The sequence below is a fragment of the Juglans regia genome, chromosome 8, assembly GCF_001411555.2.
Source record: "Juglans regia cultivar Chandler chromosome 8, Walnut 2.0, whole genome shotgun sequence".
Classification (NCBI taxonomy): Eukaryota; Viridiplantae; Streptophyta; class Magnoliopsida; order Fagales; family Juglandaceae; genus Juglans; species Juglans regia.
In genome coordinates, this window is record NC_049908.1 from 15925323 (window position 1) to 15997411 (window position 72089).

Consider the following 72089-nt stretch of genomic DNA (forward strand, 5'->3'; position numbering starts at 1 on the left):
AGCTCAGACAATCCTACCACCATCTCTTTCTTGGCAATCTTAGACAGATTTTTGTGATTCACATGTTCAAGTCTTTAATGCCAAAGGCCAGGCGCCTCACTCTTAGCACTATTGCAACTAAGGCTGAGCTCCAACTCTGATGGAGTCGGAGTAGCCTTTTCCGAGCTCCGACTCCTGTTGGAGTCGGAGCGAATTTTTTGCTCCGACTCGGATCGGAAGTCGGAGCTCTGAATGGAGGTCGAAGCTCCGACTTCCATCAGAGCTCCGACTGTCTATTGGACTAAAAAAAAAAAAATAATAGTACTTGTCAATTTCTTTTATTAAATAAATTACATGCAAAAATAAATTTAATCCATTACATGACATAACACTATTAACAGAGGTAGGTGTGTCTATGACTTAATCTAAAAATAAATATAAGACATTAAGACTAATAATTTAACCAAGTCCAAACCTGTAAAAAAAATAATAATACTGAAACGATAAAAAAAAGAAGCTTAAATACAATAATTTAAAAACTAAATAACATGTATGATGTAACCATAAGTTATAATAGTCTCATTTATAACATAATAACAACATTGACATAAATATTAAATGCTCATGTCACTCAAATCTTAATGGTCCATTACTCATGCCTGAAATGAAGATAGAAAGTTACAATCAATAAATGAAAAAAAATTGATAAAAAAAAAATTAAAAACGGTAAAAGTAGAATTTAATTCTTACCAAGAAAGGGAGTTCTCTCAACTACATCCCAACTCTCAAGGGGCATCCGTCTCAGACTCTTAGTCATCGAAAATTATGTAAGGGTTTACAATTAGATCTATAAAATCATAAAAAGTAGAAGTTAGAAACATTAAAAATAATAAAATAATCATTTAAAAGCATATAAACTTATCCGATTGAAGCCTATAGCTCTCGGCATCAACGCCAACGATATCTAGTCCAATGAGCGTTTCACTTATCCAATTCTGTGTGCAAACGAGGGCTTCCACGGTTGACGGTGACAATGAACTTCGATAAGCATCCAACACGCGACCTCCAGTGCTAAATGTCGACTCTGAGGCAACCGTAGTAAGAAGAATGGCTAGCACATCTTGGGCTACACTGGAAAGGACTGGATACTTGGTGGAATTAACTTCCCACCAAGTTAATAGCTGAAATACATCCTCAAGTGCCTCGACAGCTTCCATAAAATATCGTTCAACCTCAGATGTACAATACATAATATTCTTTGTTGACATGAGTTGATGATACTACTGGATAATACGAGAGCTTCTAACCCCTACAGATGGGTCAGAAGCACCTGAGGAAGCTGTTGACCCCGTCGGCCTCGAATGTGAGGAGCTACCTGTACCAGTTGCGGATGAAGGCTGACAACTATTGTTGTAGTGATTATATAGGTCATTAATATTACTTTTTAGCACTCTAATGAACTCTACAACCTTCACTGCCCCGAGGACGGAATTTACCCAAAATTCTAGAACGGCTAGCTTATATCGGGGGTCAAGGATCACAATCACAAATAGTAATCTATTTATCTTCTCAATATTCCCCCAATATTTATCATATTTGGTCTTCATCCTCGTAGCCATAGCAGATAACAATCCCTCAGAGTCAGTAGAACTATTTTCCAAGTGGAAGTGAAGTTCCGACAGCTCACTGAAGAATGAGTTCGCAGTCGTATATTTGGATCCAGATAGCCGTATGGTTATGTCATAAAAAATTCTTAAAAATTCAACAAAGTAGCTCACACTGGTCCAATCATGTGCGTCCGGTGCACCAAGCCCCTGTCTTGTTGGCTCCAACAAAGCATACCTCAGGTCCCCATCCTCGACCTCCATCCGCTCGAATGCTTTTTGGTATTTTTGTGCCACATCCAACATCATGAATGTAGAGCTTCATCGAGTCGGAACGTCCAAGCACAACATACTAGGCCTCAAGAAGCCTGGGGTGTTACAATGATGCTACCCTCTGGTCATGTACTAATGGTGCACATTGCCCCTTGTCCTTGAGTCAAAGCCATCCAACTTGCACAGGTCCACGGACTAGTCACTCATTGGCATCACCTGACTAGCGATAACACTTCGCCTATACTCATCCATAGACTAGTGCAGTACCTCGCTTGGGTTGTCGATGTAGGGAGCTCAGGTCCATGGACCGTGCTCATGGTGCACTAGATTGAGGAGCAGTGCGTACGTGTGACAAATGACAGTGATTCGGGGACTAGTGCGTACGTACATCGAGAGCATTGGCCCAAGGACCAATGCTTTGCAAAATGGACCAATCCCAACGACTAGAGCTTTGCATCAAGGACCACTGAATCAAGCATTTGGCTCGCGCATGCCTTCCACAATAGTTCTAGTAGAAAGGGCTAAAGACCTTTTTTCTTTTTACAAAAATATATTTTTTCTTTTTCACGTACTATATGACCCAGCAAATTAGGCTCCAAGCCATGAACTTTGAAGCAAATTGTTTTATTTTTTCCAACTAAGGAGCACACACTCCTTATAGCTCATTACAAACGGATTGAGGACTAAAAGATTTTGTGATAAATGAGCATCAAATTTGAAATTTTCAAATTTCATGAAGTACATTTTTTCTTTACCAATTTTTATATTTATTGTGCATTAATCACATGAGGAGTGCTACATTCACACAAAAAATGTATAAAAGTAATCTCACAAACTGATGTGGTTTCATTTGATCCGTTAGATCTAATTTATAATAAAATTAACTTTATAATCTGACAAACCACATTAAGTCAAAATAGTTTGTGGAATTACTTTTATGTAATCCTTGTGTGGCTGGAGTATTTCCCTAATCACATAGACTTGATGTTTTGATCTTATTAATTCCATTGTGCATATTATAATTTGTACTCCATCTGGAACCCTTAATAAGTTTATGCAAATTACAATGCTTGCATAGATTGTAATCTTCCTTCTTAATACTCCTCTCATAAAAACATTGAGGAAGGAATGATCATTAGCTTTTTCAAACTAATTTTTTTTTTAATCAAGTTCACTTACTAAATGATCATTAGCTTTTTCAAACTAATTCTAAAACATGATGCGGCAAGCGTACTTTCAAATTGAAATCTACTCTCCTTTTGGATCGATGTTCTCAAATATTTTATGCTTAAAATCACTAGCATCAACGAAAGGAAAGGCATGCGGGCATTCAAAATGTTTAAGGTGCCATGCATGACTCTATTTTTATTACGTTTTAAATCAATTGAGCATCATCATCCTTGCAAACTCTTCATAGCTGACTTGACCATCACCATCTAAATCAGCCTCTTTAATCATCTGCTCAGCCTCTTCGTCCGTCAATCTCTCCCCCAAATTCATCATTACATGTCTCAGCTACATAACAAAAAATGTCTTTGTTTAGCCAAGGTAGGTATAGTAATAACCGATCATGGCATGATGAGTCATGTTTACATATATTCATTTGAAGCTGAAATAAAAGCTGGAACAAATTAATCATGAAATAAAAGTGATACTTTTATAATGTCCTTAGCTGCTAATTGATTGCATTACTTTTCTTATACATACCTTTGATTCCTTTAATTCTAGAGTTCTTTTTAGGAGACAATTAAAATATGATCTGATACCAACGTAGGACATGAACATATGTGTCAGTTTTTATTGTTGTCAAATGTTTTACATGAAAAAGAATGTTCTCTTCTAGATATATAACATTATTCTTTGGTTTGTGATGTGGCACAAATGATTGTTAGATAAGAGTAAAATAGCAAATAATTTTTCAATCATTTCATGTCACATAAGTAGATGATAAAAATGATAATTAAGGCGCCCCCGTTTGGATTGAGAAATCATCTCATCTCATCTCATTATTACAACTTTTTCAAATTATAAACAGAATATAATAAACAATTCAACTTTTTCATATCTCAATTTAACTTTTTCAAATTTCAAAACAATAATAATATTAAAAAATAATATTCTAACAATATTTTATTCAACTTTTAACTTTTATCTAAAACTATCTCTTCTAATCTCACTCTCCAAACGGGGGCCAAACGGATTATTGTGACAAAAAGGGAATATTGTGACTAACTCAATGACGTTCCACCAATGAAAGATCAAAATTTGCATGTCATACATGTGGAAAAACTTTGGGTTTTTGGATTTTTAAATAAGTGCATGGCACGTAGAAAATTATATATTACAAGAAAACTGTTTATTTGTTATTAGGTATTTCCTACCAAAATGATTATTTCTTACCAAAACAATTCTATTGACAGAAAGAAATCATGCATCATTGCATCATGTTGATTGCTTTTATCTCATACGTACGTCTAGTACAAGGCTTGATCGGAACTGTTGGCTGAGATCATTTCTAAAGTGATCAATAAGGTCAAACTCATGATCACTCAAAGAAAGTGAAAATGGTGAAATTCAATGTAAGAGGCATTTCACATGCAAATTCCACAAGTACATAACTACACAAGAAGAAGCACATGCATATTTTTAAAAAATAAATAAATTGCTCACTCACATAAAAATTGGAAAAAAAATCCGTGATAAATTAGGTTATATCAATAAAATCTCAAGGCTTCATTACATGCAAGATGCCTGCATGCGTGTATGAAACAAAACGAGAACTAAAAACAGAGGAAAGGCAGAGAGCGGAGTGTGAGAGGCCTAAAGGTTAATAAAATTAATGTGGAAGTAATTTGCATACAAGTTTTGTTGTCTTTCATCTTTTATTTTTGGGTCAATTTCTTCCTAATTATAAGTGAGGGTTAACAATAAAATTATGAAATACTGCTAGCGGTATGTTCGTATGCTCAAACGCAAGTGTAAGAGAAAACAGAAAGAGCAAGAGTATTTTATATGGCCAACGCAGGCAAGGCTCACCTCATTAGCTGAAATATATCCATCTTGATCCCTGTCAAAGACTTTGAAGGCTTCTTTTAGCTCCTCGGCAACATTTTCCTAATAGAATCACATCCTCATCAACATCGTCTAACAAATATGTAAGAAGCTCTAAAGATAAGAGATAAACCTCCAATAATTTCTGTAAAAAATTCATATTATAACATGGACATAAATTATAATATTGTAACGTTACGTACCTTCATTTTTCTTGCCATAATATTCAAGAATTCTTGAAAGTCTATGGTCCCATTTCCATCAGCATCAACTTCACCAATCATGTCTCGAACTTCTTCTTTTGTGGGGTTTTCATTCAATGACTGAATGATCGTTGCCAATTCTTCCATAGTAATGTACCCTACAGCATAAGTACTCAGACTAAGTCAAACAAAACTTATGCATTGTTTCTTCTCCTTATGTTGCGGGAAAAAAGATCTAATTCTCAAATTCGGGTAAGAATATGAAAGGTTTCATTATATGAATTTTGCTGGGCGGGCGTGCGTGCTTATATACGTGCTATTGAAGATTCAAAGGCCAAAATCGCCTCCGTATCTGTCAAATATAGAATTCCTATACTGCAAAATATTGACCGTAAAATGATGAACCATGCATTACACACAATATCAAACAAGAATTAATAACAAACAGATGATTGGTAGAAACACACCGTCCGAATCCTTGTCAATGAGACAAAAGGCTTCTCGGAACTCTGCCATCTGATCTTCTGTCAACGCATCTGCCATGCTAGCTGGGTTTAAAGCTTTGATACTGTACCTAATCAACTCAGAGACACACAGAGCCGCTGCTTAATTTCCACGGGGAGAAAACTGCTGGGGTTTGAAAGAAAGAATGGTTAATTATTAAAATTGGGTTTTGGTGAAGTTATCATATATATAAGAAGTTTCTCCATTCAAAGCATGCAGTTTGAAATATATATATATATATATATATATTGTAATGGTCAAACACGCGTGCGAGAAATTCCCATTCAGCAACGTTGAAGAGTTTCTAGAAGTATTGAGTCTTGGATCAATGGTTCAACCAGAGAAATTTCTATATCATATTTATGGCCAGCATGTTTTGATACAGAAATACTCTCAGAATAATGTACCCTACAGCAAAAGTACTCAGGATAAGTCAAACAAAACCTATGCATTGTTTCTTCTCCTTATGTTGCGGGAAAAAGATCTAATTCTCAAATTCGGATAAGAATTTGAAAGATTTCATATGAAAGAGATAAACACATAAAGTGATCATTAAAAGTTGATACCGGAAGAGAAACAAACACATAAAATGAATAGTCATACAACGTCATTTATGCCGCACGCCGGCATTTTCGAATGATATCAAGTACTTAATAAATATTGTAGAACTCATTTCATATTATTTATCTATTTTCAATTAGGAATATTGGTTAGGAATTTAAGGAGATTTTCATTATGGGTGTTTTTGAAGTAATAGCTTGAAGATTTCATGATATGAATTTTGCTGGGCGTGCGTGCATTCGTGCTTTCGAAGATTCAAAGGCCAAAATCGCCTCCATATCTGTCAAATATAGAATTCCTAAGCTGCCAAATATTGACCGTAAAATGATGAACCGTGCATTACACACGATATCAATCAAGAATTAATAACAAACAGATGATTGGTAGAAACACACCGTCTGAGTCCTTGTCAATGAGACAAAAGGCTTCTCGGAACTGTGCCCCGTCAACAAGACCATGACTTTGGTTTGCATTTTTTATTTGTTTTTGAATTTGGAAAAAAGATATGCTCTAGTTAATAATTCTTGGAGTTGAACATACTCCTTGGTTTGAACATAAATGATTCATTCTATTCTAAGTGTAGAAAAAAATACGCCATCCACATCACTAATGTGACACGATTTAATTTTCAAGATTCAAATCTGTAAATTTTTCTTTTATAAATTAAATATTGAGTGTGTACTCCACACCAGCTTATAAATTGAATTTATTAATATAAAAGACCCATTTGAAAGATGAATGGTCACGTAGAGAAATGATGAAAGGTAATTTGGATCAAATTACATGCAGTACTTCGGTCATTTTTAGTGAAAATATCATACATTGAATACGTGGGGTTAAAAATTGAAAGGACGTGATTTACTCGTATAATCATCCCAATAGATCTCGTCCATTCATTTTCATATATAATATAACACATACAAGTGATTTTTTTTTTATAGGATCTAAGCTCAATTATTTGAATCATATGATTTGCTAAAAAATAGAGATACTTAAAATAATGTAAATAAAATAATATAAATGAAAGTGAAGATTAGATTTAGGCTGCGTTTGGATGTTAAACTGAGTTGAGTTGAGATGACATGAAAGTTGAAAATTGAATAAAATATTGTTAGAATATTATTTTTGAATATTATTATTATTTTGAGATTTGAAAAAGTTGAATTGTTTATTATATTTTGTGTTGAAATTTGAAAAAGTTGTAATGATTAGATAAAATAAATTGAGATGAATTGAGATAGGTTTGTGATCCAATACGAGTACAAAATGGAAAAGTGCTCCCCAGATGCGAGCACAGTGTTGGGGCAAGCAGAAGTGCCCAACCTAGGGGTCGTACCTAACGCGAGCACCATGACGAGAAACAAAGCTCGCCCCCTGAAGTGCAAAAATTCTTGCCTCCTCGGAGATCACCGTGATGGAGCATGAGGGTTTGGCCAAGGGTGAGAAAAAGTGCTCCCTTGGGTGGAGGGGCCATCAAAAGTGCCAGCAACCAAAAGTGCTATAAAAAAAGGGCTAAAAAGAAATAGATAGTGGAGGGCTGACATGGCGTAGGGATACTTTTCTTTCTACGGCTTGGAGGTTATTAGGGCTTCTATGGCCTTAGTCGCTGTAGGCTGGCGACCCCTCGGTACAGGGGTGGACGAATGGTACATTGCAGCGTACTGAACGTGAGCCTATCGTAGGTGTAGCTTTTGTGGACGTGGTGGCTGCGAATCTTCAATTGCTACCTGAGGTGTTTGTACCTCCACGGGAACCTCGATTTCAGGATGGCACAATGTTTTTCATTTTTTCGAAGACTGAGATTCAACAATCTACAGAGCCTTTTTGGTTCTCGGTGGTACTGAAATTTCTTCGTTGACGGCCTTCACTCGATAAGGTTCGTCCGTTTATAAAAAATCGTTGGGGGTTGAGATTGCTGTCCGTGGTTGGGCAATTGCGTAACCCTCGGAATGTGTTGGTACGGAATGCAAAGGAGGAAGATTTTATTTCTGTGATGGCGAGAGGGAACTCCGAGAATCATGGAAGCCCTTTTCAGGTTTCTCACTAGACCCCGAATTTTGTCGAAGACGAGGATTCCCTGTGGGTTCCTGTTTGGATCACGTTGTCGGGTTTGCCGCCTAATTATTTTTAGGAATCGATGTTACGAAGTATGGGGAATGGTATTGGTCGATACCTGAAGAGGGATAATGCCACGACGTGTGTGACTCGCCTGAAGGCCACGCACATCTGTGTTGAAATTGATGTTTCACAGCCTCTATGGAAATATTTTTGGTTGGGTCCCCCGGGCCTTGCTACAAGCCACTTTCAAGAAGTCTATTTCGAATCAACCCCATCGTATTGTGTTTTTTGTAGGAAACAGGGGCATGTTGAGGCTCGGTGCTCCAGAAGGAACGTCTTGCGGATGGGGAAAAAATAACTGTTATTGGGTTCGTGTAGGAGGCGGGTAAAAAGAAGGCTATCAACAATATGTGGAAGGCTGTAGGTAATCATAATGGTGATGTAACCAATAATGCGTCGGAGATGGTGGTGGGAGAGTCTTCAAAAACCAGACGAGAGGTTATTCTCGAATCCATCCGTTTGATAAAAGAAGGGTCCAGCAGGAAGGTATCTGACGTCCAGTACGTCTCGATGGATGGGAAGATTTTTGAAGCATGTATGGAAGAATATAGAGAGGAACCGTCTAAGGGGATGCTTTCAGAGGAAGTGCAGATTCAGGCTAGTGTTGGGACTATGAGTGAAGAGGAATTAGAGGATCCCGTTTCAGTGAAGGCAACGCTGAATAAGCAACTGCCAAATTAGTATGAATTAACATATGCTGCTTGTGAGGGGGACAATTAGGAATTTTTGTGGAATTCAGCGCCAAGAAGTAATTTGCGCCTAGTGGATGAAGCTCTGGAATTTGAGTTAGGTGGGTTGGGAGATAAGGATTTTTTTGAGGGGGAAGACGTGAATCACGTGGATTTTCTATCCAAGGCTGGGTCTGAGGGTGAATTTGAGGAGGAATTGAATGAGTTAGCGACAAAATCGTTTGATTATGATCCAGATACGCATGTCTCATTGAAAAAAGTGAAAGGGATACAAAAAGGAAAATCGATTGTGGTATTGGAGTGCCGCACTCGTTCCAAAAAATTTCTTTAGTTTTTTTATGCAGATGCTTACCTGGAATATCATTAGCAACAAGGGCATCATGTGATGACTGCATCTGCAAATCAACTCGATTGGTGTTGTCACTGCTAGTCGATCCTTCATGATCCTACAACTTCAAGGTGGTGGTGCCATGTTGTGCATGCTGCTCCAATAACCCCCGCAAGATGGAGAATAGATGTTCACTATTCCCATCTTGGAGAGGTGTAAATAAAGGAGATAAGAGGGCAGTGACTTGGTGAAGATGTCAGCAAGCTGTGAATGAGTTGAAAAATGGGCAGTTTTGATGCTGCCTTCTAGGATTTTATCTCTGATCAAGTGACAGTCCACTTCAATGTGTTTTGTCCTTTCATGGAAAACTGGATTAATTGCTATATGGAGTGCAGTTTGATTATCACAAAACAAGTCAACAACTTGAGGATGAGGAATGGAATGATTAGAAAAAAGTTTTCTTAGCCAAGTAAATTCTGTAGAATTGGAGGCCATGGCACGATATTCTGCCTCAGCAGATGATCGTGATACAACAGTTTGCTTCTTAGAGCACCAAGAGATAAGAGAGTGTCCCAAGAATATGCAATAGCCAGCGTCTGACTTTCTCGTATTGGGGCAAGAAGTCCAATCAGAATCACAATAGCCTCAAAGATGAAGTGGTGAAGTGGAGGAAAGCAAGATGCCTTGACCAGGGGCATTTTTTAGGTATCTTAAAATCTCATGGGCTGCAGCAAGATGGGTGGTGGAAAGGTGATCCATGAATTGACTGAGGACTTGGGTGGGATAATTGATGTCTGGTCTGGTTATGGTGAGATAAAGAAGGCAGCCTATGAAACGTCGATAGGCAGTGAGATCAGCTAAGGAGGTCCAGAGGTTTTGCTGAGTTTGTGGTTTTGGTCCATGGAAATTTTCGAAGGCTTAGAGGCCAAATGTGCTGAGTCAGCAAGTATGTCTAATGTGTATTTTATTTGGTAAAGATGGATACTAGATGGTGATCTAGTAACCTCAATGCTAAGGAAATACCTTAAGGGGCCAAGGTCTTTGATTTTGAAGTGATAGCTTCAAGAAAGTTTTGAGAACAGAAATGGAGTCAAGAGAATTACTTGCAACCACTATGTCATCCATAAGGCTGTGAAGTTGGCACCATTAATCCAAGTGAAAAGGCTGTAATCAGCCTTAGATTGAGTGAAGCCAAATTGAATTAGAGAGGTAGACAACTTTTCATACCATTGGCGTGAAGGTTGCTTGAGACCATAGAGGCTTCGAAGCAATTTGCATACCTGACCAGGTTTGCCTTTGTGGTAGCCTGAAGGCTTTTTCATGTAAATTTCTTCTTTGAGTTCTCCATAGAGGAATGCATTGTTGACATCAAACTGTTGAAGGTGCCATCCTATGATGGCTACTAAGGCTATAAGTGTTCTCATAGTGACCATTTTAATCATTGGTGAGAAGGTCTCATGGTAGTCTATACCTTTCTGTTGTGTAAAGCTTTTAGCAACCAATATGGTCTTCTTTCTCTCAACAGTGCCATTAGATTTATACTTGGTTTTGTACATGCACTTGCAATCTATGAGAATTTTACCAAGGGGTAACTTAGTGAGGACCCATGTGTTGTTAAGTTCTAAACCCTCAAGCTCAGTTTTCATTGCCTTACACTAGTCTAGGTCTTTGGTAGCCTATTTGTAGGTATGTGGATCAATGTGTGAAGCCATAGTAGAAGAAAAAAACAAAAAGAGAAAGTGGGTGATAAATGATCATAAGGAATAGAGGCAAACAAGGGAACTGATATATCTGAGGGAGAAGATGTTGTGACCACAGATTGAGTAGGTGAGGCATATGAAGCTTGCTGACAATGAAAGACTTTCAAATATTGAGGAGCTCTTCTTGTTCTGGTTGATCTACTAATAGTAGGTTGAGGTGTAGGAACTGAAGGGGATGGTGGAGGGGAAGAAGGGTGTAGAAATGATAGGGTCAAAAGAGAGAGGTGGTGAAGGGGAAGATACTTGAGGGAGTGGCATAGAATTTGTATTGGTGTGTGAAGGGGTGAAGGAGAAGTGGTAGGTTGATTAGAATAAGTAGGAAAAGTGGAAAAGTTATCATGAAGTGGCAACTATGAAGGAGGTAAGGGAATACTGTGGTGGTGAAAGGGGAAAATTTGCTCAAAAAATGTAACATCTCTGGAAATAAAAACTACATTAGTATCAAGGTCAAGAAGTTTGTATCCTTTTACCCCAAAAGTCAACCAATAAAAAAACATTTCCTGCGACAAGGGTCTAATTTGTTTATGTTTTGAGATAAGGTGGAGGCAAAGCATAGGCAACCTAAGTTCTTCATGTGGGAATATATAGGGTGAACTTGAATAAAAGCTCAAAGTGTGTTTTATTGGATAGCAAAGGACTAGGAACCCGATTGATAATGTATGATGCAGTGAGAATGTAGTCACTCCAATATTGGTTTGGATTTGAAGGGCTCGAGCTATATTTAAAAGGTATTGGTGCTCCCTCTTGACAACCCCATTTTGTTGTAGGGTTCCACACAAGTTTTATGATGTATTATCCCTTTCTTATTAAAAAAATCCCTCATTTGAAACTCAAGGCCTTTGTCACTTCTAAGAACTTGAACTTTGGTGTGAAATTGGGTTTCTACTAAGTTGCAGAAAGCTTCAATGCATGATCTAGTAACTTAGCTTTGAGTAGGTAGATCCAAGTATCCCTAGAAAAGTCATCTACAATAGTCAAGAAGTATTTGGAACCATTATAAGCTTCAATTGAGTTGGGTCCCCATATGTGATAGTGGATAAATTCAAAGATGTGTTTGCTTTTATGATTGCTAACAGGAAATGAGAGTTTATAATGCCTTGCAATGGGACAAACAAGACAAGGGTTTTCATTAGGAACAATAGATAAATAGTTCTTGATAGAGGGATTTGAGAGTACATTTAATTTGGTATGGGTGTATGACCCATTCTAGAATGCCAAAGATCTGAAACTAAATCAACATTTCTGTAACTAGTAGAGAGACAAATATGTTTTTATGTAAAGAAACAGAAAAGTGGTCAAGAAGAGCTGTTGGTGACACTGCATCAGCTAGCAAGTGGTATAAACCATTCTTCACCTCACCCATGCCAATCATGGTCCATGACAAAAGATCCTTAATAAAAACAAATTTGTGAAAAAAATATGAAACAACAACAGAGGGAGTTAGCCAGTTGTTTTGCTGAGATCAAAATAAAATTAAAAGAGGGGACACATAACACATTATGTAAGATTAATGTGTTAGTGATGTTGACAATGTCAATGTGAGTAACAGGTGCTATTTGGCCATTGGGAAGTCAAACCACAAAGGAAACTTGAGATGTAATGGATGAAAAAGATGAGATGCTATAGATCATGTGATATGTAGCACCAGTGTCAATAATCCAGGGTGAGTATGTGGGTGGTTTGTGTGCTTGAGTAGATGAAGTGAAGCAAATAGGAGTACCATTCATGGTGGAAGGGTGGGTACAATCTGCTTGGACATGATTGACTGAGTGATTGGCAATAGAAACCTCATTTGATTGCAATAGAGACAAAAGTTGCTAGTATTGATCCTTTGTGAAGGTTAATTTCTCATATGAATAGTCCTCTTGCTCAATTGAAGTCAGATTGGCAAACAAAACCATTTTGCTTACCCTTAACATGTAACTTGTGCCCAGGTGAGTAGTCATGTAGTTTATAGCATTTATGTGCTATGTGTCTTGACATGTTATAATGAGTGCAAATTGGGGCTTAGGCATTTCCTGCTTTGAAGAAGTTTTCTAAAACATGACCTTTGGATTTTACAATGTGTACAGTATGATCTGTCACGTTTTTGTGGGTGAGTTGGTCTGGGAAGGGGTTTGTATGAGAGATATGCCTACTTAACAGCAAGAGCCATTGAGCCAGGAGGGGGGAGACTAGAGAGCATAAGATGCTACATCTCCTGCTGCTGGATCATAGAAACAATTTTATTCATGGGAGGCAAAGGATCTAACAACATAATTTGGTCACAGGTGACATTATAAGATTCATTTAAACCCATTAGGAATTGTATTACACAATCCCTTTGATATCTATCAAGTAAGACAGTAAGTTTTCCGTAGGTACAATCAAGCATAGGGTCACATATAGTGAGTTCATCCCATAGAGTTTTAAGCTTGCCAAAATAAACACTGATAGAATCATGTTCTTGTTGCAAACCTGTCAAGGCCTTTTTCAATTGAAAAATTTGATGCCCATTTTGTTGAGTAAATAGATCCTTTAATTCTTCCCAAATCTACCTAGCATCATCAACTGGTGCAATGCTTGATTTCAGAGTTTGGCTGATGGAGTTTTGTAACCAAGAAACAACCAGATCAATACAGCGTTCCCATGCATCATATAATGGATCAATAGTGTCTTTTGGTTTTAGTGCCATTGATAAAACCAAGTTTATTCTTAGCATGAAGAGCTCTGCACATAGCTCTTGACCAAGTAGTGTAGTTCTTTGTGGTGAGCAGATCAGGGACCAAGGGGATGGAAGGATTATCCCCATGATCAAGTCGATATGGGTTGATAATGTTGGTAAAATCATGAAACATAGAATTGGTTGGGTCGACAACCATTTGAAAACAATTCTCACTCTACTGCTTTGGTACCATGTAAGAATAGAGGAAGAAGGAGAAGAAAAACAGAGAGATAATTGAAGAAAAGGCTGCTTTTTCTCATTCATTGTACCACTCGTATTATAGATTGCTCCTAGCTATATACTAAAAAGAAAAACAGCCTAACCAACGAAGGAATCAAAGAATATTCATCATATTTGTACAACTCAATAACTAACTCTAAAAATACAAAAAAATACATAATAACTCAACTAAATGGAGGGCTTTCTAGTAAATTAGTTACAATAGTATCATCAGCAACAAGTGCATGACATGATCACTTCATCTGCAAATCTACTCCATTGGTGTTGTCACTGCTAGCTGATCCTTCATGATTCTGCACCTTCAAGGTGGTGGTGCCATATTGTGCATGCTTCTCCAATAACCTTAGCCGTGGGTCGTGGAATATGTAACATACATTGAATCACTCATAGCATTAATTAACACGTATTCTTTGTACAACTCATGCATATCCATGCAAGTTAGTACAATAAGATCAACCACAACATGCATACACTATATTCTGTCATAAAACTGAATCTTTAAGTATCACAACTATGAATTCATGGCATTATCACCTATCCTTCTTTCCCTCACTTAAGCCATAATAACAACAACCAAATCCCTTAACAAAAGAGAAAGGGAAGGGTGTTACCGAGAGTAGAAGCTTGCTCCAATGAGTGGTGGAGGTGCATGGCTTAATTAACTAGGGTTGAATTGGCTCGACTTCAATGCTTAACTAGGGTTTGTGTATTGAGGTAAGGTGCATGAGGGCTAGGGATTTCAGTTTAAAGGGGAAGAGAATGAGGCTTATGTTTTATAATGTGGGGAAACTAGGGATATAGGGGAGGCAGCCCTAGTGCTTATTGGTTGAGTACAAAGTTTGACATTGGTGGGAGTTATGGTTGTGGTTTGTTTTCATAGATGAGATGAGTTGAAATTAAAGTTAAAAATTGAATATAATATATTTTTTTAATATTATTTTTATCTTAAGATTTGAAAAAATTGAATTATTTATTTTATTTTGTATGAAAATTTGATAAAGTTGTAATAATTAAATGAGATGAGATAAGTTAAAAAATGTTGTGAAAATAAAGGAGGTTGTGTTTTGAGTAGGATTAGGTAATTTGAATGTGACTTGGAAGGAATTGGACGATGTGGGGGATTTGGCTAGGGCTTTAATGGGTTTGGTTTTATGGGGTTTTGTGGGTTTTGGCAAAGAAATCTTTGAGCTTGCCCACCTCCTAATGGGCGGGCCAACACTCCTCTTTAAATCTAAATGTATAATTCTTGGTCCAATTCTATCCACCCACTAATAAATCTTCCGAACAATAAAGACAATTAGCCTGTTAGCCTAAGTTTTACTTCTTACTCTAATTAACTACCTGTAATAAATAAAAACCCTAAATAGAGTGATATCCTAGTGAAAAAGCAATGGTTCTACCAATAACTACTCCTAGAAGGGTGAATAGGTGTAATCCAATTTTGATGGTCTTTTTAAAAATAGAGACAAACAAATAGTTAATCAAATAACACAAATAATCAACACAATGATTTTGGTCATGAAGTGGAAATTGATTCAAAAAACATCTTCAAATTCTAAAACCGCTCCGTGTGTAAGGCACCAGCTAAAATTCACTATAAAAAAAGTTTGTTACAACCAATTTAGAGACACTCAAAAAATCTTTGTAGTAGCTAAACTTGGCTTGCAACATCACATGTGACCCACTCTATCTCTACAAGCATGTAGTGCCGGAACTCTGACTTTTCTATAGCTTCCCATGAGAACCTCCCGATTTCTGCATCAACAGCAGCTCCGGACTCTTCCAGCCAATCAAATGTCCACTTCAATGGACTTTGAATAAGATTTGATCTTGAGTGTGGTGTGGTGGAGATATGTTTGTCCAAGAGAGATTCACAATGTGGGGAATGTTTCTCTCTATGGCTCATGAAACAACTAGGGTTTTTGTTCTGTTTCTCCACACCAAAATGGGAAAATAAACAGATCACGGCATTCAAAACCCTGAATTTTAGGTTGTCTTGAACATTGGCTCGAGTGAGGTGTCGAGCGCAAGTCGAGCACACGTTGTCTATCTGAAACGGCTCGAGCGACACATCGAACGCATATCGAGTGAACCTCTCTGGAAGAATTCTGCTCGAGCACCATGTTGAGCACACATCAAGTGAACCTCTCTGGATGGGTTCTGCTCGAGCGCACATCGAGCAAACCTCTCTGAAAGAGTTCTGCTTGAGCGCTGCGTAGTGCGCACCTTGAGCGAACCTCTCTGGATGGTTCCGCTTGAGCGCTGAGTCGAGCGCATATCGAGCTAACCTCTCTGGATGGTTCGACTCGAGCGCCAGTTGAGCCGTGTTGAGTACACTTCAATCCTTTTCATGTTACACTGCTTCAACACTAGTTGCAATATAATGTTACACAGGTTTTCACAAGAATATGTCAATCAACTGATTTTTCCCTCAACAATCTCCGCCTTTGGCATTTCTGTGACAAAACCTCTAACCTATACATATAACCTAATCTTGACACACCCCAAATAGGATTCCCATGATTCAAGCATAATCTTGAACACATTGTGATATTTCTGCAAATACTTTGCAAACGGTTAAACGTACTAAGAAAAATATGCAAATAATCTCAGAAGCATAAACAATGTTTGTAGCACAGTTTTCATAAAAGACTTTTCATTAAAAAATTAATCAGACATTGAGTTCAATTAGACAAACAATGGCATCACAAGCAGCATGTGATACAAAAATAAAAGCTGCTCCCCCACAAAACAATGTGTTACTAACAAAAACAAAAGCTGCTCCCCCTACATCTATATCACTCCCCCTAAATTTATACTACTCTCCCTTTTTGTCACAACAAGCCAAAAATCTCAATTATCACCATCACTCTGACTGCCACCATCATCATCATCGAGGCGCTCTGCTATATCGTTGAAGCGTTGAGACACAAGCTGCTGCAGGCTTTCAACTTTAGCATCAAGGCTATCAAACAGGGCTTTAAGGCAGGCAAGGTACTCAAGGACCTGCTAAAGGCTGGACTCGGTCGAACCTGGTGCCGATGTGAATGGCTCGAAGGCAGAGGGCTCGAAGGCTGAGAGGAGGGTGCAGGAGGATGCTCAACATTCAGAGGGTGATGGGTAATGTGAGCACGACTAAGCTGCATGGTCCTACGACCGATAGGAGCCTTAAGAGGGATTCTAGGCTCATGAGGAAGAAACGCAACTGACTGAGAAAGGGCTAACCGAGTGATGAGGCAGGCAAATGGCAAGCCAGTCCATACTTTGGGGGAATTAAAGGCCTCAAGCAAGACCTGATAAAGATGACTCCTCAGATCCAGGGAGACATCATTGTCAAGACTCACATCACTCTGATAACTAGTAGGTTACAGATTTGTAAGGACAATCCTATTGAGAATAAGATATTCATGTGAAAATCTTATAGTTAGAAGTGGTGACTTACCATCCCAACCACTAGATGTACCATAGAAACAATCACCAATGATAGATGGACTAGGAGGAGATGTCCTTGTATAGGGATACATCGGATTGGACACACGCGGGGCATTTAGCAGGTTTGCTAGCATGCCCGAAGTCATCCAGAAGACAATGCTCTGGAGACTAACATTGAAAGAGCCATCATTAGAGATGGCATGAATATTGGAGTAAAACTCCTGAACCAACTCCACAGAAGGAGTGGGATGACCAGTGGTCAAGGCCTGCCACTTGCTTGACTAAAAAATATGTGGAATAAAAGTCTCAATAAGCTCACCTAGGGTGACTTCACGCTCGACAATAAGAGAACGGTTAGAGAAGTTCTGAGTATACAGTTCTCTTGCCCGAGCATTGTGGAAATTTGCTTGAGCAGGGGCAGGAGGATTTTGGCATGGACGAACACGTTGAGACATGACTTTGGCTGTGGACAGAAACAGTGACCGTTAGACAAGGCTAAAGGTATTGTGAAGATCTGATGTATGCATGTCTAATATGCCCAATGCATGATCCAATGCACATGCCTAATGTAAACAAATGTATGCAAATGCACATGCACATGCCCAATTAAAAAAAAAATTGTGTACGTTGCCAAACTTGGTTTTTTTTTTCTAACAAATTTAGCACCTTTTTGGCATTTCATTGAGCACTTCAAGTCCCATGACCCTCCCTTATACAAACACAATTCCAAACCCAACAAACACAATGTCAAGGTTGGGTTTTAACCCCACTGGAAGTCCCATGCCTCAATGTCAAACATTATCCCAAGACTAGGATAGACGTGTAATGGACATGAAAACAATGCTATGTCAATGCATGATAAAATTAAAAAAAAGAAAAGAAAAGAAAAACAAACAAACAAACAAACATCATTGAGGCATTTCACCGAACACTTGGAGTGCATCCAAGCAAAACCAAAATCAAAACTACATGGGAGTTCCAAGAACCTCCTAAATACAAGAGTGAGAGAATCATTCTCTACACCCAAAGCACAAACCAACAAACACCCCAAATCATTTTCTCCATTCTGAAAACCAAAACAAAATGCCCAAATGCAACAACCTGAAATGGGAAAATAAACAAACCCTAATGCCGAAATTAGAAAAATAAACACAAATGAGAGAAGCTTACTGTGATTAGCAAGGGATTTCTTGAGAGAAATCTAGTGAAAAACACACGGAGAACAAAAAGGGAGAAGTCGCACGAAGAGGGGAGAGGAAATGGCGCAGAGAAAAGAAACGGGTTGGGGAAAAAGAAAATGATGCGGGGGCTTTTTAAAACGTTTTCGCTCGAGTGAAATTTAAGTTTCACTCTAGCGGAAGCCCAAAATTTTCATCAACTGCTTTAATTTCTCATTATGATTCAAGTATTAATGTAGTCAATTCTCAAACCAAAAATACATATCAAATGTAGAAGAGCATCATATTCCCATAAAACATGCAGATAATAAAAACAAAGTACCACAAGTAATAAAGACATGCATGTTTAACAAGGTCCTTGCTCAATCAAGAAATTTCAACCGAGAAGTGTGAGTGGGGTTGGGCTGTACAAGAAACCATAAATGCTTGGGAAGCTCTTCCAAGATACAGAAAGTCAAACCTAATGTTGCTAGAACCTGGATGCTTTTGTTTGATTACCTGTATCAATATCAAGATACCTGATTTCCTTTTTTTTTTTTTTTATTTATAACATCATCTCTTTTTCTTTGCAATGATATACAAGATTTTTGCACAAGGGAACAATAATGAGGTTGTCTAGCTCGTGGTCAATTCTGTGTGCAAGTAGAGCTTCCTAACACTTTTGATTGCCTTCCCAAAACTCACAGTGGTGAAATGTCGATTGACTGAGCTGGGAGTGAATTGTATGATGCTAGTCACAAATTACAAAAGATACACATGTTCGAAACCTTTGTAAACCATAGGTATATGATACAATTCTCAAAAGACACATGCACCTAGATTTTTAGAATTAACAGCACCAGCAACTTATATCACAAAAGACACATGCAAAGGCAATAATAACAAAAACAAAAGCTGATGAAAGCGAATAGCCACAAAACAACAAAAAATGCATGTAAAGCATGCAATGCATATTTCAACCCTCAGGTCAATGCATAAATATCAATAGCCTTTCTAAGTAATTCAAACCGAAGCCCATCCAAAGGTTTGGTAAAAGGCTCGGCTAGTTGGTGTTCGATGGGATTGTACTCAAGAGTCACAACATGTGTTTCTACCAGCTCTCGAATAAGATGATGTCTAATGTCAATGTGCTTGGTTTCAGAGTGTTGGACAGGATTTTTTGAAATGTTTATGGCACTGGTATTGCCACAATAAATGCTCATCACACCTTGAGTAACGCCATAGTCACATAGCATTTGCTTCATCCACAACAATTGCGTGTAACAGTTGTTTGCAGCAATGTAGTCAATCTCAGCCGTGGACAGAGATATGAAATTTTGCTTCTTGCTCATCCAGGCAACATGGTTCGTGCCAACATAAAAACACCCACCAAAAGTGTCTTTCCTATCATTTGCATTACCTGCCCAATCAGCATCTGAAAAGCCTGCAAGCTCAGTATTAGAGACTCTAGAATACTACATCCCATAATTGGTTGTCTCATTCACATAGCGAAGTATGCATTTGACAGCTACCAAATGTGAAGTTAGCCTTTCATACCAAGCTCTAGGAGCTTGTTTCAAACCATATAAGGCTTTCTTCAACCTATAGACATTATTAGGATATTTTGTATCATTGAAGCCCTTTGGTTGTTCGACGTACACTTCTTCTTAGACGATCCCATTCAGAAAGGCACTCTTGACATCCATTTGATACAGCTTAAAACACTTGTGGCAGGCAATGCTTAACAATATTCGGATAGATTCAAGTCTGGCAACCGGTGCAAAGGTCTCGTCAAAATCTATTCCTTCCATCTGGGCATACCCTTGAGCAACTAATCTTGCTTTATTTCGCACTATTATACCATTCTCATCTGACTCATTCTTAAAGATCCACTTAGTGCCCACCAAATACCACACATTGTTCCTCACAAATTGGTTTATTTCTTCATGCATAGCATTCAACCAATTCTCATGATTTAAGGCTTCTTCGACTCTTTTTGGTTCAATTTGTGAGATGTAGCTTGAGTGAGCCAATTGATTTATCACTTTCCTCATCAGCCTCATCCCTTCATTTATTTTTCCTATGATGTTATCCTGAGGATGATTTAACTTCACTCTCGAAGAAGGCTCCTTTTGGTTACTCACCTTTTCATTTGAAGAGGTCTCTAAGTTCTCATTTAGTGCACCAAAATCTTCTTGTCTAGTTTCACTCGGTGGGTGAGTTGGCTCTTCCTTGTTCAATTCCTCTCCAAGAGCATCATTCACCACCACATTTATGGACTCCATGATGGTTTGGGTGTGTAGATTGTGGCTCCTATAAGCACGACTGGTTCTGGAATATCCAAGAAATATTCCCTCATCACTCTTAGGGTCAAACTTAGCTAAGTTTTCCCTATCTCTCAAAATGTAGCATTTACTTCCGAACACCTTGAAGTATTTTACATTAGGTTTCATTCCTTTCCACATCTCATATGGTGTTTTGGAAGTGCTTGGTCGTGGATAGACTCTATTCACAATATGACATGTTGTGTTTACAGCTTCTCCCTAGAAGTGAATTGGTACATTTTTACTGTGTATCATGACTCGTGCCATTTCTTGAATAACTCTTTTCTTGCTTTTGACCTCTCCATTTTGTTGTGGAGTGATAGGGGCAGAAAATTCTTGACTGATATCTTCTTCATCACATAAACTCTCAAGATTTGAGTTTTCAACCTCTCTTCTATGATCACTCATAATTCTGACTATTGCTTTCCCTTGCTCATTTTGAAGTTTCTTGCACAAAATTCTAATCACGTTGGGAGCTTCACCTTTTTCTCTCAGAAATTCTACCCAGGAGTATCTGGTGAAATCATCTACCATTACCAGTATGTATTTCTTTCCTCCCAGGCTCTCAGTTCTAGAGGGTCCCATAAGATTAATGTGCAACAACTCTAATGGTCATTTGGTCAGGATAGCCGTTGTGTTCTTGTGAGTTGTTCTAACTTGTTTTCCCAATTGACATGACCCACATATAGGAGTATCCACTTTACCCAGCTCAGGTAATCCTACCAACATCTCTTTCTTGGCAATTTTAGACAAATTTTTATGATTCACATGTCTAAGTCTTTAATGCCAAAGGTGAGGCGCCTCACTCTTAGCACTATTGCAACTAAGGCTGAGCTCCGACTCCGACAGAGTCGGAGTAGCCTTTGTTGACATGAGTTGATGATACTACTAGATAATACGATGGCTTCTAACCTCTACAGATGGGTCAGAAGCACCTGAGGAAGCTGTCGACCCCGTCGGTCTCGAATGTGAGGAGCTACCAGTACCAGCTGCGGATGAAGGCTGACAACTATTGTTGTAGTGATTATATAGGTCATCAATATTACTTTTTAGCACTCTAATAAACTATGCAGCCTTCACTGCCCCGAGGACGGTATTTACCCAAAATTCTAGAACGGCTAGCTTATATCGGGGGTCAAGGACCACAGCCACAAATAGCAATCTATTTATCTTCACAATATTTCCCCAATATTTATCATATTTGGTCTTCATCCTCGTAGTCATAGCAGATAACAATCTCTTAGAGTCAGTACAATTATTTTCCAAGTGGAAGTGAAGTTCCGACAGCTCGCTGAAGAATGAGTTCGCAGTCGTATATTTGGATCCAGATAGCCGCATGGTTATGTCATAAAAAGTTCTTAAAAATTCAATAAAGTAGCTCACACTGGTCCAATCATGTGTGTCTGGAGCACCGAGCCCCTGTCCTGCTGGCTCCAACAAAGCATACCTTAGGCCCTCATCCTCGACCTCCATCCACTCGAATGCTTTTTGGTATTTTTGTGCCACATCCAACATCGTCAATGTAAAGTTCCATCGAGTCGGAACGTCCAAGCATAACATACTAGAATATTTAATCTTAAGATCTTCTGTTATTGCCTTAAACTTGGCAAGCCTTTGAGGGGAACCCCTCACATATCTTACAATATTGCGAACTCAAGTAATGGAATCATCAACCTCTTTTAACCCCTCAACAACTGTGAGGTTGATGATATGAGCACAGCATCGAATGTGAATAAACTCGTGGGCCCGAATGACATTATCTCTCACCGTCGTGTTTCGCTTAAACCAATCAATTCCTGTTTCATTGGCACTGGCATTGTCAACTGTAATACATAACACTTTTCGAATTCTCCAGTTCTTTAAACAACCATCCATCTCTGCCCCAATGGATGTACCTTTATGATCCACAATATCTTTAAAACCAATAATTTTTTTATGCAAAATCCACTCATTGTCAATGTAGTGTGCTGTGATACACATGTAGCAGATGTTCTGTATGGAAGTGCACGTGTCAGTCGTAAACGACACTCTCTGGCCAGTGGTAATAAACATCTTCCTCATCTCCGCCCTGTCCTTCTTATGCCTCTTCATACAATCTCGCATCACTGTATACCTTGATGGAATGGGAAATCGTGGCTCAACAAAATTTAGAAACTTTCGAAAGCCTCTTTTCTCGACTGTGGTCAATGGAATCTCATCAGTAATTATTATCTCTGCAAGCATGTCCCTCAACATCTTCTCACTGTATTGAGGGATGACCGATTTCTTAGTTTGTGTACCATCAGTGGCTGTAGAAGTTTGGTAACTAAGGTTGGTCTGATCAGTGGCTTGCAATCCCTTTGCTATCTTTTATTGTTGGCAACCATTTAGATGTGCTATTAACACACTGGTACTTTGCTTCTTTAAATTTCATCCACAAAGTGATTCACAGTAATGGCATCTTGCTACCGGGTTTGCAACATCACTAGGAATTTTGTTGAAATGCTTCCATGTCCACGACCTCTTTTTAGAAGGTCGTGGTGGTTGATCTTGCTCAATGGGCATCTCCTCATCTTCATTGAACATATCCTCATCCTCTATATCAACTAGGAGTGGGAGTCGACTACTTGCACAAGAAGTAGTTGCTCTAGATGTAGCTGCTCTAGATATAGCTACCCTAGATATGGCTCTAGGGGTGGAAGTACCCACCGGTGTAGGAGTTGTAGCATTGGCATCCGCCACATCCCCTTGTGGATGATCCATGTCACAATCAAAGAGGCTAAAAAAATAATAATGAAAAAAAAATTAGTTTAAAAAATAACTGCCTTTATTAAACGTTTAAATTAACAAAAAGATATAAAATTATTCATTGCAAGAGGGCACATCACTATTAAACCTGCAAATGTCACATGATTTATAGAAATCATTAATCAAACGCTTTATCATTCTCTTTACTTCACACAAAACAGGCCAAGATCTTGGGCTGCCATGAGATTGGTATAGAAAGCATTAATCGATGTCATTTTCTATCCAAACTTGTAACATACTGAGTATTGTCTTTAATTTCCCCAAGAAAATGAAGTGTTGTAAAGGAAGAAAATGAATATTTATTGCTATTACATTTCAATATATATATATACACCATATGGTTAAGGCAAAACTATCAGAGTGTAAGGCTTATTCCAGAATCCACTCAGTTGGTGAGAGACTGAAGGAGGCCCAGCATATAAACAGATCACTTTCTGCACTTGGAGATGTCATCTCCACTCTTGCACAGAAGAGTACACATATTGCTTATAGGAATAGCAAGCTTACTCAAGCTTACTCAGAGATGCATTGATGATACTAAAAGCTTTGAGGTAAGCCATAGCAATTATGAAGTTGTTCATTTCAATAATTCAAATTATTATAAAAAAGAAAAAAGTCACAGACTTGCACATTGCTTAGGAATAGTTAAATTTATTAAATTAAAAATATCATATTTTACCAAGTTCACATACCTTATACACTAAATAGAACCTTTAAAAGAGTTGGCACCAATTTCCCATTGAGAATTATACTTGCAAGTGTTCATTAGTCGAAGTTAACATCTCTTACACATTTTATCAAACACTATGCATGCATACAACACAACTTACAAACACATCATACATTTCATTAAACACATTTCCTTACTACAAATTTACAAAATCAATTCAGAAGAATCACAACAAAATACCAATTCACAAGAGAGTGAGAGACATTTACATAAAATTAATTAATTAAACTACTAAATTTAATTCTAGGGCTCGAAAGTTCGGAACCCCTCACTCTCACTGTAGGCTGAAGCTCGGCTTGAAGTCGTACGAAGTAGCAACGAGGAACGGTGGCAACGGAGACGCGAGAGAGACGTGAGACGTAGCATGGCAGCAGAGCACGGATGCTGCAGATAAGAGAGAATAGAGAACTGAGAAGTGAGAAGGAAGAAAGAATAAGGGAATTGGGGGGGGGGCTCTTGCGTTTTGGCCCCCTCCGCGCGATAAAACGATGTCGTCCCACATTACGGCGTCGTTTATTTTTTGAAAAAAACCCCAGATGTAAAACAATTTTGTTTTACATCTGGGGTCTTTTTAAAAAAATTTAGAGTCAGAGTTCGGAGCTCCATGGAGCTTCGAACTCCAACTCCGACTCCGAACCCCATTTCGGAGTAGCTCCGAACTCTAACTCCGAACTCCGACCACTCTGACTTTGTTGGAGTAGGAATCGGAGCGGATGTCGGGCGGAATAAAAAATTCCAGAATTTTTCCCAACCCTAATTGCAACTGTACTAAGGTCTAGGGGCGTTGCAATAACAATTATCAGATGTCCTTGTTCCCTGCATCTTGCAATTTCCATTATTATCTGAAACAATGCACATATCTTTTGAAAAAGCAGACTTCTGCACCATTATCACAAATTTGGCTTATACTGAGGAGATTTGCTTTTAATCCATCAACAAACAAGACTTCTCTCAAGACAGGTAGTCCAGGTATTTCAATTTCACCCCTCCCAATTATATCAGCTTTTCCACCATCTCCAAATGTTACTATTCCACACTTGTACTCTTCAACCGTTTTAAATAGGCTTTTATCACCTGACATGTGGCGAGAACATCTGCTATCAAGGTACCACATATAAGTGTCTCTGGTCTTTAGAGCAATGTGTGCCACATGGCACGTGTTTCTTTCTCCATTTTTGACCCACATGTTTCTAACTTTTGGAGAGCTGCCCTTTTTGCTAGTCGACAATTGGTCTATCTTCACATTGAGCATCTCATTTTGTCTAGTTAAGGCCTTGACTTGACTCCAAAGATTCAAATGCCCTCTTCTTGATTCGTTATTTCTATTTCTCATGGGATTCCTCCTAAGCTCATAGCAGTTTGGTCGAATGTGACCAACCTTACCACAATTATGACACACGTAGTTCTCTTTATGATCTCTTTGTCCCCTGAAAGATGAGGCATACTTAGGAGCAGTTATGAGATTTTTACCCATTTTTGGAGAGTACACACCTTTACTTTGAGAGGGTGTATGATCATACATGGTGCATCCCTTCAATTTAAAATAGTATGCTACAACATGACCAGTCTTACCACAATGGTGACAAACAGGGCTTGTATTTCGAACTCTTGACTTCTCGTGAGATGGAACACCCATTTTTACATGTGAGGATTTCTTACCCTTGTCAGATGGGCTAGCATTCCCATTTGTGGTTGATTCACGAACAAACACAGTTTTCCTCCCATTTTTATAGGAGACTTTTGAGGTAGTAGCTGCATCAGATTTCTCTGCATCATATCCTAGCCCATTCTTGTCACCAGGAGGCTTTCCTAACCTCAGAATTTCATCCAGCTTTTCTTTCCCAGTAGACAAAAATTTCAGTTTATCCTTAAGCGAAATCATCTCACTTTCTTATTTTTTAATTCCTCTTCCAGAGAAACATTCCTCTTTTTCAACTGATCAGCTAGGCCAATGGCTTCATTTAATTTGCCTTGAAGCCCTTCATTTTCTCGTTTGATGAAGTCTATCTCCTCAATGTGCGCTTTGTTGAGTTTTCTCAATTTAACACATTTATTGTACAATTTCTCGTAGACTTCTTAAAACTGATCTTCATACCTAGATTCATTTTCTGATATACTCCCATCATCAGACACTTGTTCACTATATTGACGTTTGTTGCTAACAGAGGCAGTGAACGCCATGCAGTTGAGATTTCTTTTTGGAGAAGAGTTATCTGATGATTCACTCGACTCTGACTCACTCTCACTTAGGAATGCAATCTTAGCTCTTTCTTTTGCCTTTTTGTAATTTGCACCTTCTAGGCGAATGTTTCCAAATCCATGACATTCATGACACTGCACCCTTGATTGTACCTTGTCTTTATTTGCTCTAGTGTACTTCTCAGCGGTTCTCTCCTTGTTCCTTGAACTTGAGCCTCTGTTATATCTTTCAAACTTTTTCTTTTGTAGCCTCTAGTTCTTGTTGTTTCTAGCCACAAATATTTTCCTGAACTTCTTAGCATAAAATGCTATTTCTCTATCACTCATAGCCGACTCATCGGATGACTCATTTGACTCCTCTCTAATGGTATTGAGGGCTATGGACTTGTGTTTCTTACCCATAGGAAGAGTATGTTCATATGTTTGTAAAGAGCCCACCAACTCTTCAATTCTCATACTGTTCACATCTTTGCTTTATTCAATAGGAGTAACTTTTGGGCGAAACCTCTCAAGAAGAGATCTGAGGACTTTTCTCACAATTCTGTTCTCAGGAATTCTGTCCCCTAAATTAAAACGAGAATTGACAAGATATCATTTAGTTTGGCATAGAAAGCATCAAATGTTTCATCATCCTTCATTCGAAGTTCTTCGAAACTCGTGGTCAGCATTTGAAGCTTAAAATTCTTGATAGCCTTGGTACCTTCATGGGTAACCTCAAGAATGCCCCAAGCTTCTTTGCAATTCTCACACATGGAGATTCGCTTGAACTCCTCCTGGGACACAGCCATGAAAATCGCATTCAGGCCTTTATTATTCAACCACACTCATTTATTTCATCCCTAGAGTAAATATCCACACTTTTGGGGGTTTGAACTCCTTCAATGATAGTAACTGGTTCTCTCCACCCTTTTGTTACAAAAACCCACACTCGTTCATCCACAGACTTTATGAATCCTCTCATTCGAACTTTCCAATAAGCGTAGTTGTTTCCATCAAAATATGGTGGTGATGTGAGAGATTGAGACTTATCCATTTAAACCACTACAACAAGATCACACTCAAAAATTGAATCCTAGCGGAGTGAACGCACTCTGATACCAACTGAAAAAGCAGTGGTTCTACCAATCCCTACACCTAGAGGGGCGTGAATAGGTGTAATCCAATTTTGATGGACTTTTTAAAAATAGAGACAAACAAACAATTAATCAAATAACACAAATAATCAACACAATGATTTTGGTCATGAAGTGGAAACTCATTTGAAGAACGTATTCAAATTCTAAAACCACTCCGGGTATAAGGCACCACCTAAAATCTACTATAGAATAAGTTACAACCAATTTAGAGACACTCACAAAACCTTTGTAGTAGCTAAACTTGGCTTGCAACATCACAAGTGACCCACTCTATCTCTACAAGCATGTAGTGCCGGAACTCCGACCTTTCTATAGCTTCCCACGAGAACCTCCTGATTTCTGGATCAACAGCAGCTCCGGACTTTTCCGGCCAATCAAAACGTCCACTCCAATGGACTTTGAATAATATTTGATATTGAGTGTGGTGTGGTGGAGATGTGTTTGTCCAAGACAGATTCACAATGTGAAGAAAAGTTTCTCTCTATGGCTCTTGAAGCAACTAGGGTTTTTGCTCTGTTTCTCCACACCAAAGAATAGAAATAAGATGTTCTATATATAGTCCCAACAAATCACGGCGCTCAAAACCCTGAATTTTAAGTTGTCTTGAACATTAGCTCGAGAGAGGTGTCGACCTCACGTTGTCTTTTTGAAACGGCTCGAGCAACACATCGAGTGCACATCGAGCGAACCTTTCTGGAAGAGTTCTGCTCGAGCGCCAAGTCGAGCGCATATTGAGCGAACCTCTCTGGAAGAATTCTTTACCAATTTTTATATTTATTGTGCATTAATCACATGAGGAGTGCTACATTCACACAAAAATATATAAAAATAATCTCACAAACTGATGTGGTTTCATTTGATTCGTTAGATCTAATTTATAATAAAATTAACTTTATAATCTGACAAACCACATTAAGTCAAAATAGTTTGTAGAATTACTTTTATGTAATCCTTGTGTGGCTGGAGTATTTCCCTAATCACATAGACTTGATGTTTTGATCTTGTTAATTCCATTGTGCATATTATAATTTGTACTCCGTCTGGAACCCTTCATAAGTTTATGCAAATTACAATGCTTGCATAGATTGTAATCTTCCTTCTTAATACTCCTCTCATAAAAACATTGAGGAAGGAATGATCATTAGCTTTTTCAAACTACTTTTTTTTTAATCAAGTTCACTTACTAAATGATCATTGGCTTTTTCAAACTAATTCTAAAACATGATGCGGCAAGCGTACTTTCAAATTGAAATCTACTCTCCTTTTGGATCGATGGTCTCAAATATTTTATGCTTAAAACCATTTGATCAGTACGATAGATATTGTGTCACAAATTACTCAACCTTTAAGTACTGTTTATTATGTTCTCAAACTTAAAATTTTATGTTCGTACATCTATTACCCTGCTAACCTTGCTAGAAATCACTAGCATCAACGAAAGGAAAGGCATGCATGACTCTATTTTTATTACGTTTTAAATCAATTGAGCATCATCATCCTTGCAAACTCTTCATAGCTGACTTGACCATCACCATCTAAATCAGCCTCTTTAATCATCTGCTCAGCCTCTTCGTCTGTCAATCTCTCCCCCAAATTCATCATTACATGTCTCAGCTACATAACAAAAAGTGTCTTTGTTTAGCCAAGGTAGGTATAGTAATAACCGATCATGGCATGATGAGTCATGTTTACATATATTCATTTGAAGCTGAAATAAAAGCTGGAACAAATTAATCACGAGTAGACAATTAATCATGAAATAAAAGTGATACTTTTATAATGTCCTTGGCTGCTAATTGATTGCATTACTTTTCTTATACGTACCTTTGATTCCTTCAATTCTAGAGTTCTTTTTAGGAGACAATTAAAATATGAGGAGCTAAATTATGATCTGATACCAACGTAGGACATGAACGAACATATGTGTCAGTTTTTATTGTTGTCAAATGTTTTACTTGAAAAAGAATGTTCTCCGTCCTTCTAGATATATAACATTATTCTTTTGTTTCTGATGTGGCACAAATGATTGTTAGATAAGAGTAAAATAACAAATAATTTTTCAATCATTTCATGTCACATAAGAAGATGAAAAAAATGATAATATTTAAGGCACTCCCGTTTGGATTGAGAAACCATCTCAACTCATCTCATTATTATAATTTTTTCAAATTTTTACACAGAATACAATAAACAATTCAATTTTTTCAAATCCCAATTCAATTTTTTCAAATTCCAAAACAATAATAATATTAAAAAATAATATTCTAATAATATTTTATTTAACTTTTAACTTTTATATAAAACTATCTCATCTAATCTCATTATCCAAATGGGGGCCAAAGGGATTATTATGACAAAAAGGGATTATTGTGACTAACTCAATGACGTTCCACCATTGAAAGATCAAAATTTGCATGTCATACATGTGGAAAAACTTTGGATTTTTGGATTTTTAAATAAGTGCATGGCACATACAAAAATTATATATTACAAGAAAACTGTTTATTTGTTATTAGGTATTTCCTACCAAAATGATTATTTCCTACCAAAACGATTCTATTGACATGATTATTTCCTACCAAAACGATTCTATTGACAGAAAGAAATCATGCATCATTGCATCATGTTGATTGCTTTTATCTCATACGTACGTGGTCGGGTTATAAGTGGGTACGTCTAGTACAAGGCATGATCGGAACTGTTGGCTGAGTTCATTTCTAAAGTGATCAATAAGGTCAAACTCATGATCACTCAAAGAAAGTGAAAATTGAGAAATTCAATGTAAGAGGCATTTCACACAGTGTTTTAAATTTCGTACTGTACCGGCCGGTACAACCGAAATTTTTCGTTTCGGCCGTCCGGCCGGTATAGGTACTATATCTGTCCCGTACCGGCTAAAATACCGGCCGTACCGGCCGGTACCGGCCATATCGGACTAAATTTCGGCCTGTACAGGCCTATATTTCGGCCGGTACCAGCCGATATTTCGGCCTGGGTGTTTTTTTTTTTTTTCATTTTTTCAAAGTACAAACTTATTTTTTAACCCCTAATTCAGATTAGACTATTTATAATTTATATATATATATATATAATTTATTTATATATCGATTATCCCGAAACGTTATCCCGAAACGCTATCCCGAAACGGTACCGGTACCGAAATATTTCATTCCAGTGCCTTGACCGGTACGACGTCCGGTACGGTATTCAAAACATTGATTTCACATGCAAATTCCACAAGGCTTCATTACATGCAAGATGCCTGCATGCGTGTATGAAACAAAACGAGAACTAAAAACAGAGGAAAGGCAGGAGAGGAGTGAGAGAGGCCTAAAGGTTAATAAAATTAATGTGGAAGTAATTTGCATACAATTTGTTGTCTTTCATCTTTTATCTTTGGGTAAATTTCTTCCAAATCATAAGTGAGGGTTAACAATAAAATTATTAAATACTGCTAGCGGTATGTTGGTATGCTCGAACGCGCAAGTACCGTTGGTGGATTTCCGATCGATACACCCAAATGAAAGTGTAAGACAATTAACGCAGGCAAGGCTCACCTCATTAGCTGAAATATATCCATCTTGATCCCTGTCAAAGAGTTTGAAGGCTTCTCTTGGCTCCTCGGTAGGTACCTTCCTTTTTCTTTCCATAATATTCAAGAATTCTTCAAAGTCTATGGTCCCATTTCCATCAGCATCAACTTCACCAATCATGTCTTGAACTTCTTCTTTTGTGGGGTTTTCATTCAATGACTGAATGATCGTTGCCAATTCTTCCGTAGTAATGTACCCTACAGCATAAGTACTCAGAATAAGTCAAACAAAACTTATGCATTGTTTCTTCTCCTTATGTTGCGGGAAAAAAGATCTAATTCTCAAATTCGGGTAAGAATTTGAAAGGTTTCATTATATGAATTTTGCTGGGCGGGCGTGCGTGCTCATATACGTGCTATTGAAGATTCAAAGGCCAAAATCGCCTCCATATCTGTCAAATATAGATCAATTCCAAAACTGCAAAATATTGACCGTAAAATGATGAACCATGCATTACACACAATATCAAACAAGAATTAATAACAAACAGATGATTGGTAGAAACACACCGTCCGAATCCTTGTCAATGAGACAAAAGGCTTCTCGGTACTCTGCCATCAGATCTTCTGTCAATGCACCTGCCATGCTAGCTGGGTTTAAAGCTTTGATACTGTACTTAATCAACTCAGAGACACACAGAGCTGCTGCTTAATTTCCACGGGGAGAAAACTGCTGGGTTTTTAAAGAAAGAATGGTTAATTATTAAAATTGGGTTTTGGTGAAGTTATCATATATATAAGAAGTTTCTCCATTTTTTTTTTTTTTTTTTGATAATAGAAGTTTCTCCATTCAAAGTATGCAGTTTGAAATATATATATATATATATATATTTATATATATTTATATTGAAATGGTCAAACACGCGTGCGAGAAATTCCCATTCAGCAACGTTGGAGATTTTCTAGAAGTATTGAGTGGATCAATGGTATCTCACTAGTACAAACGAACCCGTCAACAAGACCATGACTTTGATTTGCATTTTTTTTTTTTTTTTTTTGAATTTGGAAAAAAGATATGCTCTAGTTAATAATTCTTGGAGTTGAATATACTCCTTGGTTTGATTCATTCTATTCTAAGTGTAGAAAAAAATACACCATTCACGTCACTAATGTGACACGATTTAATTTTCAAGATTCAAATCTGTAAATTTATTTTTTATAAATTAAATACTGAGTGTGTACTCCACAACAGCTTATAAATTGAATTTATTAATATAAAAAACCCATTTGAAAGATGAATGGTCACGTAGAGAAATGATGAATGTTAATTATTTGGATCAAATTACATGCAGTACTTGGGTCATTTTTAGTGAAAATATCATTGAATACGTGGGGTGAAAAATTGAAAGGACGTGATATACTCATTTAATCATCTCAATAGATCTCGTTCATTCATTTTCATATATAATATAACACATACAAGTGATTTTTTTTCATAGGATCTAAGCTCAATTATTTGAATCATATGATTTGCTAAAAAATAAAGATACTTAAAATAATGTAAATAAAATAATATAAATGAAAGTGAAGATCATAGATTTACCTACAAAAAAAAAAAAAAAAGATTATAGATTTAGAATTCAATAAATGGTCCCGTGGACTTCGTATATATGGTTCACGATCAGTGAGTTTAATTTTTCCAAAAAGCAGACTACCGAGAAAAAGTCTCATCATAACGTTGGACTAAAGCTACATTTGGATGTTAAGTTGACTTGACTTGAATTAAATTTTTTATAAATAATAGTGAGTTGAAATGATAGAGTGAGTTTTGTAGAATCCACCTAAAATGAGTTTAAATATATTTAAATATTAATATGAGTTTATATATATTTATGAGAAATTAAAAAAGGTTGTGAGTCTCACGTGTAAAGAGATTTTGAATTGAGATGAGTTTAGTAATTTGAGAGTTGAGTATTTAGATGTTAGATTCAACGTAAAATTAAACTAAATTGAGTTTATCATAGTTGAATCTATCAACTAAACGAGGCCTAAATTGATATTGAAAGCAATATTAGCCTTAAAGTTTGAGTATGTATTTAAATAACTGACTGAAATACTCATTTTGTATTAGGTTTTGTAAGTTTTTTCCTGAAAAAATATATGGTTATAAAAGCATCATAAATAGATCAAGTCCCCAAATTTTTTTTTTTTAATTTACTATTAGGTGGGAGTGTGCCCTTCTCCCTCTATAAGAATTATTTGAAATTTGAAAAATTAAAAATAAAACAAGGAGTGATGTTTTCAAAACACCATAGAAGACAAGTGCTCGGACCTCAGGATGAGCAAAACTGCTGGAACCAAAACGTGAGCAAAGAATGCTCAGACCTAGGGTCGAGGAAAGAGTGTTTGGACCCTAGAGCAAGCAAGGAGTGTTCGCACCTAGGGCGAGCAACAACGTCTCACACACAAGGCAAGCGGAAATGTTCTCGTTCGTAAGCAAAGAATGCTCGCACTCCAAGGTGAGCAAAAATGCTAAAAATCAAGGGCTCACAAAGAGTGCTCGAACCCAAGGGTGATCAAAGACAGCTTGAACCCCAAGACGAACAACAACAGATCACACACAAGGCAAGCACATGTTCGTGAAGAGCAGTAGTGCTTGCCCCCACAGCGAGCACCATTAACGAGCATAAAGGTTTAGCCAAGGGCAAGCAAACGAGCTCATTTGGATGGATGGGTGAGCAAAAGTACCCACACCCCAAAGTGTGAGAAAAACTGTCTGCATAACATCACAATTTCACAACCAAAGAAAACTCTATATAACATAACAGTTTCGTATGGAAAGCAAATTAAGTAAAAAGTACACAAGACATAGGTACATTTAGGTGTGAATTCAGTCGGTCCATAGGGGATTTTTGGGATCGAATCGAACCCCTTCGGTCTAAGATTTTCCCACCTTGGACTAGGTCGAATACCCATATCAACTAGATTTGACCGTTAGCTATTGGTATGTTCAGTTCGGCCCAATAGCAAATAAATAAATTAATCTTTAATTTTTTGTAGATAAATTAATAAAAAAATTATTTAAATTACTAAAATTAAAGTTAAGTTAATTCTTCATGTTGATTATGTAATAAAAATTATATTTATGATGTTGATAGTTATAACTTAAACTTTAGTATTCATAATTATTAATAACGGTCTATATAAAAAAAAAATTAAAATTCTAACATTTTATATATCATATATGGTTAATAAATATTGGATAAACTCATTGTCCATAGATTATTAATTCTTGCTTGCAACTTAGGTATCTTAAAAAACAATTACATAATTACTTTAATTAAGTATAAATAGTAGAATATGTATGAATGTATGATGTATCTACATATAATAACATAAATTAACATATGATTTATGATATATTATTAATTGATAGCATATATTATTTAACATTTTATATGGTCAATGATAATAGAATATATGAAAATTACGGAATAAACTTATATAATTACTATATAAAATAACATATTTTTATATATAATATTTTAAATATATATATAGTTTGGTTGATTTAGGTCCGGTCCGGTCCAAGAATCACCCACCCTAGGATGGGACTGAAAATTGAACTCCTCACAAATAAATGATTGAAACTGACTAAATAGGTTTTTAGTCCGGTCAGTTTTTTCCGATCCAAACCGAAATTTTATGGCCCTAGGTACATTAAGACAAAAATCGTGAATATTCCAACAAACCAACTTTCCATCCCAATACAAGCTAAGAGATAATTTAACAGAAAGAGAACTTAAAAAAAAAAAACAAAGAAACACAATGGACAACTAGTCCCTTGTGACACTCCCACCAGTAAAAATTTAATCCATCATCCTCTTAATTACCATCCATTCATCGTTCTTTTATGTGGCATCCGATAATCGGATGATAAATAATCAATGATAAATAACTTTTCAATCATTTAATATCACATTAGAGGATAGTGGAAGGATGATGACAAAAATTTTAGTCTATATATAGCGCTTCTCCTATGTACCAGATTAAATTGGTATTTGGATGCATGCTACAACCAATTCAAAGATAATTATATTAGAAACAATTAAAATACTCAAAGCATGCACGAACGCCATCAATAATTATAAAATTTCATACCATTGAATTTCATTTGAAGCTCATTCATTTCCATTCCTTTTTCCTTTGTCAATTTTACATATACGAGTGTTCCCATCCAATCACAAGGTTTTGCTCAAAGGGTGGTTTGGACGTTTAGAATATCTTGGAATATTTGTAACTAGTAGTGAAATATTGGTTTGTAAATAATAGTAAAATAACTTGAGTTAATATGTTTTATTGAGTTTTGAGAAAGGAGATGAAAGAAGTCAAATAAAAATATTATAAAGTCAAAAACTTATTATTTTTATATTAATTTTTATTTTGAAATTTGAAAAAAGTTGTATATTTTTTCATTTGAAAGTTTGAAAAAGTTGTATTAGGATTTGAGCTTGGATAATGGTTAGGCAATAATTAGATGAAAAAGTTAAAAGTTTGAAATTGAAAAATGTCTTGTATTTAAGTGATGTATGGGAAAGAAATATATAAGAATATTTGAAAATACCTTATTACAAAAACAAGGCCTAGGTCTTCTTTATCATCTTGATTTGACACAAGAGTTGTTGCATGGATGTTCCCACTCAACTACAAGGTTTTATGAAAATTTTTACCCATCATCATAATTTTGGGTAAGAGTTGCTAGATGTTCCTCATTCAACCACAAGGTTGTCAAAGCAAATTATTTTCTCTTGCTTTGGCCAAAGAGTTTTCAATGAGTTTTCCCGATCCAGCTGTAATTCAACCCAATGGACCAAATTTGAAACACGTCTCCATAGCCTCAGTCCAAATCCAAATCACATGCAAGTCACCTATTCTTACTCAAAATACAACACCGACTCACATCCAACTTGTGAAGGCCCCGTCTAATGTGAAAGGGGACAGTCTATTCTTGGAGTTGAGTAGAAGTCAAACATGAGAATTGCTCCAATAGTCAAGGAATCAGTAGTGGGAGATGTAGAGTACAACTAGTCTAACATCTGGGCAAGCAAGCACCTTGTAGAACGCTGATTGACATGTCCCATAGCGAGGTGGAGATGAGTGTCTCAACCATGGTAGGCAAGCTAGAAGCCACCTAATGTAAAGATGAGAACAAGGAGCTGAAGAGATTGGTGAACTCTGATGAAGAGTTACCCGCCCAAGGCGAGATAAAATTACTCACCCAAGTTGAGCAACGGTCAAGGACAGACCAACCCAGGCATGAGCAATTTTTGAGATAACATGGAAGGGCTCGTAAAGGTGTCAGTTATGTACGTAGAAGCCCACACTCCATCTGAAGGGTCACATCCAGAGTGGGTCTACAATGAAAGGTAAAGGCAAGACAAGTCATGTCACCTGGACTAAGGAGTCGGTAGACCGAAGAGGTGTGAAGACCATGCCCTGGCCATCTATCTTTGTCATCCTACAATATGACAAGACAAGGACGTATGACTCCTATCCAAGCATACCTGGAGTCAGAGGTACATCAGAAAAGACATCTGACAATCTCACTCTATATAAAGAACCTAGACGTGGGACAATATCTCACTTTTGAAACCTTATTCACTAAAGAACTCATGAAGATAACTCTTGAGGAGAGCAAGGAGCAGAGAGGCAACTAGAAAACTTCTGACATAGGATGGCAAGTTAGCTTCTAAGACACTACTGGGTAATGTGAGCTCAATGTTATGTATAAGAGACATTGCATTATTTCTGTAACTTCTCCCCTATTCTACGACATGAATAAATATTTCACACATTATATTTCTATCTATATTTACTTGCTGATTTTTTATGTTTTCAATGTTTTTTATGCTTTAACTGTTTTCAATACCTAACGCTAAGACCTTGTGTGGAACCCTTGATATTGGTGTGTGTGTGTGTGAGTAGTCAGTAGCATGAACCTCTATTCATGGTATGGGACAAAGAATTCCTTGAGACCATTCTGCGAAATGTTACCATGTACATCACATGAGAAGGAGAATACCTCCTGGACAATGGGGGTGAAACGATGTCGTATTTGGCCATGCCTAATAGTTGAATGTGGGATCTCTCAGCATATCACATGATGGTGTCCTCAAGTTAGTTGGCCGGGTAGAGCAACATCCCTGGTGCAATAAGTATCTGCGTGTGTGCCTATGTGGCGAGTGTGAGCCTGTGTATCGAGTATGAGCCTATGTGGCAAGTGTATGCGTGTGGCGAGTTTATGCATGCCTATGTTGCGCATGAGTGTATATGTGGCAAATATCTATGTAATGAGCACCTGTGAGGTGGAATAATGTTACTTGGGTTGAAATAGGTCGAATACTAGTTTTATAGGTTTTTTACTTATATGGGAATGGGTTACTCATCGCCATAATATTACTAATGTGTTTTGATCTTATTTTGTATAAAGAAAGGGCAACGTCCCAAGAGGGGAATTCCTCGTCATGCATATATATGTTTGAATTGAGAGAGTAATTCATCACTAGGTTTTGAAGATGCACGTAGCTGTAAGAGTGAGGGTGATTCCTCTCCATACATATACGTATTCGTCCAGTATTTACATGAAAAGTTTTCATCGCATCTTCGGTATCGTATCTCTCATTAGCAATCTTGTCATACTTGTCTAACCTACCTATGGTTTCGTTCTTGGGACCATAGACTTAGATGCAGATAGAGACTCCAGCATGACGCCTGAAGAAGAAGAGTCAATCCTGCTGGAGTCCTGATTACGGAGACTAGGACCTGCCTTAGCACTTGTACCTACTATAGGATGTACAACATTAAGCTTGACACTTATTTGTAATCAGTCTACCATCTTATGACGACTAACCTTATGTATTTTGGATGGTGTAATGCTTTGAGGTTAATGAAGGGCGGGAGCCCCTTTTTCTCGTAAAGTTTAGTATTTTGGTACTTTATTGCTAATGTTGTCACCGCAACATGTTCCGTTTCAATTCTACTGTGATGTCATAAGTTAAATATCTTATCCGTGTACTTCCTTCTGAAAAATTACCTGTCTATTATAATTCCTTTTGGGCTGTTGACAAGTTGGCCTAGATCCTTGGCACCATGGATCATTGCCTAGTCTTTCATGAGAAACGGGACGCCACACAACTCTTTGCCTTAACACAAACCCTAGGACTGCTGCACCAATAGACCACATTTTCTCCCCCTAACATTCATTCCTTCGCCTCTAAACTACCCCCAACCACTTCAAGGCAACAACACCTCCAAGTTAAGCAAGCCACGACCAGCCATCCTCTTTTCTCCCTCTCCATCTCTTGGAATCTCCCTTGCACTCTTATTGAACTATGGTATTAACTTGTCCATATTATTTATCCTGAATCCCCTTTTTTTAGTATTGATATTTCATATGCAATTTGAGTCGTAATGACATGATTGGTATGTATCCCCACCAATCCTTATGTGTCTTTTTTTCTTTTTGTGACATATGTTGACTCACTAGGGTTAAATAAGGAGAAAAAAGTAGATAAGTAAACAAAATATAGGCACATATAAACTGACTATTCTTTTTATTGGTACATTATATTAGTCCAACTCAATTTATAATTAACTATTCGACTCAATAGCTCTATAAATTCTTTTCAACTTATAAGATGCAAGCATGATTCCATTTATAATCAAATGATCAGTAGTGATACTCACCCTTTTTTGTTCTCAACAAGGTTCATTCATTAAAGGAAGTTCAAGCTACAGAGTCATTAGAGGATGTTTATGATTTACATATTAATAGGAGGGTCTTTACCACTGTGGAAATATAAATGACAAGGGAGAATAGAGATGAGGGGAAAGCTTCCATAGATTTTCATGGAAGCTACCCATTGCGCAATAGAATGTGTGCATCAATTTAGGTCTTGATGTATTTTTCTAGTTTTTCAGCTTTCAAAGGATTGTACCGTGATTCTGATGTCATTGATTAGAGGTTGAATAGTCCAATCTGAATTTTTATCACGATCATTCACAGGTTGCAATACAACTAGAGAATCTCCTACAATAATAAGTTTCTTGACTTGTTGCTTCACTTTTGTTTATGTGATTCCTATGTACATTGCAGTGGCTTCACCCTGATTTGGTTCTGGCTTTGGATAAACTTTGTTATGACAAAAAATTGGAGAGCCATCCTCTAATCTGCATATTGTTGTTGTTGTGTTGCCTGTGTTTCTTACAGCTACATCAAATGATAAAATGTAATGATCTCTAGGTGTAGCTCTCTAATTATGGCTTTTATTTAGTTGTTTACTACCCCATGCATTACAGTGTTCCTTATAAATCTTTGAAGTACAAGAAGCAAAACTTTCAATGTTTGGGGGTAAAATACTCATGAACAATCTTGTTCCTTAAGAACCAAATGCCGTTCATAGCATTAATGGCAAAGATTTGGAAATGATGTTCTTCACTACTAGGGATGTTGAGTCTCTTTGTAGGGGGAATAATACATTCTATCTAATGGCTAATTCTATTGTTTGCAAAATAGGAAATATTCAAAGGCCAAGGGAAATGTCTCCAAATGATTCTCGTGAAAGCGCATGACTAAAATAAGTGAGTTTGTATTTCTACTTCACTGTTACAAATAGGACAGTAAGATTCCTCATCATTCAAAGGAAGAAATCTTTAAAACAAAATTTTTGTAGATATAATGTTGCTTAGAATTTTCCAGCAGAGAAGCTTAAGTCTATCATGTATGTTGATTTTCCAAAGTTTTTTCCAAGTACTAGACTACCAATGAAGAATGTTGGGATTCATAGTAATAGCTGCATATGTAGATTTTACTGAGAATCTCCCTAAAGAATAATGCATCCATATGAGTTTATCATCCAAACTATAGAAATCAGTTTGAGCCAAAGGGATTTTCATAATCTCAATCACAAAATCTTGATGGAACAATGCTTACAACAAAATAGTGTTACATCTTCTCGGCTCTTCCATAGTAAGTTCAGAGACTGTTAGAGACAAATCCCTTTCAATAGAAGTAGACTTTGGAATGGGTTGGAATGTGGGCTGAGTGGGTATCCAAGGGTCAGACCAAACTCTCGCACTTATGCCATTATTAATCTGGAAGCACACACTATTTTTGAGAAAATCCCTCTACTTTAGGATGTCTTTCCAAATCCATGAGTCAAAGGCCTTTGGATGTGTTGCAAAAAAAAAGGAGAGTTTTTCAAGTATTTTCCAAAAATAGCAGTTTTCCAGATGGCATTAGTACCATTTATCATTTTCCAACCTAATTTGCACATGAGAGCTCTATTGAAGTCATATGTCAATCTTAGACCAATGCACCCCATAGATTTCGGCTTGCATATTGACTTTCATGATTTAAGAGTGAAATTATGAGATTTTTCAAGGGTGATATATCCCCCACTAAAATCTCTAGAAGGCTTTATCAATATTCTTGGTGACTGATTTTGGAATTAAGAGGGTGGACATTACATAAGAGGGATTGGAACTGGCTACTGGTCGGATTAAGGTGGTTCTACTAGCCTGAGATAATAACTTTGCTTTCGAGTCTACTAATTTCTGAAAGATTTTTTCTTGGATCTTTTCAAAATTAATTTTTTTAGAGGCTTTGAAAGAAAAGGGAAGAAGACCCAAATATTTTATTTTGGATGGTGCAATTTTGAAATTAAAGAAATCTTTCACCTCTCTCATTTTCTGTAGCAGTGTATTACTATTGAATTGAATGGAAGATTTACTAGAGTGAACTTTCTGGTCTAACCAAGATGATTATTCTTCTAGAAAAATCAAAAACTTTTGGATATTTTGATTAGATGATTTGCCAAAGAGTATGAGATCATCTGCAAACAAAATATGAGAGAGAGAATGGGCATTCCTACTGATCTTAATACCTTTGAGATGACCTTGATTTTCCTCTCTAGAGATGAGTCTAGTGAGAACTTCAGTTCCAAGTATGAAAAGGAAAGGAGATAAACGATCCCCTTGTTTAAGTCATCTAGAATGATGGAAAAGGACATATGGATTCCCATTTATGATCACTGAGTAGGAAATAGTGGTGATGCATTCATTGATCCAATTAATCCAATTTCCATGGAACCCCAAGGTCGACATTATATTGATAATAAAGGTTCATTCCATAAAATTGAAAGCTTTCTCCATGTATATTTTGATAGCCATGAGCCCCATATTCCCTATTTTCTTCTTGAGATGAAGAAATACCTCTTGAGCAATAATAGTTTTTTCCTGAATTACTCTTCCAAGAACAAAAGCTGTTTAGTGGGGTGAAAGGATCCTAGGGAGAATTTTTCTGAGTCTATTTGCAAAGATCTTTGCTATGACTTTGTAGCAAACATTTGAGAGACTAATAGACCCGTATTGATGCACAATATTGGGGTTGTTGGTCTTTGGGATGAAAGCTATATGAGTATGGTTCAATTTCTTTAGAAGTTTCCCATTGATGAAAAAGTTTTTTATAGCAGCATTGAAGTAATTTTTTATGATGTCCCAATATTGTTTATAAAACAGGCATGTGAACCCATCAGGACCAAGAGCTTTTGTTGAGGGAGTTTGCTTTAAAGTAGATAAAATTTCCTCATCAGATGTTATCTCACAGGGAAAACTATTACCCAAATCAAAAACTTTGTCAGGATACAAATCTTCCAATTCAAATTGAAAGATGGGGTTGGATGTTTGATATATTTCTTTGAAGTGGTCAAAAAAATTATTCTGGATGACAGTTTGGTCAACTGTCTAATGATTAGAAGTGATTTTCAAGCTCTTAATGGAATTTGATCTCCTTTTAATGATGGTTGACATGTGAAATAATTTAGTGTTGAGGTTAGTAGTAGTTAACCATTGTAATCTAGATTTTTGCCTCCATGGAATTTCTTCTTTCCTTAGCTACTCATTGAGTTGTTCTTTGAGGTCATCTTCAATGTTCATGTCTTGATTCGTCGGGTCATTGGATTAGATTTGAAAGAGTGCTTGAGTCAAATTGTTTATGGAAGATCGGATATTGCCAAAGTGGTTCTTGTTCCAAGATTTTAGAGCTTTCTTGACCTCTTTTAATTTCTTTGAGAGAATGAAACCAGAGTTTCCTATAATGAAGGTATTCCATGCTTTTTGAACAACCATCTAACTAGTTGGATCCCAGATCTAGGATTCTTTAAACTTGAAGGAGTTTTTATGGTACTTTCTTCTTAAAGTATCCAAAGAGATTGGAGAGTGATCAGATGAACTAATGGGAAGATGTTGAAGAGTAGCATTTGGGAAAAGATTCATCCATAAGGGATTTGCTACATTTCTATCAAGCATTTCTCTAATGTTCCTTAATCCCTACCTATTATTAGATCAGGTGAACTTAGGGCCATGGAATCCGATGTCAACCATGCCATTCACCTCCATGTATGCTCTAAGGTCATTACAACTTGAGGAACAAGCAAAAGGCCTTCCTCCCAGTTTTTCTGATTGACTAAGCACAGAATTAAAATCATCAATGCCTAAGATAGGGCCATTAAAACTATTTGCAATTCTATTCAAATTTTCCCAAAAATGTCATTTTTTACTATTCTGCGTAGGGCAATAAACAAGATTTAGAAGCCAAGGGTTGTGATTAGGATCTGAGTGCACAAACATAGTCATTACATTACTATTCATAAGCATTGGATCTACATCCATTCCTTGTCTCCACATAAACAAAATACCACCCCATGTACTATTGGGTGGGATATTTACATACATGGTAAAACCTAGTCTATTCACAATACTACTAGTATTCACATCCAACAAAAGTGTCTAAGACTCCATCAGGCTTAAGGAACCTGATATTTGCCCTCAGACTTACGATTGCACGAGGTCGGGAAAGACCCCTGCAATTCCAACATAGTAGTGTCATTCTTGAATTGGTGGCAGTATTGGCCTTGCCACTTTGGCCTCGTCATCTAAAGAAAAAACTTTGAGATTTTGGGTCGGAGACATGTTACCTGAGTGATGCTCATCCTTTTGATAGGGAGAAAAGTGGGGTTTCTTTGTTCTCCTATTGAGTACATCGCACCTTTTTGCCTTTGCCATCAGGAGGTATTTTGCAATCGGAATGTCTTCTTCTACTTTTGTCTGTGCATTTCTTCCCTCCTCTGTTGTAATCCAATTACTTTTTGAAATGTAAAACTTTTCTCCTACAGAAGCTGACTCCCCTTGTCCCTCATGAGTATACCTCTTATTAGTTCTATGCTCAAGGTGATCAACGATGGGTGGGGTTGAAAATGAAGTCTGCAGTTTTTTTGATATGTCTTAGGAAGGAGAAGGGTGTTTAAAGGCTGACTAGGCTGGGTTAGGATGGACTAGAATATTGGATTCAGTTGTATTAGGCCTAACTGCAAAGCATGACCTTCCCGATGGACTGACCAAGAGTGAGATGGAATGGTTTTTTGGGATGATTTCAGTTGGGCTTAGGAGTTGCTCGAATTGGGCTATTATTTGTTTCAAAATATTGGTTTCTGAAGCCTTAGTCTAATTGAGTTGGGGCATGTGATTCTCAATGATATGTGATGAATTGATGCTTGTTAAAAAAGGTGGGTTGTGTTTAAATGAAGGGGGCGCAATGCTAACCGTTTGATCTCCAATGTTGTGTTGAATGGGTTGGATGTTCTTGGTCAAAGTGATGGGGAGACCAGCTTGAACATTTTGGTTCTGCAGTGGGCTTTTACAAGTCGTCTAACTGAGATGACTTTCTCTGCTCTCAGTTAATGTATCCTTATCATTTTTCTACTAAGTTAGAAGGTTGCCACGTTTCCCACTCAGCATCCCAATTCTTCCCATGTTCATGCTAAACTGGTTTCCATGGAGAAGTTGCACCCTAGCATCAAGCTGGTTGCAGTAATCAGGAATAGTTGTAGAGCTTTCTTGTTCCTGATACACTTTATTTTTCACTTTGCTTGAATTTTGTGGGAAAAAGTGACTGGTCTCAGGTACTGCTTGCCTAGTTTCAAATGCCACCATATCTGAGTGTTGATTAATATGTGTTGGTTGATAATTTTTTGCTTGATCCAATCTTCGTGCTATGGAATTTTTTGCTCTCATCCATGAACCGAAATTTGTGACTTCAGTTTGAGTTTGGAAAAGTGAGTAGACTTGCTGGATATAACCTAAAAAACCACAACAATAACAGAAATATGATAATCTTTCATATTTAAAACTTATCCATGTTGCTGGTCATCTTGGTCGTATGAGAGGAAAGCCATCAGGGAGTGAATTGTCAACATTGATTTCCAATTGAATTTGCATATATCTTCTTAGAACTATTCTCATATTGGTCACTTGTTCTACCTAAATGAAGTTGCCTAGCTTCTTTGCAATTCTTTCCGCATTTGAAGTTGTCATAAATTCCAACAGAAGTTCATGTATTTGCACCCAGCAAATAGACATTTTAAATTAATTTCTTGTAGGCTCAAGCTAGGAGGGCCACTCACGTACCAGCATGTGGAAGCCCTTTATATTGCAAGGGCACTGCTCCATCACTCTGTTTTTCTCATTTTGTGTTGGAAAAGTGAAGAGATTTACATTCAGGTCTTCTATGGTGAGCTCTAAGACGAAGCTCCAAGCTGCCTTGATTGTAGCATGCAGTGCATGCCTATTAAGAGGTTTGGATGAAATGATTCGGTCGATGAGAGGATGATCTGAGAGATATGCAGCAACCTCGGTTTTTGGTTGCAGGTTTAGGTCATTCCAATTTAAAGCATTTGGTGTTTTTATGGGGGTTTCCATTCCTGGAAGAAAGTTCATTGTAGTTGTTTTGGAGAAAATAGATGAAAGACGTAGGTGTTGAAATGGGTAGTTGTTTCGGAGGAGGTTGAGGTATTTTGTTTCATATGAGGGACGAAGGGTACTTCAGCGTTTGTTATGAGGATATTGTGTAAATGTACGTAGGTGGTATTTGTGTAGAGGAAGATGAAACAGAACTGGTTATGGTTTAGATCATGGAACTAAATTAAGAGGGGTTTAACTCATCTTGGAGAGAGTTCAAAAAAAGTGATTGCCTTAGTAGTGATCCTCACCCTACTTCAAGTATCTCTTTTCATTTTGTTAACGTATTGCTTGCTTAGAAAAGGACTCTAGAGTTTGTAATTGTTTCACTTAAAAAGTTCAAAATTAAAAAAGAGATACTAACAGGCAATTTGGGTGTAATAACGACGTAAATCAAGTAACAAAGATCATGGAATCTGGCTCAAGTCAAAACCTCAATCATGGACGACAATCAATTAAGCACCAAGAATCGAGCATCATCTGCTCTTGTAATATAATCTTCTCTACATAGCACTAGCAGGCATATTTCCTGCACTTATTGTAATTGTTTATTGTAGAAACTTTACACTTGTATAATTCTAAGCATTTGTACATGTAATGTATAGTTAAATATATGAAATCTATATATCCTTTGATGGTATTAGAGCAGAAGTCATGATTTTGAACCTTGACAATATCATGTATAATATTTTATCTGTTGAGCTCACTTATTGAGGGAAATGGCCCAAAAGTGACGATCTCCCTCAATAAATGAGGGGGAGCATTAAGAATATATAATATATAATAAAAATTATATCTTTCCATCGGATTATACTTTTGGAAGAATTGGTGATTTTACACAAACCTTAACTATTCCTTTTTGAAGACTTTTGGATCAACGTGTTGGTGAAACTTAAGACCATATAATTCTCACAAAACGGATTTTAGATCCATCTTATGTGTCTTCGTAGGCTATAGCCCGTGCCACAAATGTTACAAGTGCTGGCACCTTCCAATTAACCGAACATATATATCACGCCATGTTCGCTTTGATGAGCAGCGGTTTCCCTTTAAATCTCACTAGACCAGTTCCAAGCCTCACTTGGCTTTGTGACCTTCTACTACTGTCTTGCCTTTGTGTTTGCAGGTCTCTCCGGCTACTGGGCCCTCCTTGCATCAGGCCTCACCACCTGCTGGCGCATCACAAAACCATCCTTCAGACTTGTCTTTGTGGATCAATCCAACCGGGCCACCCTTGCCTCAAGCCCCACCCTCAACTGGCCTATCACCGAATCAAGAAGCACTATCTCCTGGGTCTTCTTCACTTGATCGTCTTCAACCAGGTGCTGCTGCAACTTCCACGACTGATTCGAGCACAATGGCAGCCAACAACAGTCCCGATCAATTAGCTGCTCTCCAGTCGACTTACACCATGTGCACAAGACTCCAAAACAAAACCAGTTATTCCAAACTCAACACCAACGGAACCATGCCGTTTCCTCCCCGAGCTCTTACTACCGTTTCAAGTCTCTCTGCACTAGAACCGACCTGCTTCACTATAGCTTCCAAAAACCCAGACTGGAGAGGTGCCATGAATGCTGAATTCGATGCCCTGGCCCTCCTCTGCAACGGCACTTGGACGCTTGTTCCGCCCACCTCCAACATGACCGTGATTGGGTGCAAGTGGGTATTATCTCTGAAACGTAAGGTTGACAACACTATTGGGCACCACAAAGAATGACTAGTCGATAAAGGTTTCCATCAGCAGCCTGGACTTGATTATAGTCAGACATATAGTCTGGTTGGTTATAAAGCCACAAGTAAGCCGACTTGTTCTCTCCATGGCAAGACTAGCAAATGGCCAATCAAGCAACTCGATGTTCAAAACACGTTTCTACATGGAGAAATGATCACTGAGTCTATGTTTATGATTCAACCCCCAGATTTTGTTCATCCTCAATTCCATACTCATGCTTGAAAACTCCGCAAGGTGATTTATGGACTCAAACAAGCACTTCATGACTCTTGGTTTGCAAAACTTAGTTCATGGCTTATTCAGCTTAATTGGTTTCACAACCTCGAAATGAACAGTTCATTATTCATCCTTCGAATTACTAAATTGCAATTATTAGTCTTAATCTAATAATAACAAAGCTAGCTTAGTAACGATGTGTGGCACTGGATCACTTAATATGATGAAAGTTCTAACGAAGAAGTCAACATTTCAGGGAACGATATTGCAACGTACGTCTCTCCCCTCGGCATCGGGCAACCGTGCCAACCAAAATGAGGACAATGAAGATCCCCTCTGGCCTCTACCCTCCATATTTATTTTTCAAATTTCTTGTAAACAATTCCCTGCTAAAGATATTTCACAAAAAGATTCACCAAAAACTTATAAATAATAATACATTGTAAAACATACTCAAAACACTTTTAAATCATGGACCATAAAAATACTTTGTTTTACATTAAAAAAAATGTTTAGTATGATAAATAAATATTATTAAATAAATGAAAAAGTTATTATATTTTTTTCTTGTAAAAATAATTAGAGAAAAGATACTTACAACCGTGAATTGCATAACCGTCGCGTAATCGCTTTGAAAAAAATGAATAAAACATGGGACCCACATGAAAAAAATTAATTTTTTAATAGTAGACCCCACTCTTTTTCAAAGTGATTACGCGACGGTTACGCACTTCACGGTTGTATGTATAATTACTCTTTATAGCCTTTTTTTCGTTCAATAAAAAATGTACACATCAAACGAACAAAAAGCATAACCTCTTCACTAAAGAAGAGAAAACCATCTCAGATCTGTCGCACCCATCACCACCATCGTTGAACCCAACAACCCACGTCTTCCCCACAGCAAACGGAAACCATCATTATTATCATGCCAAAGAACCACTGAAAGAGAGACACGCAACCATCGTGAACTACTCAACCTCCACCCCTACGGCCTCCACTCTGTCACTACCACCACAAACAAGTAGCCACCAACAGACCAAGCCGCTACACCAACGGATCCCCACGCACAATAGATTGCACTGCCACGAAGCCAAGAACAAGCGACGATGCTCAGCTCAGATCTGCGTTTTCTCAGCCCAGCTCCGACGCACAATGAAATGCTACCCATCCCGCCCTTAAGTCCCATTCGGACATCCCGCTTGATGTGGCAATACATGTTGCAAATAAAATAAGAGAAATAAGTGATTTTAAAACACACGGGCGAGAACCATTCTCCAGAACCACTACATAAGACTCTTGTACCCGACTCTATCTCAAGCAAGAAGCAAGCTAGAAAGCATGATATATGATGCAAAGTGATTGAACAATTAAACATAAGATTGAACATGGGAGAGTCAAAAACTGAGTAAAATCACTAGCTTAATTTATCCAATCCATTTTGATTTTCGGTTTTCACAGGCATTTTCACAAACATATAAAGTGCAATTTCTTGTTTCACAAATTTCTCCATCTTTCCATTTTATTTCCCTTCTTTAGTACAATACATAGAGATCATAACAAGACTAGTGCAACATAGCTCAGAATAAAAAACAAATCCCAGACAAAAAAAAAAAAAAAAAACTTCGGACATCAATTGCAAGGGAAACTGAGAAAGGGAAAAAAAACAACAAATCGTGGGTCCGAACCATCGGAGAGATGGCCGAGAGACTGGTGGGGCTCGAACTCGTGGGGCTGGGGGAGATGGCTACGCCGAACGGGGTAGATGGGTGAGGGAGAAACAGAGAGCGCGCGGGGTTTGGGGGAGGAAAAAATGTGGTCGAGGTCGGAGATGAGAGGTCAGAGATGGAGGGAAGGGAGATGAGGTCAGAGATGGAGCTCGGCAGCGGTGTCGATGGCTGGTCCGAATGGGTTCTGCTCGAGAAGGGGATGGGTATCGCGCGGGTTCTAGTGAATGGTTCTCGCCCGTGTGTTTTAGGTTTCGTTTGGTTAGTTAACTACTCTCAACTCATCATTATAACTTTTTTAAATTCTAACATAAAATATAATAAATAATTCAACTTTTTCAAATCTTAAAATAATAATAATATTAAAAAATAATATTCTAACAATATTTTATCATCTCAACTCAACTCAATTCAATTCACTTTAACATCCAAACACAACCTTAAAATCACTTATTTCTCTTATTTTATTTGCAACGTGTATTGCCACGTCGAGCGGGATGTCTGAACGTGACTTAAGGGCGGGATGGGTAGCATTTCTCTAGGCCACATACAACCTCGTGGAATATCTGTCTGTGATCAAAAGCACCAGCTCATTAGCGGGATCCAATTGATTTTAAACACAGCCATCATCGTTGCCGAAACCAAATAAAAAATGGCCAAAAGCTGACGCCAAAGCCTCATTGCCATAGATCACCACCAAATCTGCAGTCACCAATCTCAGATCTGTCGCGCCCATCACCACCATTGTCGAACCCAACAACCCACGTCTTCCCCACGGCAAACGGAAACCATCATTATTATCATGCCGAAGAACCACTGAAAGAGAGACACACAACCATCACGAACTACTCAACCTCCACCCCTACGACCTCCACTCTGTCACTACCACCACAAACAAGTAGCCACCAACAGACCAAGCCGCTACACCAAAGGATCCCCATGCGCAATAGATTGCACTGCCACGAAGCCAAGAACAAGCGACGATGCTCAGCTCAAATCTGCGTTTTCTCAGCCCAGCTCCGACGCACAACGTTTCTCTTTTCTCCATACTATGTTGCCACCGTCGACTCCACAGCACGACACTCTCTCGATAAGCCAGAGTTTCCCTTCGATCCCCTCTCCTCTTCCTACCGTTTTCTTCTTTTACGATGTCGGTACCCTTTTATTCTCAGGGCTCCATCGCCGTCGACCCCAACCGCACTACCGTAGATCTCCACCCAGGCCCACCGCCTCATCCAGCCCTTCCTCGGTGAGCAGCTGCCCGACTCTCTCTCTCTCTCTCTCCTATTTTTCTCAAATGGTAAGAGATTTATCTCCCCTAGTAATCTGGCATCAACGAGGGTAAATCTAATTATCAAAATGACCAAACCCATTTACCATGTTTTACAAAAAATAAATCTCTTATCATTTGATGTGAAATTAAATTATTTATTATATTTTATTTATAAATTTATTATTTAATATCACATTATAAAATAATAAATAAATAAATAAAAAAAAAACTATTCCCAAAATACCCATATAATAGGCTGAGTTTTGTGGGCTGGGTTTAGTTTTAAAATAAGCTTGTTTTTAAATTGGATTGAGTTTGAGTTTATTCTAATTCAAAAACTGTTAGAACATTTTAAATGGGCAGACTTCATGTGAACTTGATGTTTAAATTTGGTTTGTTATACTTTACAGAAACTATGTTAGCGATTTTAAATCGACTTTATGTTATTGTATTAAGAAACTAATGTATTATTTTAATTTGGCTTTTATTAAGTATTTTTAAATTACGCATAATTTTATTCGGATAAATATATTAGTCCATAAACTTGATTTCACAGAAAATATTAAAAGGCTTTAATTATATTACTTAGTATTAATTTTACAATTTGATTTTGGTAGTAAATTGTAAGTTTTTAATCTTTTATTTTAAACACTTTAAGCCTATTATATGAAATAAATGTTAGATGGTTTTAAATTAGATATGATTATTAGTTATAATGATTTTTAATATAAATATTATTAAGAATATTTTATGAACTACTATTGTCATTATATGTTAGTATTATTAAATTATTATTTTAATAATAGTTTATAGAGATCTCATGAGTTTTAAATAGGATTAAGTTAATTTTTAAAATGAATTTAAATTGTTTTTCCATATTTGATAAAATTATATTATAATAAGTTAAGAATATACATTTAATGATGATAGTATTTATTAGATTTCTGATAAGTAAATAATTATTAAAACTATTTCCGCAGTATGAATTTAACTAAATGGAGAGTTTTAGCAAGTCCTTTTAGAAGTATAGTAATGTTTAATATTCTGTATAGGTGACAATTGATATTCATTCAGCACGATTGTGGAAAAATTCAGAAAAGTTAAAAAGTTCAGGTAAGCGGAATTCTTATGCTAAACTTTGTATAAGAGAAAATAAATAAATTGAGGTTGATTTATGCAAATGTGCATGTGATGTTTTGAAAAAAAATATGAAAACAAACTCAGTTATGTGTTTTGCATTACTCATGAAATCTGTATAAAAGATAAAATATTTTATGTCATGACTGGTGTAGACATGAGCTATTTTTGGCATTCTATTTATGAACTGTGCCAAAAGAGCAAATATGAAAATTTGTGCATTATTATGTGAAGATGCTCTGAATCTGTTTTGATTATGAAGATGATATGATTTTGTTCAGTACTCTGTTTTGATAAGATGTAGCATGTGAAAACTTTTGACATGACATTTTGATTTTGTATATGGTTCTATTTCTACTCTACTCAGCTATGACCTTACCACGGGTATAAAACTATAACTTGTGTTTGGGTTGGTACTAACTTTTATGTTTCTGGTACACCCACTTTGGAAGTAAAGTGGTTTTCTGCGCGGTCTTTCCTCTATGCATACTCGGGGCTCCGAGAATGAATAAGGAGAAGATTTCACATTCTATTTCTGCTCGGTTGGCCACCGGAGTTTACACAACCCTACCACAGGAGTTAAACATGAAATTATGTTTCTGATGTGATGTTTAGTTATGATATACCAAAGGACTTTTGAATAAAAATATTTTTGAATTTTTGCTCTGATATTTTTGATAACATGTTCTAATTCTGCATTCTGAACTCTATAAATGCTCATATTTACATATTAGTATATGTTCTCTATTTACTAAGTTGTTGATAACTCATCCCTTATTTCTACAATATTTTTAAAATAATTTTGATAGTTCAGCTAAAAATCAAGAGTAGGATGTGTTACCAAAGTTTGATGATCGTAGAAGAATAAGTAACAAAGGATATAAATATTTATTGGAAAGTCCTATTTAGTAAATTTATTATTTTCTGTGATTTTGATATTTTGAGTAATGAATATTTTCTAGTCTTTGTGGAGATTTTAAATTATTTTGTTGAGGTATTTCTTTGGCATCTTTGTAGAAGAATATGGATATTTGTGTTGAACAAATAAATTAATATTTTTATGTTATCTCTAGATTATATATAATTGTGTTATTGGAGATTAAGTAGCTCATGAGTTAACTCTCTGAAACTCTGAGACCGGGGCGTTACATTTAGGGTGTGAAGGGCCACCCAGATAATACTCGCAACTGGTCCAGGGCAGCCAGATTCACCACATGGATACAAGTTGGTTTCTACATCATCCCTTGTAGGGTAGTTCCACTCCTTGGGTAGTGACATCTTTTTCTTCTCAAAATTTTAACAGGTTATTAAAAGCAATCCATTACATCACATTTTTTTTAGAAAATAATAAAGCATACATCAGCAGAAATATTGCCACCTTAACACAAAACGAAGTAGTTTCTGGCAAGAAACTTATTCGCTTGATTAAGCAGAATAACCATGATATACTCTGAAAAGGAAACATAACAACGAAATTAGGGATATGAGAGGCCAGGGAGATCCAAATTGTGTTATGAGAAAAATCTACCCATATAAGAGTGTCACAATCAGCTGCAACTGCCAACCAGCTAGAAATCTCAGATTGGCTGTCCTTTAGGAACGATTTGATCTTTGAGCCACATGTAAATAGGAACCAGAACATAGTATGTAGCTGCCATGACACCCAAAATGAAGCGCATGAAGAACACAAAAGGGTTTACAGGTTTTGCTACATCCTCTGCCTTTGGACCAAGCTGCATTTAAATACACAACCTCATAAGTCTGGACAGAACATGTAGAGAGAGAGAGAGAGAGAGAGAGAGAGAGAGAGAGAGAGAGAGAGAGAGAGAGAGGAAGAAGATGTCATTAGTTGGGAAATCATATGGTTGCAAAGCAAGATCTATCTGTTATGGCACGAGCATACAGGTACTCAAGCCTCTATCTGTCAAACTCTTTGAACCAAACTGTGGAACCTCCGACCATGCAGAAATATAAGAAAACTCGCAATAAAGGAACGAGGTCATACCATTCCTCCTAGTGCAGCATACTCATGATTCGAATAACATGCATTCCTAGTGTATCAGTCTTGTAAATTGTACCGATAGTTAGATTTGTTATCTGTATAGTTCTTTGTTCTTTTTTTCTTTTTTCTTGGTATCTGAAAACTTATGCTATTTTATACATTGTAATATAACATTTTCGGTTCTACAGAATGCCTCAGTTTGTAACTTAGTAACATTATAAATTTCAAAGCAACAGATCCACAACTAATATCAAGTCGACGGGTATATGATCTGATTAGGGAAAAAAAGAAAAAACAATAGGTTTATGGTCTAACCCATTTGGCAGCAATTTGCCCAAACCAACCAAAGTAGATATGCAACGGGATCATTACAATAAAATGAAACATAGCTAAATATACAAGCTGGATATGCTACAGAATACAGTTAGCCAAAGCATCAAGCATGAAACACATGTTGACAGACACAAACATACTTCTAAGAAGACTGTCGGCTCAAACATCCATACTTCTAAGTAGACCAATGAAGCAGAACCTTCAGACAAACCAAAATAGACACGTTATAAATTATAAGGGAAAGGGTACAAACAGCAGAACACTTCAGTTAAGGTTTCTAAGAATCTCACCAACTGCATCCATCAAGAAGAAATCCTAAACGTGAATTACTAAGTCACAATGCTATCGTAGATTCAATACGTGATAATCTTTCACAGATTGGTATGGTAAAGCACCTACAAATATATACACCACTCCAGATGCTTAAACACTCAAAGGAACATAATCCTCATGGATGGTCCCACCGGTAATGTTATAAGGACTGAAGAAATGGAAAAGAACAATTACCTGCAAAGGAGACTCCCCAGATGCGGGTTTTACTCCTGTAACAGAACATCCCATGATCAACCCATGGCGCCGAACCCCACGATACCATTTTGGGCCAATCCTTTTCAACTTGATATCCTTAAATCCAGCCTTTTTGAACCACTCAATGTACTCTTCCTCCTTTGGAAAGAGCATCCACACATCTGCAAAGAAGCGAGACAGCCAAAATGTTGGATAAACAGGGCCAATTATGCATGCCTTTCCTCCAAGTTTCAACACCCTGTATGCTTCCTTGATGCCTCGCTGTGGGTCTGGCCAGTACTCGATGCTGAAAAGTGAGCAATGCAATCGAATAATCCCCGTAAGAGGCACTACCACAATTAATCTCTCTCTCCCTCCATAAGAGGCACTACCACAAACTTCATATCTCTGTCCCTAAGCAAACAACTTTATCGTCTGTTCTATGCATATCAAGCTTTTATCTTTCGTGATACATACCCCACGCAAGTATAAACACATTTATAAATTATCTACATGAATCAATTGGTAATTAAAATTCCAATAAGAATTTGGCAAGCTTTTTTTCTTTCTTAATAGGTAAATTTTGGAAAGCTAGTTATCGATGGAGAAAATATATTTTCACCTCTTTTTTATATCTTTTGCTCTAAATTAAAAAACCAGAGCACAACTTTGATCCCTTATTCTTCTGACTAAGCATTTCCCTTTTTTATTTGTTTTTTGGGTGATTGAGCTTGGCCCAAAGGGAAGTGGAAGAAGATTAAAATGTTTAGGCATGTGAACAGAGGGATATTTACCTCATAACAACCCACGGCGTTATCAAACATGACCATCTGACCAAATAAAGTATCATCCACAACCAAGACTACTATTCCACTCATAAAAACCAGGATATGATTAAGAGCAGAAATTATGGACAGCCAACAATCAAAACATACACAACATGGTACGCTATAAAGGACAGGTAGAATAAAACCGAATAAAGAATTGCACAATATACCTTCCAGCAGATACATATCTATCAGCATAATCAGTACGAAAAGGAAGATCTTCTGCGTCACCCTCGATTATTTTGCACTCCTTCAAGGGCTCCTTCTGCTTAGCCTTAGCAAGCTGATGAGGTGACTGGTCTAAAATCGTAACATTCTTGGCGTCCACATGCTTAACTATCCCCAAAGTGGTAAACCCAGTTCCCCCACCCACATCTACCACTATCATATTCCGGTCACTGAGATCAGCAGGCTCAAGCGCATCTTCCCTCATGTCCTCAGTCCAATGCCCAGGGTTTATGATATGGTCATAAACAATCGAGAGGAATCTATAGAACCAAAATGCCTCTTTCTTGTGCTGTATGAACCTAGGCTGTGAAGCTGGCCTTGGAGCCGAAACACTACACTTGGGGACTATGGTTCTAGTCTTGAAAATCATACTACTAGACACCAAACCCGTGCTGGTAAAATGCCTCCCACGAAAATCTGACCCAATAAAACCTAACCTATTTGGGGTTATTCCTCTTATGACTGTGAGGTTTTCAGCTCCACTGAGTATTGCAGAAGCCATGAATATATCAGAACACAAAAACCCAAGATGGAAAGCGAGTGATATTTCACCTGGGTTCACTGATTTAGTGAGATAGAGAAAGCCCAAAAGGAAATTTAATCTAACCAAATAATGGGTTCTAGTTGGTCACACGGTGAGAATCATGTGCTTCATGTATGGAGTTATAATCATTCACTATGAGAACCCTGAAAGCCTGAAAGAATGTCTCGAAACCGAGGGAGAAAACGAGCACCACAGGCCTGGGGTCATCGACTGGTCGAAAACGACGGCTAAATCTATGTGGTTAGTTTGCTGTGGGGCTGTTAGAGCATTTTCGCTGGCTTAGACAAATATATCTTCAGCTAATATCATATCCATTTATATTTGTCTATTTTATTTAAATTCAATCTTCACATTAAATTATTTATTTATTTTCTATATAATAAAAAAATATTATTAATTTAATATTTTTTTATTTAATTTATTTTTATAATTCTATCAATTAAATATTAATAATAATCATATTCTAATTAAATTAATATTAAAAAATCATATTTTCAAAGGTCATTTAATATTAATAACAAAAAATATTTAATTAAACTCATCAGAAATTCTATATAAATTTCTAAATTACTAAACAAATATCTAGCGTGTCAATAAGAAATCTACACCTACATAAACACCTACAAGAAATTACCATGTCTGCACTTCTAACACCTACATAAATCTGCACCTACACCTTCTTAATTACAAAAAACACCTGCACCTACAGAAATTACCATGCCTACACTTCAACACCTTCTTAATTACAAAGTCTGCACTTCCAACACCATGTCTAGCAAGTTAGCAACATAACATGTCTAACAGCAGCACAAAAAGAAACCCCCAGATTACAACACATAACAGCAGTCACAAAAAAATCAAAAACATCCACATGAGTTGTTACACACATCTTCTATGCTAAACCAAAAAAATCCAAAATCTTCTATGCTAAGCCAAAAAAATCCAGAAATCTGTCATACTAAGTTACAAAAAACATCCACGAGTTGTTACAAACACCATCCACATAACTGTTTTGAGTATTCAATGAGCTTCAGCAGCAAAAAACTATTCTGAGTAGTACCTGCAAAAACACAGCCATCCATAAATGTTGGCACAACAGAACAGACTTTAATAAGATAAACAAGATAAACTAAATGAGACAGACTTTAATAGTTTACTACCATTAATATGTTTATAGCCACATATATAAACTCTGCAATATTAAGTTCAGAATTACAAAACTGTGCAATATAGTGTTGGCCAAAAACAGAATTACAAAACTGTGCAAAACTGTGCAATATATTAACCAAAAATATTACTTACAAACTCTGCACCTAAATACAATGTTGATTCTTTTTTTTTTATATATATAAATTTGCAACAAATGTTGTTTTAGCATGTTAGATTACACAAATAACAAAAAAGAATGGAGCAACTACCAGGTTTTGCCAGTTATGATACTCTTCAGTGCACTTCTCCCTCCTCCAGCTACTACATTGAAGTGATCAATTCCTATGTTTCTCTAGGATTTCCATTTGAATTGCCCTGAAGTATTCTTGCTGCACCGCATTCATGTTATCAACATTCAAACTCATGATTTACATCTCCATCTTCTTCTTCTTAAATTCTATCATCTCAGCCCTGTCCCTGTCAGCCCCGCTTACTGCTTCCCGTCGCTCAATCATCATTATCTTCCTATCACTTTCCATGTGACTTAACCTTTCATGAAACTCAGTAGGTGAAGATTCTTTGCATTTCTTTTTTCTTTCCCTTTCTTTTTCAGCTTTCTTGCCTAGTGGCCTCTCCACATTGACAGACATGCTCTCACAAATGTCTTCATTCGTGGCATTGGCAGCTGGAATGGTAGAGCAACCTTTCTTTCTCTTTGTTGGCAAATTAATACATATTTCAATCCAAATATATAATAATTTAAAATATACCTTGTCTTGTTCATTGGTACTGTTTGGATGCATTGATTCAACTTGGGCCAAGCAACCACAAAACTTGTTTGTGGCTTTTTGGATGGCTGGTCATTGATTAGTCAACAACCCCATAGAACGTTCAGGCCAGTTAGATTTTTTAAAAGTATTAAAGTAATCATGGATTCTTATCCACAATTGGGTAGACTTTTGGTCAGTCCCCCTAATGGCGTCTATGCTAATGTTGAGTCACCCTGATATAAGGAGGTTATCTTCCTCCACGGTGAAGGACACACCTTGTTGGAATAGTTAGCCACACTTAGTGAATGGTATTAGACACTTGACACAAAGAAGAACCATTAGATAGATTTGTGAAGGAATCAAGGTGTGAGATCATGCCACCTAAGCAAAGTTGTGTTTCATCTGTTCAACCAAATTGTGTCAGACCAAAGAAGGTTTCAACCCTAGCAAAACCCTAAATGATTGGAATCCAATTGAAACCCCAAAAGCTTGGTTGAAACCAAAACCCTAAATGGTTTTCCCAAACCCTAAAGTTGGCCTCCAAACCCTTTTTAATCCGATTTCTAGTATTGTGTTTAATCACTTAATTAAATCACTTCCACATGCTATTATTTAATCAAATCCTTGTTATGACATCATTATTCAACCTTTTAAACCTTGGAAATTTGATTGGGCCAAGAAAAATTGATTTTGGGCTTGATAGCATCTCAAACCCTAACCAAACCCCCTTTAAACCCCAAATTGAAGCCCACTTGGTGGGGCCCACCAAGGCCCACGAAATTGGCCACCTTGGCAAAGCTTCTTGGAGAAGTTTCCTCCCCCACATGGCAGACCATCCACTGCCATTGGCTGCACCCAATAGTGCCTTGATGTGAAGGAGAAATCCACTCCATCAACCTCCATCTTTCATAGCTGCTGCAAGCAGTCTTTGCCCCTCTCTATTCTCCACTTTATGTCACATATCCACCTCCAATCAAGGGTCATTCAAGCCGATAAATTCTCCCTCCAGAAGTCTAAAGTCGTGCAAGACATACTTCTCTCCATTTTATCACTTCTTTCTCCCGTTCTTAGAGAGAAACCCAAAAGAGCTCTCTCGAGAAGATTTTCGGGACTTTTTACGTGGCCATTTAAGATCCATTGTAAGTATTTTCGCATGATGATTCCTTCACATAAGTTGTTCTTCTTTGAGTCTAGTTTCCGTGGATATATTATTAGTCTCATTCCATTCTCATTTGGTCGGTCAAAAGTATTTTTAACCATGGAAAGGTCATTCTGGGCGTGAAACTGGAGAGTATGTTATGTTATGTTTTGGAAGTTTTGACCAAGCTAATGGACTTATCTTGGTCCGAAGATTTTATGAAGTGTTGCTAACATGTGTTTATGAATGTTCATTGAGGTTTTGTTGCATGAATAAAGCTTTTGATGATAGATTTGCTTAGAGTTAGAAACTTGAAAACTGGAAGTGGAAAAACAGTTTCTGTTTGGTGAAAGTTTGAATATTTCGTGTTTTAATCTTATTCCAAAGGCTTTGATATTTTTATATGATGATCCTAAGCCTCTTATATACATGTTAGGATGTTATTTCGAAGATATTTAGTATTATTTTTAAAGATATGATTTTCTATGCAAGAGGATTTCGGTTAGGCCTAAACTTTGATGTTTTTGAGTTAGATCCATGTTTTATTAAATTTTAGCCATGTGATTTTAAGTTTGATGGTTGGATCTTCTTTAGGACACATTTTTAAACCATGTGATGTGTTAGTTTGAAGATCACATGTCTTTAAGCCATGGATCAAGAGATTGATCATAGTTAGTTGGGAAAATCAGTTTCTGTTTTGGACTAAGTTTAAAACCAAAAACTCCAAGTGTTGTTTTGTGTTTTTTGGTGAGTTTTGTTTGATGTTTTAAAGCATGTTTGATCTTAGTATGATGTTATGAATATGTTAGAAGTAAGATTTGATTTTTTGGAATTCTTGGAGATGTTTTTATTAAGGTCAAAACTTGTAATTTAAGGTTTACTTTTTGTTAAAAAGTTTGGGTCTTTTTACAAAAAGTTTGGTATTGATAATTAGCTTTTTCTTAATGGATAGTTTTAAGGGTGTTTTTAAACTTAGGATAGGAAGATCTTTGTTACAAGATTTTGGTTTATTCATGAGTTTTGGAACTTGAAATAATTGCAACCAAAATAAGACAAATGGCCTATGTAGGTTTCGGCCATAGTGAGTTTTTCATAGTTGTGATTGGTTTTAAATTTTTCTGAGTTGAGATTTGAGTTTGAAACAAAATTTACTTGAGGAATGTAAATTTTGGTAATTTTTTGGAATTAGGATATCAAATCCTTACGTTAGGGGGTAAAATGGTCATTTGCCCACATGTAGAGAGCAAAATGGTAATTTTACTCTAAGTTGTCTCTTTTCACTTTTTTAATTGTTAGTAATTAATTTCTAACTTTTAGAATAACATTTTACAGTTCCTTGTGTTTCGCGCTTTATTCTAGTAGAACGCGACGATCGAGGTAAGTTAGCTTTTAACTTACTATCAGTTTAATGTGTATGAGTGATAAGTAAGGGAAGTAAATTGTATGTATGCATGTTATCATATGTGTCGTGAATTATATTTATCTATTACACAGAATTTATTCTGTCATGAATTATTCATCTGTTACAAAAGATATTCTATTACGTATTCCTATACATTGCAAGCATGTCATGTTAAGTTAAGTATGCCATCTGTTACATGTATTTCATGTCATGTAAGATTCACTGTCACATGTTACACCATGTTATGAAATGTTGTCTGTTATATGGTATGCCATGTTACGAAATGTTGCATGTTACATGTATGCCATGTTATGAAATGTATTCTGTTACATTTATGTCTTGAAGTATGTCATGTCTGTCATCTTATGTTCATGTCATGTTATGCTACGTCAGGACTTTTGTCTTTTATGTCACGATCATGTTACGTCACGTTACGAAATGTCATGTATGCCAGTTAAGTTATTCATGTCAATCACGACCCTAAGCGCTAGGATGGGGTAATATCCTAGTGGAACTCCTTTGTTCACGCTGGAGTGTCTAAATAGGTGTGAAATTCCCTGGGTTGACAAAGTACAGTCAACAGGTTGCGAATGGGGCCTAATTAGCTGGTCACCGGAGCGCGCCAGGCACTAACGCCGATGGTGCCACACATTACGTTACGTGTGTCCACAGCAAGTGTGGCACAAACAAATAAGTCATGGGGCCACAACAACTGTGGAGCATACACTACGTGAGACACAGCAATTGTGACACGTAGAATATGTGGGGCCACAACAACTGTGGAGTACGTATTAACGCACTCACAGCTGGTATAGAAACCTGTGATGTGATGCGGTAATCGGCAGGGACACACGGCTCAAGGGGACCTGTGTAGCACCCATATGGTCACTTTAATGATTAAGTCTATTGAATAAGATTTCAAGTTCATGTATTTCACGTTCAAGTCATGTTTCAAGTTCATGTTATGTTACGTTCAAGTTTACGTTCACGCAATCATGGTAATCCCATGAGACAAGAATATGTTTCAAGTTCATGTTATGTTATGTTCCAAGTTCACATTTATGTTATGTCATGCTCAAGTTCATGTTCAAATTATGCATGTTCACGTTCATGTTATGTTTTAAGTCCATGTTATATTTCAAGTTCACGTTCATGCTATGTTTCAAGTCACGTTCATGCTAAGCTTCAGTTTCAGTTTAAGTTATGCCAGTTATGTTATGTTGTATGTCAAGTTATGTTATGATTACTTATGATTTGATTATGCATTCATGCTTTTACTGCCATGCATGCATCATTAACCTGTGTGGAAGTTTTCCGTTAACTTGCTGAGATTTGTAATCAAATCTCACTATGGTAGTCCCAACTACCATTCCCCCCGAATGATAGATTTTGTTATAGGATCTGAAGGAGAACCGGGAATCGACCAACTGGAAACGGCCGACTAAGCGACGGTGCGACGTAGATGGTATTGCAATAGTTACCTCAGATTACTACTTGTATTGGTGGAGTTCAATCTCCAACACTCTTTTGATTACAGCCTTATGGACTATTATTGTGATCTTAGTTGTTTAGTATGTCGTTAAGTATGGAGTATGTTTTAAGTATTTGGGATATTTTAGTTTGGTGCATAGTATTGCTTTTAAAAAAAAAAAAATTATCCGTTGCGAATATTGCATAATGCTAGATGCATGTTAGGAATATTGCATCTTATATGTCATGAACGGGGGCAGGTAACCTTGTGTTGCATGTCTCGACACATCAAATGTCTGTCCGATCCCAAGCGGAATTTGGGGGCGTCACACTAAAACAGTGCTATCTTGGAGGAGTTGGATCTAGGGTTTCACGAGTGGGGCATGGTGGTGGAGATTTTGGTGGTATTAGGTGGTCGAGGTATTGGGGGTTATGGGTTGCAACTGGAAAGGCTGTGTATGGTGGCTCGAGAGGAGCACAACGATGTAGGGAGAGCTGGTGGGTGTGGGTTGCAAAACAGAGCAAGGGCAAGAGGGAAGATCTACGTCGGGGTCGAGGGGATAAGGTGGCCAGTGAGGTGAGGTCATCGACAATGAGGGCTTGCGACGATAGAGCTAGGCGGCGGCGCAACTGGGAACCCGAAATAGATAGGGGAGAACTTGGGTGAGGAAGGGAGAGGTGTTGATGTCGACTGGGGCCTAGGTATGGCGTGAGTCAACTGTGGAGGTGGTGGTTATGCCGAAGGCGGCCGGCAGCGTTGGGAGGAGCCAAGGAGAAGAGAGATCGGAAGGGAGAGAGGGGCATGCGGCTGCTGAAGGCAAAGAGTGAGAGGGAGAAAGGGAAAGTGAGGGGAAAAAGCTAGGGTTTAGGCTTTAAATTTCCACCCATCATCTTGAGTCTTCAGATTTGATCCAACGGTGATAAATTAAACACATTAATAAACTAACTAAAATAAGAGGAATTAAAACAGAAATACAATATGATCAATTTAAAACCCAAATTTAATTCTAAAAACATAATCCTTCATCATAATATAAAATGACAAAGTTTGCTAAACATTTTTAAGAGGAATAACATCATCTAAATAAGTAGAGTTTTTAACATACAATGAAATCATGAATATTAAATAATACTCTTAAGGAACTAAAATCATTTAAATAAAATGATTTGCTAAAATTATATTATTTTTGGAGCTTCACAATATAAAAATGCTTACTTTAAAATTAGGTTTGGTTCAATAATACCAAAAATACCCCACTTTAAAATAATTTTTGACATTTAAAATATTTCGAGAACTTCAAAACACTAGGCTTCATTTAAAAATTATCTGCAATATTTAAAACACAACTTTGAGGTTTAAAACGCAAATGTGAGACTCGTGACCAACTGAGAGAAAAATGAATGGGTGGTCATAGGAATAACCTGAAACTAATGTTTAGGGGTGACAATTTGTGATACGAATTGTGAACCTAATGAAACTAACGGGTTTGAGTTTGATATAAATGGATTCGGGTAAAAAAAAAATTGACCCATTAAGACACAATAAGTACACGGGTCAATAACGGGTTAACTTATTTAAACTCAAATCAACCTTTAATAACCTGTTTAAGGTTTGTTATAAAATTATGTAATATTGGTATTTGTCAAGATATTTATTTATTTTTATTGTTGGGATTGTAATTTTGTACCGTTGCTCGTATTTATTATTGTTAGTTTTGTAATAATTGTTTTATTATATGTTAAAATATTAAGAATATTGATAGTTTTGGTTAGTAGGTAGTTTTATTATTTTGTTTTTAGATATTGTGGTTACTAATAAATATCGATTTTAACTTTTATGTGAGATTATGTTAATTAGGTAAAATGGATTATGTGGGTCAGTCCAACCCATTTACATAATATGGGTTGAGATAGATTGAAATGGGTTGTGACGTGTTGAGTGATTACTAATTGATTATTAAACAGGATGTATTGTGTCACCCATTATTTAAACGTGTGGACGGTAAGAATGTTACAATTTTAGACCAATCACCTCATCAACTTGCTAAGGCAAAGTACAAGGAGCCCATGAAGGAGTGCAAAATAATCGAGGGTGACTCCGAAGATCTTCCTTTCCCTACTGATTATACTAATGTATATGTATCCGCTGGAAGGTATATTGTGCGAGTAATACTATATACAGTCAAGGTTTGTGCAAACGTTGTGTACTTCTTTTGAAAAAAAGTGGAGTCCACCATTAAAAAATTATTTTTTTCATGTGGGTTCTATATTTACCAATTTTTTCCAAAGTGAGTGCATGGCGGTTGCGCACTCTATAACTGTAAATATTATTTCTCATTGTGCAATTCTTTATTCGGTCTTACTCTTCTTGTCCTTTATAGTGTACCATGTTGTGTATGTTTTGATTGTTCGCAGTCCATAATTTCAGTTCTTAATCACATCCTGTTTTTTATGAATGGGGTAGTAGTCTTTGGTTGTGGACGATACTATATTTGGTCAATGGTCAATGGTCAATGGTCATGGTTGATAACGCCACAGGCTGTTATGAGGTAAATAGTCCTCTGTTCGAAAGCCCAAACATTTTAATCTTCTTCTTCTTCCTCTTTCCTTTGGGCCAAGCTCACTCATCTAAAAAACAAATAAAAAGGTAAATGTTTAGTCAGAAATTTAAGGGGGTTTTCCCTCTGTCGGGCTCGCTAGACTGGCCCACAATGAACTACGAGGGGCTAACCCGACCTAATACTCATTCTCTCTAGGGGTCCACGCACCCCTTAGGGATACTCGGCCCACTAACTACACCAACCTGAAAGACAATCCCCACTCAGGAAAGATTAATGACAAGGACGGATGGGACTTGCCGCCCCTGGCACCCTTAATGACACCTAGCAATCGAAGACCTGTGCAGATAGGTGGGCGGGAAATGCAGACGACCTCGATTCCCTGATAGAGGGCATGGAACCACACGGTGCTGATCATCTACTGGCAAGGCACCATTCGGAGAACCACGACAAATTAATCGCACCGCCCCAGCCCTGAGCCTCATTAATGGCACTTGTCCAAGCTCTACGCTTCATTAAAGGATCGTAATCGAGCTACATTAAGAAGGACATGAACCCCTTGACATGGGGTACGAGACGTACATCCCTAGCAACCTCGTATAAAAATCGACCCCTAGGTATGAAGGATCCTCTCTGAGTTCTCACATTGATACACGTGTTACTAAGAGGATTAACTAACTTAGGCATCGAAGGCTCCTCGGACACCACTAAGCCACCCTTGCCTACTCTTGTGTGTAGGTACGAAGGCCCAAGCTAAAGTTGTTGGGGTAGGTCCAAGGCATACAAAACAAAACGTTAACAGTGGTGCCGTCTATAGGATAATTATAGACTTCACGTGTCCTTAGTATACCGGTGACTACCCGTTCTCAAAAAACTCGGGGACTAGAAACCTTATAAAAGACGTAGAAACACGCTTAGCAGAGATGGAATAGTTAGTAAAGACATTGATGACACAAGTGGAGACTCTCCAGAGGGAAAACGAAGCCCTACATATAGACACTACCAAGCTACCTAAAGACACCGAAACTAGCCACGGTAGGTAGGTCGAGTCATGGGCTGTAGAGGGAATAGATGCTGATAACAAAGACAAGCAGAAGATGTAGCATGAGTTTTGCATCCTCATGAACAAATACAAAATGATGGCCAAAAAGGTGGGAGCCTTATACTCGGTAGACCAGATGCTTACTAGCACGAACCTACCTTACAATACAAAGGTAATGGCCGTGCCGCTGCCACCAAAATTCAAGGTCTCACAGATAAACTTGTACGATGGATCCATGGACTCCTAGGAGCATCTGGGTACCTTTAAGGCTTATATGACCCTACATAGATTTCCTGGGGAGATCGCATGTACGGTCTTCCCGCTGACCCTAAAAGGAGTGGCATGGGCTTGGTTCGCCTCACTGGTGCCAAACTCAATATGCAACTTCATCAGACAATTTATGGATAGCTGGAGGAGAAGATGCCCCGCGACTTTCCTGCTGACTATCAAGTAGAAAGAGGACAAGAACCTGAAGGCCTACATGGCCAAATTTAATAAGGAGCACATGTCAACTAATGACCAAGGCGAGCTTCAATCACGATAGAGCGATGTTGACAATAGAGGAGGAGAGCAGGCCTGCTCCTCAAGAAGTTGACCATCGAGACTGTGGTCACTGTTATTGCACCTATAACCATTCCTTGACTCACAATAATCAGGGGAAGAGCGAGATACCCGACTCCCCGACACTATGACGGCCAACAGGAAGAAAGGAAGTGGGGGAAGGTTAGCCCGGCCAAGAAGGAGTGAGATTCCAAGGAGACGAGAAGAGTGGAACTCCTCGCAAAACATCTCTCGATTACTGCCCCACGAAATCACCCTGTTGGTCGGGAGCGGGTCAACCTCCTCTAGTAGAAAGGCCCACACTAGGAGGGCATGGTTCGAGGAAGTATATTCAACCGACCACCACCTAGCAAAGCAGAGGAGGAACGAGCTCGCACCAACTACCCCCACGACGATGCCTTGGTGGTGACGATGTAGGTGGCTAACTTCACCACCAAGAGAATCCTCATCGACAATGGCAACTCTGCTAACATGCTTTTCTGTAATGCTTTCTCTCGAATGGGGATCGATCCTTGCTGCCTGCGACCAACCCTCATGCCATTGAAAGGGTTCATAGGAGATATGGTTCAGCCGGTGGGGACCATTACTCTTTCGATAATGGCTAGAAAGGCCTCTTACACTACCTTCGCAATGACTCATTTTATAGTGGTGAAGGCACCCTCCTTGTACAACGCAATACTTGGGTGAGCAACACTTGACAACCTGAGGGTGGCGACTTCAACTTACCACCTAAAGATGAAGTTCCTGACCACAACGGGCGTAGGCGAAACCCAAGGTCAATAGGTCCTAGCACGGGAATGTTATGTGCAAGAGCTAAAACTAGCAAAAGACAAGGTCAATATGATCGAGCCCAAAGAAGTCGACTTCATCTCGCCAGAGTTTATTGTAGAGGAGGAAGAAGTACGAGATAAATAGGCACTACAAGTGGAGCCAAACGAGTCGGTCGAGCTAGCTCCATTGGACCTGAACCGCCTTGAGGTAATTATCAAACTTCACAACAGAATGACACCCAACATGCGGCAAGCTATAGTAGTATGACTCATGACAGAACATCGGGATGTGTTTGCTTGGGAGCACAAAGACATGCTAGGGATCAACCCATACATTATTCAACACAACCTATGTGTGGATCCCAAAGCCAAGAAAGTCAGGTAGAAACTTGGAGTTTCAGTGTCGCCATCACAGAAGAAGTCGATCGCCTCCTAGCAGTATGATTCATATGTGAGGCACACTACCCGAACTGGCTATCCAATGTTGTGATAGTGAAGAAGTTGTTAGGCTACATGGTCTTGGAACGGGGAATAGACACCAACCAAGATAAGGTGCAAGCCATCATCAACCTGGCCCCACCATGAAGTGTTAAGGATATGTAGAAGCTTGCTAGCCAGCTAGCTGCCCTTAATAGGTTTGCATCCAGGTTGATGGACAAGTGCTTGCGTTTTTCAAAGTACTACGGAAGGCACAAAATTAGAATGAGGAGTGTGACCAGGAATTTGAGAACCTCAAGTAGTACCTTTCCAATCCAACGCTACTCTATCAAGCCAACCCAATACGAGTCTTATTGAAGCCCTCTTGAAGAAGATTCTACAATAACTAGATGTCTCTGGAAGGATGATGAATTGGGTGGTAGAGCTAAGTGAGTTTGGCATCGAGTACGTTCCTAGAAGCTCCATTAAGGGACAGGTACTGGCCGTCTTCATTGTAGAATTCACTGGCTTCCTAGATAAGGTACAAGATGCACCCACCGCGATACCCAGGCAAGTCTTTGTCGATGGCTCATCTTGCTGGGCTAAAGGGTTGTGGGGATGAATATTATTACGGAGGATGGGGAAGAGCATAATTACACCATCAAACTTGCGTTTAAAACTACCAACAACGAAGCTGAATATGAAGCACTGTTGGCCGGCTTGGAGGTCGCTAATTTGCTGGGTGCAAGTGAGATATAACTGAAAGCTGACTCCCAAGTAGTCGTAAACCAGGTCCAAGGAGAGTTCACCAAGAAAAAGCAAAAAATTGAGAAAATACAGGACACTAGTGAGAAACATGCGCAACCACTTTAGATATTTCCTGATTCAGTAGATTTTGAGAGCCGAGAACCAAAAGGCCAACAAATTGGCACTTGCAGCATTCAGACAAGAGAGCTCGCTCCTACCTGAACAGGCAGTGGTCAACACTGTAGAAATGCTACTGAAAGGAGTCAAGATCTTGGAGGTGAGGCCGAGGGCCCTAGAATGGCTGCGGACATAATCAAGTACTTTGATTCCAACAAGTTACATGAGGATAAGTGGGAAGCAAGGAAAACTAAGAATAGGGTGTCTCACTTCATCCTAACCGACGAGACCCTGTATAAATGAGGTTATTTCGTGCCCCTGTTAAGGTGTGTCTCGTTCGAACAAGCGTAGTACATACTGGAAGAGGTACACGAAGGTGTATGTAGTAACCACTTGGGAGGGAAAGCATTGGCGAGAAGGTAATGAGAGCTTGATACTATTGGCCACACGCCTTCCAAGATGCACAAGAGTTTGTTTGGAAATTTTAGAAGTTCTCTCCTATCCCCTACTGCCCACTAAAGGAACTTACCTCCATCACATCGCCATGGCCTTTTGTACAATGGGGTGTGGACTTGGTCAGCCCCCTCCACCCAAGTAAATAAAGTTTGTAATGGTAGGTGTACATTACTTCACTAAGTGGGTGGAAGCTGAGGCCCTGGCAACGATAACAGCAAGCAATATTACCTAGTTCCCAGGAAGACAGTTGTGTGCACATTCAGCATCCCTAGCTTCATCATATTAGATAACATGAGGCAGTTTAACTCAGACCACAACCATGACTGGTGTAGGGATCTGGGGATCCAGCTCAAGTACTCTTCGTCGGGACACCTTCAGTCTAATGCGCAAGTCGAGGCTACCAGCAAAACCCTGCTCGGATCCTTAAGAAGAGATTTGACGACAAGAAGGGGACATGGGTGGAAGAACTCCTAGGAGTACTATGGGTATACCATACCACGGTCAGAACCCCGACAAGTGAGACCCCATACACACTCACCCACGAACACGAGACAGTAGCACCCATCGAGGTGGGAATGCCTACCTACAGGATCCAACACTTCGATTAGGGTTCCAAAAGTGTGAGAGTATAGGAGGAGCTTGATTTGTTGGGAGAAATAAGGTTGGAAGACAAAGTAAGGACAACGATCAACAAAAGAAGGGTGGAGCGTTGCTTCAACCAACGAGTCTAGTAGAGATCTTTCAAAGTCGGAGACCTAGGATAAGTGGGGATAACTGATAAAGTGGAAATAATGTAGTGATTGAGCATGGAAATTTGGATTTTTTGGTCTGAAAATGAATTACAAATGCTCATTTAGACAGTAGAATTGGAAATTAAGTGTCAATTGTTGTGCATTTAATTATTTATGCCACTTATGTCACACAAGCACAACACCTAGAAAAAAAAAAGGATGAAGGAATCCCTTCAGCACTCGATAACCCCTAACCCTTTCTATTTTCTTCTCAGACTTCGCACCTTAGAAGGAACCACAAGGAATTGGAGGGAGCAACAACTTGGAGAGATAAATCAACAGGAGCACAGTAAAGGATGGTGAAGGGGAGCTTAAAAAACTGGAGATGGTGTGCCAGAGGGGTCGCTTGGGATTTCTGGAAGACTCTGAAAACCATAGAGGGCCATTTGAAAAATCTTCTTTCAATTTTAGGGTTTACTTTTTCTTTGGATTATGGAAATGTTGTTTTTCTTGATTAATAGTTTAGTTTCATATTTGATGAGAGTGAGTAATTTTGTAACCGAGGTTAAGGGAAACCTTTGATTTCCTTTTGATATTAACTCATATTCTCCATAAGTTTCTATCATTCTTGAGTAGAAGCCGAGGTTGGAGTTTTATATTTCCTTTTTGGTTTGTTATTGATTGAAGGCACGATGGATGCTTAAAGAGGGTAGAAACCTATTCTTGAGTTGCATATTGATTGATGGTTTGATATGAAATCTATTGAGGTTATTCAGAAAATATTTTGTTAGTGCATGCATCATATACATCATCCAAATGCTTTAATCTTGACTAAAATTGCATTTGAAGGAAATTACGGAATGTTAAAACTCCCTTGAATGCCATCTATGAAAAGGTGACCCAAGATCAAGGTGTTTGCCCAAAAGTCTCTTAGAAGTTCAATTTTGAGTACTGCACTTGTTTTCCCTAAGTCAACAATAAAATTCAGTTTCCTTAGCTATCTAATATACTTTTGTTTGCGTCCAGTCCATTTTATTTTCACATGGAGTTCCCAGAAAAAAGAAACAAAAATCTCTTCAAATTGTTTAATTCTTTTGGTGTGAACAATCTGGTTCCCACCTTTGCTTAGTGACTGCAAGGATTTCTTCTACTGAACATCTCACTTCTTTAAATCTTTTATTTCATAATAAGAGTACAATTTGGAGTCATAAAATGCCTTAATCCCTATGAAATCGACCTTGAGACTCTCACTATACAATAACTAAACACCTTCTGTACTTAGGAGGCTTTTTAATGGGAGAGACAAGTTTTTTGAGCCATTGCCAGGGATTAAAGGCAATTTGCAGAATTGTCACAACACTGTAGAGATAATGGGTGATTGAGTATGAACCTCTTCACACTTTGGTGATATCTAACCCTAATTCTCTCTTTCTTTCCCTTGTTAATTTTGAATAATATTCTCTGTTAAATTTTACTGTCAATTGTTCAATTGCTGCTACTACTATACACCAACCTTGGTGTTAGTCTTGTGTTTTGGTTGGGTAATTGCATGTCAATTTGGAGTAGAGACCATTCCTCTCGATTGGTTAGAAACGAATCTGTGACTTACTCTGATTGCAAGTCACTTTCATTTGAGTCATCTTCTGAAAGTCCTAGTACCATGGCTGAGGAAGAACATGATGAGAGGAGAGTGGGTAACCATAACAGGACCCTTAAAAATTATTTACAACCGATTAGAACTAGTTCACCCTCGTGCATTATACAACCCCTGAATGCAAACAACTTTAATTTTAAACCTGGCATGATCCCTCTTATACCTCATTTCCATGGAATGGAGTCTAAGAACCCATATTTGCATATTAAGGAATTTAAGGAGTTTTGCTGTACAGTCATGGACAGAACCTGTACAGAGGAGGTGATAAGGCTTAAACTGTTCCCATTTTCCCTAAAAGAAAAGGCTAAAACCTAGTTGAATTCATTAAGGCCTAAGACAATAGGGACATGGCAGGAAATGCAAATTGAGTTCCTGAAAATATTCTTCTCTATGCATGGAACTAATGCATTAAAAAAGCAAATTATGAATTTTGCTCAAAAAGACATTGAGACTTTTTATCAGTGTTGGGAGAGATTCAAGGATTTGCTTAATGCATGCCCTCACCATCCTAATTTCACTTGGAGGAATAAACAGGCAGCCAGTCCTCATCTCATCCACCTGTTCCTCACCAGTATGCAACAAACTTGCATCCAACTATGAAAGGATCACCCCAACACCCAACACCTGCAGCTGTGAACCAGAAGAGAAAGCTGGAAGATATTGTCCACCAGATAGCATCCAATCTATGGTAGTTCATGCAAGGGCAAGCAGCAATAAACAACAAAACTTCTCAAGCATCAATGACATGAGAGGATCTTTGACAAGAATCACTTCAACTTTGAGCATTCAAGAGAAAGGGAAATTCCCTTCACAACCACAACCCAATCCTCAAGGCCAAATCCATTAAGTGTCAGAGATGGGAGAGGACTCCACCTTGAAGCAAGTAAAGGTTGTCACAGTCTTCAGAAGTGGAAAAAATTTAAAAAATCCTACCCCTAAAGCGGACAACAATGGTAAGGTTTCTAACCCAGTGCTCGTAAAAATTGAAGAGACAACCTGTCAAGCATCTGCACCTTTTCCCACTAGGTTAGCTGTTTCTCATAAAGAGAAAAATCAGGCTAAGATTCTGGAGGTATTTAAACTAGTAAAGATCAACCCTACTATTGCTTGCATCATTGGGAATTCTAAAATTGGCCATGCTTTACTAGACTTAGGATCTAGTGTGAACCTGCTGCCTTACACTGTATATGAGAAACTAGGGCTAGGACAACTGAAATCAACCTCAATAACCTTGCAACTAGCTGATAGGTCAATCAAAATACCAAGGGGTGGTGGAGGATGTTCTAGTGCAGGTGGATAAGTTTTATTATCTAGTAGATTTTGTTGTCCTTGAGATGCAGTCATATGTTAACTCTGTTTTCCAAACTCCTGTAATTTTAGGAAGACCATTTTTGGCTACTTCTAATGCTTTAA

General features: G+C 37.7%; 3 protein-coding genes and 1 non-coding gene across 5 annotated transcripts; all 4 read right to left on the reverse strand.

Moving 5' to 3' along the window:
• Positions 1–3047: 3047 nt before the first annotated feature.
• LOC108997761 (calmodulin-like protein 11) lies at positions 3048–5775 on the reverse strand. The gene is made up of 4 exons (XM_018974139.2): positions 5578–5775; positions 5111–5268; positions 4893–4970; positions 3048–3371 (listed from the first exon to the last, which is right to left on the reverse strand). The coding sequence occupies exons 1-4, from the start codon at positions 5651–5653 to the stop codon at positions 3237–3239; spliced, it is 447 nt and encodes a 148-aa protein (XP_018829684.1). The 5' UTR covers positions 5654–5775; the 3' UTR covers positions 3048–3236.
• Positions 5776–29058: 23283 nt separating this feature from the next.
• LOC108997762 (neo-calmodulin-like) lies at positions 29059–32113 on the reverse strand. Of its 2 annotated transcripts, XM_018974142.2 has the most exons (3): positions 31882–32111; positions 31337–31569; positions 29059–29393 (listed from the first exon to the last, which is right to left on the reverse strand). In XM_018974142.2, the coding sequence occupies exons 1-3, from the start codon at positions 31955–31957 to the stop codon at positions 29259–29261; spliced, it is 444 nt and encodes a 147-aa protein (XP_018829687.1). In that variant the 5' UTR covers positions 31958–32111; the 3' UTR covers positions 29059–29258. The 2 variants fall into 2 exon arrangements, with proteins under 2 accessions (XP_018829687.1, XP_035549313.1); XM_035693420.1 differs by lacking the exon at positions 29059–29393 and having other exon boundaries at positions 31051–31569; positions 31882–32113.
• A 20447-nt stretch (positions 32114–52560) lies between these two features.
• On the reverse strand, positions 52561–55945 carry LOC108997758 (2-methyl-6-phytyl-1,4-hydroquinone methyltransferase, chloroplastic-like). The gene is made up of 4 exons (XM_018974135.2): positions 55093–55945; positions 54096–54402; positions 52782–52986; positions 52561–52703 (listed from the first exon to the last, which is right to left on the reverse strand). The coding sequence occupies exons 1-3, from the start codon at positions 55650–55652 to the stop codon at positions 52831–52833; spliced, it is 1023 nt and encodes a 340-aa protein (XP_018829680.1). The 5' UTR covers positions 55653–55945; the 3' UTR covers positions 52561–52703; positions 52782–52830.
• Positions 55946–71081: 15136 nt separating this feature from the next.
• LOC118349361 lies at positions 71082–71188 on the reverse strand. The gene has a single exon (XR_004802331.1). It is a non-coding gene; the product is annotated as a small nucleolar RNA R71 (small nucleolar RNA).
• Between the last annotated feature and the right edge of the window lie 901 nt (positions 71189–72089).

What these genes read in the sequence shown, in the direction of transcription:
- LOC108997761 (XM_018974139.2), bottom strand. Translation starts at nt 5,653, where the DNA reads ATGGCAGATGCGTTGACAGAAGATCAGATGGCAGAGTTCCGAGAAGCC. An exon ending in CATTGACAAGGATTCGGACG is followed by an intron (nt 5,269 to 5,577) that starts GTGTGTTTCTAC and finishes CTTATGCTGTAG; the next exon opens with GGTACATTACTATGGAAGAA. An exon ending in TTATGGCAAGAAAAATGAAG is followed by an intron (nt 4,971 to 5,110) that starts GTACGTAACGTT and finishes TGATTCTATTAG; the next exon opens with GAAAATGTTGCCGAGGAGCT.
- LOC108997762 (XM_035693420.1), bottom strand. Translation starts at nt 31,957, where the DNA reads ATGGCAGGTGCATTGACAGAAGATCTGATGGCAGAGTACCGAGAAGCC. An exon ending in CATTGACAAGGATTCGGACG is followed by an intron (nt 31,570 to 31,881) that starts GTGTGTTTCTAC and finishes CTTATGCTGTAG; the next exon opens with GGTACATTACTACGGAAGAA.
- LOC108997758 (XM_018974135.2), bottom strand. Translation starts at nt 55,652, where the DNA reads ATGGCTTCTGCAATACTCAGTGGAGCTGAAAACCTCACAGTCATAAGA. An exon ending in AGATATGTATCTGCTGGAAG is followed by an intron (nt 54,403 to 55,092) that starts GTATATTGTGCA and finishes CTCACTTTTCAG; the next exon opens with CATCGAGTACTGGCCAGACC. An exon ending in CTGGGGAGTCTCCTTTGCAG is followed by an intron (nt 52,987 to 54,095) that starts GTAATTGTTCTT and finishes ATTTAAATGCAG; the next exon opens with CTTGGTCCAAAGGCAGAGGA.